This window comes from Peromyscus californicus, unplaced genomic scaffold (assembly GCF_007827085.1).
Source record: "Peromyscus californicus insignis strain IS unplaced genomic scaffold, ASM782708v3 Scaffold_16__1_contigs__length_79575227, whole genome shotgun sequence".
NCBI classification, from domain to species: domain Eukaryota; kingdom Metazoa; phylum Chordata; class Mammalia; order Rodentia; family Cricetidae; genus Peromyscus; species Peromyscus californicus.
Window position 1 is genome coordinate 74,712,350 of NW_026294458.1, and position 71,466 is coordinate 74,783,815.

At 46.2% G+C, this 71,466-nt stretch overlaps 2 protein-coding genes across 7 annotated transcripts; one reads left to right on the forward strand and one right to left on the reverse strand.

Annotated features, from left to right (window-relative positions):
- Positions 1-11,709: 11,709 nt before the first annotated feature.
- Positions 11,710-46,676, reverse strand: Setd4 (SET domain containing 4). 6 transcript variants are annotated; one of them, XR_008218927.1, is made up of 12 exons: positions 46,230-46,560; positions 44,406-44,504; positions 35,219-35,314; positions 33,309-33,346; positions 25,769-25,857; positions 23,782-24,211; positions 21,621-21,795; positions 20,180-20,261; positions 18,945-19,025; positions 13,834-13,957; positions 12,374-12,568; positions 11,710-12,269 (listed from the first exon to the last, which is right to left on the reverse strand). XR_008218927.1 is itself a non-coding variant. In XM_052741226.1 (11 exons), the coding sequence occupies exons 2-11, from the start codon at positions 44,470-44,472 to the stop codon at positions 12,434-12,436; spliced, it is 1,317 nt and encodes a 438-aa protein (XP_052597186.1). In that variant the 5' UTR covers positions 44,473-44,504; positions 46,597-46,676; the 3' UTR covers positions 12,343-12,433. The 6 variants fall into 6 exon arrangements, 5 of the variants coding, with proteins under 5 accessions (XP_052597186.1, XP_052597185.1, XP_052597184.1 ...); XM_052741226.1 differs by lacking the exons at positions 11,710-12,269; positions 46,230-46,560 and adding an exon at positions 46,597-46,676 and having other exon boundaries at positions 12,343-12,568; XM_052741225.1 differs by lacking the exon at positions 11,710-12,269 and having other exon boundaries at positions 12,343-12,568; positions 46,403-46,560.
- Positions 46,677-48,634: 1,958 nt separating this feature from the next.
- Positions 48,635-51,362, forward strand: LOC128112265 (carbonyl reductase [NADPH] 1). The gene is made up of 3 exons (XM_052741227.1): positions 48,635-49,065; positions 49,556-49,663; positions 50,694-51,362. The coding sequence occupies exons 1-3, from the start codon at positions 48,777-48,779 to the stop codon at positions 51,128-51,130; spliced, it is 834 nt and encodes a 277-aa protein (XP_052597187.1). The 5' UTR covers positions 48,635-48,776; the 3' UTR covers positions 51,131-51,362.
- The last annotated feature ends 20,104 nt before the right edge of the window (positions 51,363-71,466 follow it).

Genomic DNA, 71,466 nt, shown 5'->3' on the forward strand with positions numbered 1-71,466 from the left:
CTGCTGGGTAAAGCCACGAGGAACCCGAGAACGGGCTCCCACAGGTCCCCCTTTCTTAATATATAAAAAAATAACTATTAATGGCTTACAGCAATCTCCATAGCTGTTACACCTCCCAGTATGGGAGTAGAGGATGATAAAGATGGCATTTCTCTTTTGAATTAGGTCCAAGGTGACTACAGCAGTCTTAGCTGCCTCAAGCCCTTTCTAAGCAAAAAACTCTTAAGGCGACTACAAACTTAAAGAATCCCTTAGCTTCATCATTACCACTAAGAGGTTAACATAAATATTGCTATACATAGTCACAATTCTCTCAATCTTATAACTCAAAGCAAACTCAACAGAACCATTTGAATTAGCATATATGGTGCTATATATAGTTAACAATTTTCTCCGTCTTACAACTTTAACTCAATCATTTGAATTTTCTTGCTAACAGAACATAGGAAAAACTTCAATGTATTCACATCAAACTTAAATATTTCCTTAACTCCACAAAACCAGGGTGCATTAATATCAATAGGGTAAATATAATTTCTGCAAACATAATTCAACCTCATAACTCCTCCTTTTCTTTATAATTTTTTTTTTTTGGTTTTTTTTCGAGACAGGGTTTCTCTGTGTAGCTTTGCGCCTTTCCTGGAACTCACTTGGTAGTCCAGGCTGGCCTCGAACTCACAGAGATCCGCCTGGCTCTGCCTCCCGAGTGCTGGGATTAAAGGCGTGAGCCACCACCACCCGGCTATTCTTTATAATTTTTTAAGCAAAATCTCAAACCTAGTTAGAAGAACCCAAACTCATACAATTCCTACAAACCCATATTGAAAAGCAATCTTCTCAATCTAACCATTAACACTTTGAAAACTTAGCAAAACATCCAAAAGCAGTTTCTTAATAAAACTCTTTACACTTTAAAAGCAGTCTCTTAATATACCCCATTTGCATTTCTTACTAACAAAAACATGACATTAATCCACTCAAACAACTTTTGAAATTAGACTAAGGAATATTAACTCTCCCCCTTTTCTTTATAATTTTTTAAGCAAAATCTCAAGCCTAGTTATAAAACCCAAACTTTTCCATTTAAACAGTTCCATTTATAACACAAAACCAGTTCTGTAAGTAATTTCATTTTTACATAAACAGTTCCACAAAACAATTCATGAATCACCAATTAATAAAGCATATATGCATACACAAAACTGAATCTTGATTCTAGGTAGAAATAAATTTCTTCATTTAAACAGTTCCATTTTTAACCCACTTCCAAAAAACAGTTTCTGGGTCATTACTGTAAGTAAACTCAAAATTGTCCCATTGCAATGAAATCTATTGTTCAGTTCATTAAGTCCTAGAATTCAAATGATAAATTCTGGTACTAGCCTTCCAAATATGAAGAAATCCAGAACCAAAATCTTTCTGTAGTTTTATCTCATTTTAAGTTCAAAAAGTTCAAACAAGAAATAAATTCTGGTATCAGGCTTTCACTTCAAAATGTGAAGAGACGTTTTTCAACCAAAACTTTTTGCAGTTAACAATTTTTGTTCAAACAAGCGTCTCTGAACTTATTCTCAAGCCAGAGACCTTTTTAGGTACAGTAGTATTCTAAACCGCACCGTTTTTGATGTTAGCTCAGGTTTTTCTGTGTTGCGTCGATTTTCCACGGATCTCAGCTGCGGATGCCTTGTGCTGGTTCTGGTGTCCGCCATTCTTAGCTTCTTAGCGGCTTCTGGAACTTTTGAAAACCGCTCAGACTGCCTGCTTTGCAGTCTGCTAGGACATTAACTTCTGTATCTCAGGTTCTTTCACCATATACATTAAGAATAGACTCACACTTAACATTTACACTTTTTAAACTCACATATAACATTTTTTTGCCTTGCAAAGCATTTAGACTCACATTCAACATTTACACTTTTTTACAAACTCATAGAACATATTAATATCTACTTATTTATACTCCTTAAGGAAACTATAGAACTACTTTAGCAAATATATTTCTTATTACTTCTTAAATATTTCTTATGTTCATTCCATAAACTTACATTTACAACTAGCATCTTTACTTACAAGCTTATTACTACATGTCTTAAGACTACCTTAGATACTTCTTGCAAGCTTATATATGTTCTTAAAGGAACTCTATAGATCTATTTTACAAACTTATATAGGGCTACCATTAGCATATATCTAATTTAGCAAACACCTAAAGATTTCTTAACACAGATTTAACAAGACAGAATTTTTACAAACTCACATATCTTATTTTCATCTTGTTCTACTTACTCTTAATTATTATTATCTCTATTAGAAAGATTCTCTTAACTAGACAGGAAGTACATACATCATTTCTAAAGTTTAGAGTTTATAATCAGCTTTGTTATAAAGCACTGGGATTTAGTGAGTGTTGTTGTTATAGAATTGTGATAGTTGTTGCTAGGGGACTGTAACATCTTCAGGACGAAGCCACACTCTAGAGTTGCCAGTTCTCTCAGCTGTCCCGGAACCGGCAGAGATGCACTGTCAGCGGTAGACGGTTTTCAACTAGAGGCTGTCCCTTCACCCAAATTCATAATAGCTCCCCCTATGTACTTCAATTCAGACAAACATTTCTATTACAGCAGTATTTTTGGTTTGTTCTACTGAAAAACTTCACTTCACGCTGAGGGTGAAATTACCGTATTTAGCTGCTATAAAGCTCTTTGTCAAATACTGCACAGCTATTAGGTGATATAAAGTATTTTTCTAAAGGAGCTAGTAAAGCCACAAGTGGCACTGCTCCAAACTATATTTAGTATTTTCACATTATTAGCTTTAACTCCTGATGTTATTAGCAGCTGTGATATTTAGCATTGATTTCTTATAAGGAACTTTCAGGTGAAGCAACTCTTTTGTAAGACAGCTTTTCTGAAATTTGTTCCCATCTATAAAGCAGTCATTTCATCTTAATTAGATTTGCAAAGGAATTACTCATTGCAGGCAGTTTGTTCAAAAGGCAAAGAACTTTTAATTTCAACATAAGTTTCTTCATATCTAAGACAACATTCAGTGTATAAACTGCTCTCTCTTGCTTTCTTAAGGATTTTAAAGTGGCTTGTTTGCTCTTATAGGTAGCTTTTTGTCATCCAACTACCGTAAAAACTTTGCAAAGCTATTAGGGTAAATAAGGCATTTTACCAATGGAGCCCCAAACTGCGAAGCACCTAGTTCCGTATCCTTTCAATTTTTCCAATGGAACTGACACTTAAACTCTTAGATGATTTTCCTCCTTATTCTTTTAAAAGCTGTATTTTAAGTTTACCATGAACGTATTTTCGAGCTGACAAGTGTTTCAGGGCAGTGTCGCCATCTTTAGCAGAAAAACTACCTTTCCCAGAATGCATTTCCCTTATATCAGTCCATAATAATATCAGTCCCTTATATCAGTCATTTCCCATAGTTCTTTTTGGGTCTGAGAGTCAACTTCTAAGTTCTTCTGTGCCAGACTTGCTTACCAATTCTTGCCCAGGAGGTTTGAACAAAGTTTTTTGCTTTTGCTACGGGAGATTTGAACAGGCATTTTACATTTTCAACTATGGCACATTGGGAGATTCCTATTCTCTCCTCAGCTGGCTTCAACAGGTGTCTCTCCTTCATTTGACACTGGCCCCAAATCAGAACTGCACCTGCCTCGCTAGCGCGCATTGAGGTGGCAATTTCTGATAGCAACTTTCCTCGGGGCTTGTGTTTGTCTTAGCCAGTCAGTGAAAAACAAGATCATTTACAACAGCTTTTCCATAGCTCCTTCAGAAGAGATTTTTCTCCCACTGATCTATCTCATTTTGCTTGTTCCTTTCCCCCAGATGCAGAGCTTCAGGTATCTGTCTGCGGCTCTGCACCTCTGCTAGCTGCCTTTGGAGGTAGGGGCTTTTTTTTCTCCCCCCCCCTCCCCCCCCCCCCCCCCCGAATCTGACTCAGATTCTAGCAACTTTTTCAGGTCATGCATTTTCTGGGGAGGAATATGTCCCTTCTGTTTCTTCGGAGTCTTTTTCCCAGACAGTTCCCAGTTTGGTCTCAATTTATTCCCTCTACCCCAGAAACAGTTTCCGACACTACAGTGGTGGTTTTCCCTGCTCCTGAAGGTAGGGGCTTTTTGTCCGTCTGTTTTCGGGGTCTGTGTGGTTTGCGTACAGACTGAAAATCTAACAAGGGAGGTTTTTGCCATTTCTAAACCCCCATTAGGACAGGTGTTTGCCTTATCAGGCCTTCACCTGGCCCATTCCCCCAGTGGGTTGTATTTGCTTGTCTGGGTGCTCGAGGACAGAGCTTATGCCAGAGGCAATCACCCCTTAGGGTCACACTCCCTCATCTCAGGGAGTCAGTTGAAACAAAGCTTTTCTCAAAAAGATGCTTTCTCAGATAGAAAAGAAAGCTTTACTCCTGGATAGTTCTGTTCTGCCCTGGCTGGGCTCTTTCCCCAGACAGTGTTCTGACTCAGCAGTATAAATGCTTCAGACACAGTTCAGCTTTACTGTTTTCCCAGAAAGGTCCTTACTCTGATAGGAAAGCTTTTTCTCAGATTTCTTTTTGCAGCTGTGGACCTATCAACCCGGGACTTGTAGGAAAGCAGGTAATTGTGCCTTTCCCAGTGGCTTTAGCTTTGGTTGTTCATTAGCAATCTTCCCCTGGGTCCTGCACCTTCCTGCCTCAGCTGTGCTCCGGGAAGTTTACCACTGCAGGAACCCTAGTATCCCTGAAATGCACCCCAACTCAGAGACGCTGGCCAGTCGCCTCTGGGTTTTTGATCAGAAGCGAGGATACAACGCTAACAGTTTGCATCGCTTCAGGGGATCTTTGCATTAGGATGATTAGGAGCACCTTTTCATTCTGAAATGCTCATTCAGAAACAAAACCCTTGATGCCTCAGCTCCCCTGTAACTGAAAAGCTTGGCTTTTTTGCTTTTCTTAGGTAAAGTTTCCTGCCCTTTTGGGCTCTCTGTAGCTCTTCACCCACACTCTCCCAAGCGTTTCCCTCAGGGTACTCTGACCAGATTGAAGAGACAGAGCTTAGAAGAGGTTTTTAGGAACTTCTCCCTTCCTCCTGCATTGTAGGAAGGATTTTTAAAGCTTGAAAGAGAACTTAGAGGTTTTGCTGTCTTAAGAGGTTTGTTGTTTTCTCTTAGAGCTAATCACAAGTGGTCCCCATACTAATATCTTCAGGTGATTCTAATTTTTGTCCTTCTGAGAAAGTTAAAGGCTTTAGTTTTTAAGTTTGAGAGCTTCTAGCTTGAGAAAGATTAAGGCTTTTTTAGAGAGATTTTCCCCCAAAATTTTCCAAGAAAAGCTTTATAGTTTAAGAGAAAGATTTTTTTTTCTTCCCAAGAGAGAAAGACCAACTTTTCCCAAAACTTCCCAACTTTTTTTTTTTTTTTTTTTTTTTTTTTTAAAGATTTATTTATTTATTATGTATACAGCATGTATGACTGCAGGCCAGAAGAGGGCACCAGATCTCATTACAGATGGTTGTGAGCCACCATGTGGTTGCTGGGAATTGAACTCAGGACCTCTGGAAGAGCAGTCAGTGCTCTTAACCTCTGAGCCATCTTTCCAGCCCAACTTTAAACTTTGACTTTTTACACCCCCATTTTTGCCTCAGGGAGAAATTTCTCCTGCTGCTTGGACTTTGCATTTCAGCTGTCCCCAGGTCAAAAGCTTCCAGAGGAAACTTTTTTTTTCCCCATAAGCTCAAAGAAGAGCTTTTTTACTACCCGAAACGCCCAAAGAAAGATTTTTTCCCAGTTTGCATTCATAGCCCCCAAAGTTAAAAAGTTGTAAGCCGGGCGGTGGTGGCGCACGCCTTTAATCCCAGCACTCGGGAGGCAGAGCCAGGCGGATCTCTGTGAGTTCGAGGCCAGCCTGGTCTCCAAAGCGAGTTCCAGGAAAGGCGCAAAGCTACACAGAGAAACCCTGTCTCGAAAAACCAAAAAAAAAAAAAAAAAAAAAAGTTGTAGAGTTTTTCTGTCTAGTTACCTTATTTTTTCCTACACAATCTTACACTTCTAAGTTTTTCCTAAACTATATTACTATGCTATACCTTATATTTTTCAGATAGAAATTGAGAAAGGGATAGAAGATAGAAAATTTTGACAGAAGAGAATTTCGCTGCAGCATTGGACATCCTTCCAGTCCGCTTTCCTTTTCTCTCAAGGATAAAACCCCTGCCTCTCAATATATATAAAAAATATATATTTTCCATAACACCGGCATGCCTTATCCACTGACAGGGCTGAACTCAGCACTTTCGCCAAAAACTCTAATAAAACTACTATTTTCCTTTATCTTTAGTTCCTATTACTTTGTCTTTAGTCCCTGTTCATTTGTCTTTAGTCCCCTCTTTTTTTGTCCCCCCTTTTTTTTAGTCCCTTTTTTTCTTTAGTCCTTTTTTTTTTTTAGTCCCTTTTCATGGCGCCATTCTGTGGGGCGTTTACCCAACCACCCCCACAGTTCCCCAGAGTTTTCTTGAGTGCAAGCAGCAGGAAATATTAGATAGAAGGATTTATTGCGGAGAATATCACGGAGATAAACAGAAAATAAAGGATAGCCTCCAGAGGGCCTGGAACCTTTTCCAATGGGCCCCGACAGTCTCTGCCCCAGGGTTTTTATAGAGACGCCAAGGGGTGGAGCAAAAGACCTCCTCCCCCAGCACAGCCAAGTGCAGACCATCTCAGACACCTGCACTGAGGCCCGTGGTCCAATCATCCTCTCTATGCGAACCTGCTGGGTAAAGCCACGAGGAACCCGAGAATGGGCTCCCACAATTAGGGTACATAATATATCACCACACCAGAGGGTGGGGCAGAGGATCACCAATTCAAGACCCACCAGAACTACATAGCCAGGCCTTGTCTCAAAAGAAAAGGGCAGCTAAGGGGTTACTACAAGCTGCAAAAATATACAAAGTAGGATTTCAGCTGATTATGACAAAGCTAATACCTGGAAGAAGCCAAGGGCCTTCCAGAGGTCAAGCTGAGGCTCAAGAAGCCTTGATGATATTTGGCTTTTGATTATCAGCCGTTTCCTGCTATGAGTTTCTTGTGTGCTATTGTAGCTTTTCCATCATTTATTGGGCACCATTTCCCCTCTACTAAAGGAACATTTAGATAACCTTGTGCACTGACAGCTATGCACAGCCAGAACCCCAGTTCAGGCCTCCCTGTAATTATCGTCATTAGCAGTATCCGGCCAGGTCAATCCCAGACAGAGGAAAGTACCTTATCAGAGATACCTCTGTACTCTCTAAGAACAGACTTAAGAGTCCAGACTACCCATTTGAGAAGGCCTGGCGGATGTGCCAATTAAGCTTAACTTCCTCCTTTCCCAAATCTTACCTCTAGTTCCAGATCTCCCTTTAACTATCACCAGAGGCATCTGGCTGTGCACAGGCTGCCTAGCGACCGAGCACACTTTGTCCCACCCTGCAGAAAAACGGCAGATAGCTTGGACAGATAGGAGGCACAGGAAAAAAGAAGGCAGTTTTATTTTCTCCCATTGACCTAGCAACTTATAGATTCTTAACATTTTCTACTAATCACATTTAAGACGATAGTTGAGCACATAAGATCCCTCTTCTTAAATATTACCCGAATTTAGCCTTTAGTTAATTCATTTCCCCATTGATCACTTCCCTTTGGGGTTGCAAATGATAATTAACGGTTATTGCCTCTCTGTAATTATCATCCCTCTGTTTGACCCCGGAAGCCTGGCTTTGCATTGCCAAGGGATTACTGCTTCTAAGTGTATATATACCGGGACTTCCAGGGCAGGAGAGGACAGAGAAGAGAAAAGATAATGGAAGAACTAGATGGGTAAGAACTTGAGAGGAACAAACCGAGATGGGGAAGAACTAGATTGAAGGGCTAGAAGAGAGAACTAGAGGAACGAGATGGAAGATGAGGAAGAGCCAGATGGGGAAGAACAAGATGAGGAAGAACGAGATGGGAGAGAAGGAGACGGGAGAGGAGCTGATAGGGGAAAGAACTAGATGGATGAGAACCTAGAAGGGGCAGAACTAGATGAAGGAATTAAGATAGAACCTAGAGGGAACAGCAGATAAGTGTAGAGAGAAGTCAGGCAAGAAAGGAGCTAAATATGAGAGCAGAATAGAAGCTTGTAACTGACACAGAATAATAAAGTATATGGACTAAGGAGTTTCGTGTACATAGATTCATTTCTTTTCATCAAAGATTAATTATCAGCTGGTTGTAGTTTCTTTCCAGACCCTGGGAGGGGACTATTGAGGGGCTGGACCCCCTTAGTCCCCGGTAAGTGGTGACAGTGCTTGCCAAGGTGTGATGACCTCAGTGTGGATCTCCCAGATCACAAGAATGCCAGGTGGGTATACCAGCCTGCTTGTGATTCCAGTGTGCAAGCGGAGATGGGAACCTGGAGCAAGGTGGCCATCCAGACTAGCAGTATTGGTGAGCTCTGGAGTTATCTGAGAGGCTTTGCCTCGGCAAAGAAGCAGGAGATTAACCAAGATGCCCAGCATCAACCACGAGTCTCTACATGCACACTCCATGTACCCTCACATGGGCACACACTGTGTACCCTCACACGGGCACACACACTCACACGGGCACACACGTGGAAGCACAAACACACACACACACACATGCTCACGGGCCACCTCTTCCCTCCCATGGTTCATGTTCCCTTCGGCTCACACTTGGCTCTGTACAAGCAAGTTCACTCCCCAGTGACCCAACCTGTAGCATTCCTGACAAAGGTCCCAGCCAAGAAGTCAAACTGTGTGTTCTACTTTCCCTCTCGGGACAAAATGACCAAACATTAACCCACCCTGTGGACAGGACTGCTGCTGACCACAACCCCCAGCCGGCATCCCAACCTCAAGTCGGCATCTGCTTCCCTGAGGTCAGAGGTCATTTTCAGAACCACAGCTTCTCAACAGGCACCCATAGCTTCTACCCTGGGGCAAAAGCACTTAAAGCCCCAGCCTGAAAGGCTGACACCGCCAGCCTGCTTTCGCCTGAAGGGTGATGGAGGAAGGCATCACATCACTTAACTCCTTGGTCTCTATCCCCTGGGGCCAAGGCACCAGAGGGAGGCTTACCACCCACAAACTCAGGAGCAAGATGGGAGAGGGGGTGATGTAATAGAAACCTCGGGTGAGTGAGGCCGCCAGCTGAGAAAAGCAGAAAGTGGGGGGGGGGGGGGTGTGAGGAGTGGAGTATAGGGGCATGATGGGTACTCAAAATGCAGGAGACAAACAGCACTGGCCGGGCCTCCCTGAGGTGGGCGAGACAGGTCTGAGGCTGTGACCATTGGTTTTTAAGAATGCATCAAGATAGGGTGGCCTAGAAACAATGGTCTTACCTGGAGGTCACAGACGGCCCTGCCAGGAGCCAGACCTTCTGCCTGGGGTTTGTGGTTTCTGTCACCTGTACGGCACTTTTGCCAAGGGCTGTCTGCAAACCAGTCCTACCCAACCGTCCTTCAGATAAACTCAGACGAAGTGTGACTATAAAATACCACCGATGTATAAGGTGATATTTGTGCTGAAATGTGATTTTATTTGTATGTTAATAAATAAAGTTGCCTGGGAGTCAGAGCTAAAAGCAAACCATTTAGCAGAAGTCCAGCGGTGGTGACATACACCCTTAATCTGATCATCTGGCAGGCAGAGTCTGTGTGTTCAAGGACACAGCCAAGCGGTGACCCAAACCTTTAATCTCAGTACGAACCCTAGAGGCCTGGAGGTCTGTATAGACAGGCAATGATGAGGAAATCATGTGGTTGGGTTTTAAAGCCAATGAGAAGGTAGAACAGAAAGGCAATAAAAGACGGGTCACGGAGGAGAAGGTCTCTCTCTCAGGGGAAGGGTGGCAGTGACCAGTAAGATAAAGGCCATTCGCTAGTGCTCTGACCTCTTGGGCTTTTAACTCTGTATTTGACTGTGTGTTTCTTATTTAATAAGACCGTTTAGAATTACATCTACAGATGTAACCGTGTCCAGGGAACTGTGGGGGATGCTGTGTTACTGTGTCATTTTTTTTTTTCTAATCACTGGACAAGTAAAACAATAATAACCACATGTTGTCCATGGAAGTTCCGATGTTCGAGGGGATTTACGTTTCCAATGGTATAAAGGAATTCTACGGCCCATCACCTGTCCTTGTAAACAAAGTTTTGTTGAAATACAGCTATGTGACCTGCTTGCCCATGGCCTTGATTCTGTCTACAATACACCAGGACAAAGACCACATTAAGAGCCAGGAAACTTAAAAACTATTTAATATTTGGCTCTCTACAGAAATTTTGCCAAACTCTGGCCTAGTGCATCATGGGATACATCATAGCTGTTAAAAAAAAGAACCACAGGCTAGGGAGTCAATCAAATGTTTACTATGCAAGCATGAGAACCTGAGTTCGATCCATGGAGGGGCTGGGGGGGGGGGCTGTCAGCACACGCCTGTGATCCCAGCACACAGAGGTAGGTTGGGGATCCCTAGGACTGTCTGGCCAGCCAGCCTAGCTCACCTGGGGAACCTCTGACCCCAGTGAGACTCTATTTCAAAAAAATAAGGTAGATGACTCCCGAGAAATAAGACCCAAGGTTGCCCTCCAGCCTGCAACACACAAGTGCACCCCACACACAAGTATACTCATACAACACGCCATTAACATACCACAAGCGTAAGTATACTCATACAACACGTCATTAACATACCACAAGCGTAAGTATACTCATACAATACGTCATTAACATACCACAAGCACAAGTATACTCATACAACACGCCAAGCACATACCATGGGCACAGACATTTTTAAAAAGAGAGAAAGAATTGAGTTGCTGAGAGGCTCGGTGGGTGAGGGCACACACCACCAAACCTGACGTCCTGAGTTCAGTCTCCAGGATCCACATGGTGGAAGGAGAGACCCAGTTCCCACCAGTTGTCCTCTGACCTCCATAAGCACACCACAGGGGATAAGGAGCACACACACACGGGCACACACACACACACACACACACACACACACATATACTCACACACACAAACACATGTGGGCACACACACATACACACACAGATGAACACACAAAAAAAAACACACACACACAAACCCATGGGCACACACAAATGTGTTTTTAAAAAGCCAACACACACAAGTGTATGTGCACACTTGTATGAATGATGTGCAAGGGAAGTGTTCAAACAGTTGCGAACGCCCGTTTGCACTCACGACATCCTGCTGGGCTCCACAGAGAGAAAAGGACTCCGGGCAGCACACGGCTGCCTGAGAGACCCCGTTTGGCGGTCAGGTCAGACTGACAAAATGTCTGCCCCTTTTCTGCGCCCTGGGTCTTAGGAGAGAAAAGACAAAACTCAGAGAACAGACACAAGACAAAATGTCGTAGTGTCTTTAGCCGTCCTGGACTGAACTGTCACTGGGATGGGGCGTCCACCGTCACCTAGGGGACTGCCAAGTTCACTCCATGGCATGAACACAGAACTGAACAACCCGGGAAGACAGGAGAGCAAGCTGCAGAAAAAAGACTGTTTCGTACATGGGGGGGGGGGGGGGGGGGGGGGGAGCTGGCTCAGTGCAGGCTGGCTCGGGTATTTTACAGGTCCCTGTGCGCGCGCGCACACACACACACACACACACACACACACACACACACACACACACACACACGCGCGCACTGGTCCTAACACCTGCCCCTGTGCCTTCTGCCATTTCTCCTCCCAGAGCCTTCTGGGAACAAGAGGCACCATGCCACAGGGAAAGTGTCAGGACAGGGCCGAAAGACCTGTGTGACTCAGTCCTTCCCTGCCTGCAGCTTGCAAGAGGCCCTTGGCATGCTGTCCTCAGGAAGACAAGAAGGATCCTAGCTCACTTCCCTCAGTGAGTCTACGTGGGGAAGGCCCAACACTGTCAACCCTCACAACACCACCAGAGCCACCTGGCCCCAACTTGTCCCTTAAGCCAAGAGTACCTGAGAGTCTTAGTGGTTCCCCTCTTGACCATTAACAGCCAGTGAGTGAAATGACGTGGAAGACGCCATGGGCTGCCCAGCCTTACAGCTTCCCACTCTGCCCTTCATCACTCCACCCTGTTCCTTCCCACTGAATGACAAGTGTAACTCAGCCGTACATCTGTCCTCAGCTACCCAATGCCTAGAACCCTCCTCTGCTCCCTGCAGATAGCCTTCCCAGTGCGGGGAGCAGCCACTATTCCATCCCACGAAGATGCTCTTCAAAGTTCACTAATTAAAAGAAAAGCAGAGGGGGAAATATTAAACACATTACTGCTTAACAGAAACCATCCAAAGACTGCGATAATTTCATATACAAGTCTATTTATTCCAACCTCAGTAAAAATGCAGAAAGCACACCCTCCACAGGAGGGAATCACATGCGTCCTGTGCTGTCACAAAAAGGAGGCTTGTAAACTGCTCACAATCTCAGCGGAAGCCTGGAGAATCCTCAGTTCTTCCATCCGCAATGCTTCCACCAAAGTGAGTTGATTTATCAGCAACACTTCCCTCTCTTTCATGTCAGAAACCTGCAAGTTATTAACTTTTCATTATAATAGAAATGCATTATAGAATTCACCGATTTAACTGCTTTGAGACAGATGGTCAGTGGCCGCAAGTCCCCCAGATCACTTTCTCCTCTCAAACAAAACTCCTCTAAGGATGAGTGAGTAAGCCAGCTCCCCTCCCCCAGGCCCTGTGAATCTGCCTGGCCTGGGAACCCCTGTAAGTGGACAGTACGTGTCCTTTTGTAGTTTCATTTAGCATAAAATCTTCAAAATGCACTAAATTTTTTAATTTTAATAGTCAAGTCTCATAAATGAACTGATTTCTCATTAAAACAAAAAAATTATTAAATTAAGACACACATAGGAAAAAAGCATTTGAAACACTATCACTAGGAAATCAAGCACTGATAAAACACGAGGCAAAAGCTGAGACTCATCCTAAGTGCCCGGAGATGACTCTGAGTAAAGAAAAATGTTAATAACTTACACAACGGTATCGTCTTAAACAGAAAGGAGGGAGGTGACGGGCTCGGGTTTAGACTGTGTCCCATCCCCAGGGTCACAAAAAAGTGGGGAGAACAGGAGACCCTATTTGTCTGGAGGACATCGGGTTGAATGTCACAAAACAGAGTTTGGCTAGAGAAGAGAAACAGACCCCAGAGTTCCCTGTTCAACCTGTGACCTTGGTTAGGAACTAGACACCCAGCGCACATCAAGGAACAGACTAAGAGCCCCCGCGTGGATAACGCCGTTAAACGGTCTGACCAAGCAGCTCCACAAGGTGAGTGTGCAGCGAAGCATCGTCGTGCATCGCACACTGTCTGTAAACCTTCCAGACTGGCCCACGCCTGCACACGCAGACGCCAGAGGCTGACACTGAGTCCCAGCCTCTACTGCTGTCCGCCTGTAGTGAGTCTCGGTCTCTCACCTAATCTGGAGCTCACTGGACTAGGCTGGCCGCCAGTGAACCTTCAGGATTCTCCTGTCTCCACTAAATTGACCTATCCCACACCCAGCACTGAGTACAGGCACACATGCTGCCACACCCAACTTTCACGTGTGTTACAAGTGTGTTGGGGATCTGAACCCAGGTCCTCACACTAGCACAGCAAGCACGTCACCCGCTGGGCCGTCTCCCTGGCACCATAACTTTAAACTCTGTTAACACAGCTATAGAGATGACAAAACATTTGCTCATCGGAGATTCTCAAGACTTTCCTAACAGCATGCATGACAAGCAGCCTCGGGACTGGAACCTTGTGTCCAAGTAGCATCGGGGCACACACCTTACGCAGCACAGCATGAGTCTCTTCGATGAAGTCAGAGCATATTCTCTGTGCCATGTCCAAGCTTGTCTTCTCATTTGTATCTGAGATGACTTCTCCAAGGAGTACTTTTTTCCAGGATGTACTAGAACCAGAATGTCCAATAAGATCATTTCAGCAGGTCCCCCAGTTACTGGAGACAGCATTCACCCTGCAGCATGACACACAAGCCATGTCCCTGTTCTTCCTGAGCACAGTGAGGCTCATCCTCTAAACCTGTAATATCATTGCAGTTCCTGAATGGAAGCCACAGTGTGGTAGTTTGAATGTAATCGGCCCCCATAAGTTAGAGAATGGCACTATTAGGAGGTGTGGCCTTATTGAAGTAGGTGTGGCCTTGTTGGGGGAAGTGTGTCACTGGGGGGGGGGGCGGGCTCTAAGGTCTCTTTTGCTCAAGCTTCGCTCAGTGTAACACAGTCCACTTCCTGTTGCCTTCTAATCAAGATGTAGCCAGCACCATGTCTGCCTGCATGCCGCCGTGCTCCCCATCATGACGACAATGGACTGAAACTCTGAAACTATAAGCAAGCCACCCCAATTAAATGTTTTCCTTATTAGAGTTGCCATGGTCATGGTGTCTCTTCACAGCGAGGGAAACCCTAACTAAAACACACAAGAAACAGAGGAAGAAAGAGTAGCCAAAGGGGCCACTAGGTCCGTGCACGTCACCAGCTGTGACTGAATTACATTCCCACGGCAATCCTGTGTCTGGTGTAACAGTAACTGGAGCCACAGCCATCAGCTCCAGGACACAGAGGCCGAGAAGAGACGGCAGGAAGGCCAGGCTGGGCACCGGCCGGCCCAAGACTCAGCAGCGGAGGCGCTGTCTGCCCCCTGGCTGTAAGTGACAGTTTCTCCTGAACGGTGACAGCCAAGAACACATTTCACTACCAAATGCCCTCCATACGGGCGTCTGCAGCAGGTCAGTCCCTGACGCTGCCTCGGCTTGCAGGGGTGAGGCTGTGAGGGAAGATGAGGCCAATGTTCTATGATCACAAGACCCTAGGTCTGTGGAGACAGCAACCAAGGAGCCAGAGGTCTCAAAGCCAGAAGAGGTCAAAGCCAAGTCTCTCTGCTTGGAAGAAGCAGTGGTCAGGGAAAGGACAGAGGGGCAGACTGGAGGCGGGAAATCAGGGGCCTGTGGGAGTGACTTAGAAGGACGTAAGACAGTGGCTGAACCCGCAAATCAGAGTGTGCACTGCAGACAGACACTCCCAACCTCTGACAAGACAGCTCAGGTAACAGATGGACGTCAGCTTATGACGACTTACTACACAAGAGAACCAAGAATTACTGGGTACCTGAGTGTTCTCTCTGTAATGATTATCTAGCTTAATCTTCATAATTCCCTACAAATATAACATACCATCCCTTTTAGAGTCAAAGAAAGAAAACTGGGAAAGGTGGAGGCCCTACCTCACAAGGCACATCGGGGAGGAGAGATGGCCCGCAAACACCCAGCCAGAACCCCGACCGTGCCTCATGTAACTGACCCAAAGGGAGAAAATGAATCTGGGAATGACCTCTGCAAACAGTTGCTGCTTTGGCCCTAAAAGGATGCACACACACACCTTGTTCCCACAGGGTCCACACAAGATCAAATGAAATGATCAGTGAATGAACAAGGGGCACAGGACAAGGGCAAGTGAGAGGAGGGAAGACAAGACGAGAGAGCCAGACAGGAGCAGTGGCCAGCCAAGCCCTTCCTGTGCAGACAGGAGCAGTGGCCAGCCAAGCCCTTCCTGTGCAGACAGGAGCGGTGGCCAGCCAAGCCCTTCCTGTGCAGACAGGAGCGGTGGCCCGCCAAGCCCTTCCTGTGCAGACAGGAGCGGTGGCCAGCCAAGCCCTTCCTGTGCAGACAGGAGCGGTGGCCCGCCAAGCCCTTCCTGTGCAGACAGGAGCGGTGGCCAGCCAAGCCCTTCCTGTGCAGACAGGAGCGGTGGCCCGCCAAGCCCTTCCTGTGCAGACAGGAGCGGTGGCCCGCCAAGCCCTTCCTGTGCAGACAGGAGCGGTGGCCAGCCAAGCCCTTCCTGTGCAGACAGGAGCGGTGGCCCGCCAAGCCCTTCCTGTGCAGACAGGAGCAGTGGCCAGCCAAGCCCTTCCTGTGCAGACAGGAGCAGTGGCCAGCCAAGCCCTTCCTGTGCTCACGCTGTGCGCTGGGCTGACTACACATCCGCCTAGGGAACAACACAAGGAAGGAGAGACCCCAGGCGCAGAGCTCACTCTCTTAAGGTAAAACACGGCATCCACTAAAAGTGACTGCACTAGAGCGGACACCTGGACGAGGGGGTGGGGCGCACACAATCGAACTCCCCCCACCCATATGCAGGGACTATCCACTGGTCTATCTTCAGGCTGTATAAATCTTCCGCCTTTTACAGAACCACAGCAGTAGCATGCTGTGGACTAGGAGATGCCTTAGCAACTCAACGATGGGAATCAACACACACATAGGTTATACACACTACAGAAGGAGAAAAAAGAAAGAGTGCAGAGATCACTTTTTCCTGTAATGCTAATTCAGTGGACAGAAACTCATCGGGTGCTAGCGGGCTTCTGTCAGTCTGACAAGCTAGAGATCTGGGAACCTTACTGAGAAGACACCTCCATTGGCTTGGTGTGTAGGCAAGTCTATGGAGCACTGTCTTGATGAATGACTGATGGGAGAGCTCCAGCCCACCGTGGGTGGTGCTCTCCCTAGGCAGGCAGTCCTGGGAAGCATAAGAAAGGTAGCTGAATGTGAGCCTGAAGAGCAAGCCAGTGAGTCTCGTTCCTGTTTCAATCCTGCCTCCAGGTGCCTGCCTTGAGTTCCTGCACCAACTTCCCGGGAACCCAGGAGCTGTAAGACAGAATAAACTCTTTCCTTCCCAAACTGCATTTAATCGTGTGGTTTATCAAACTAGGACCGGCAAAGATGAGGAGCTGCATGGAGACTCCGGGAGCTGGAACTCACTGTAGCTGCTGAGTCACCAGGCAATAACCAGGCAATGCCCCGTCACTCCTGAGGCTGACTGAATGCAGTTATGAATTACTATTACATCTTTACATCTGTGTGTCCTCTTGACTGGAAACAGCGCTGTGGGGGTCGAATGGCCTCCGTGGCTCATATATTTGAATGCTTAGTCATCAGCATGGCCTTGTTGGGGTGGGTGTGGCCTTGGTGGAAGAACTGTGTGACTGGGGTGGGCTTTGAGGTTTCAAAAGCCCAAGCCAAGCCCAGCGGCTCTCTCCTTCCGCTGCCTACAGATCCAGATGTAGAACTCTCAACCACCTCTCCAGCACCACATCTGCCTGCATGTCACCATGCTCCCCGCCATGATGAAAATGGACTAAACCTCTGACTTTTTTAGGGTTTCTATTTCTGTGAAGAGACACCATGACCACAGCAATTCTTATAAATGAGAACATTTAATTGGGGCTGGCTTACAGTTCAGAGGTTTAGTCCACTGTCATCACGGTGGGAAATATGGTGGCATGCAGGCAGACATGGTGAAGGAGAAGGAGCTGAGAGTTCTACATCTTGACCTGCAGGCAGCAGAAGGAGACTGTGTGCCACACTAGGCCTAGCTTGAGCATCTGAGTCCTCAAAGCCAGCTCCACAGTGACACACTTCCAACAAGGCCACACCTCCTAACAGTGCCACTCCCTATAGACCAAGCGAGCAAACACATGAGTCCATGGGGCCATTCTTATTCAAACCACCATACCTTCTAAAAATGTAAGCAAGCCCCAGGTAAATGCTTTCTTTGAAAAGAGTTTGCCGTGGTCATGGTGTCCCTCCACAGCAACAGAACACTGACCAAGACGAGCGCCATCTACAGTCTATAGGCTATTCATCAATTTTGAAAACTTTTGACTTTTTATGATACACTTGCCTACATACAGTAGTAAATGATAAAATAGACAACTATGTATACATGTTTTTCTATTTTTCTTTATCCGGAATTAACTTTTTCTTAAATTTTTCAATACTTCTATGTGCAATTATTTGTTTGTTTGTTTATTTGTTTATGTATTTTTGGTTTTTCGAGACAGGGTTTCTCTGTAGTTTTGGTGCCTGTCCTGGATCTCGCTCTGGCCTTGAACTCACAGAGATCTGCCTGGCTCTGCCTCCCAAATGCTGGGATTAAAGGCATGGGCCACCACCACCTAGCATGCAATTTTTTTTTTTAAATTTAATTCCCACGTAAATGAATCTGCCCAGTGCAAACCTGTGCTGTCCATGATCAACTCCATTTCTGGTACTAAGACCAGGGAGAAACTTGACTTCTGAGTCCCCAAAAGAAAGAGTAAAACTGCTAAGGACGACAGAGCTGTGCTGGGGCTCTTCCTACCACTGCTGGACACCTGCCCAGCATACTGGGCAGCAGCAAGGTAGCTGCTGTCCTCATCAGTCCTGGGCCGGGGGGAGGCCCTGAGATGACCAGAGCACACCATGAGACTGACAGCTCTGAGACGTGACTGACAGTCCCTTGGGAATCTTACGGAGCTAACCAGAATGCATGTCTACACTGGGGCTCCTCTCGTGGAAAAGCCCTTCAGCAGGACTTCTAGATCAACCCCAGGGTAGAACCGGGTGGGGGAAACATGGGGCCAGATAGGGCAGAGTCAGGAGCTTGCTTGCCACAGGAAAACCCACCTCCTCAGAGATGCGCCTCTGACTTGTCAGGGCTGACAGACCCCAGTCACTTACTCAGACTGTAAGCACCAGGTCCCCAGGGGATACCTGAACAGAGAGTGCTAAGTTCTCAGAGCGTGCACTCTCAAAGGTTGGGCGGGCCAGTCAAAGCAGCAGCTCCAGGGCACAGTCTCCTCTTTGTCCCTCGACATGCAAGCCTCCCAAACAAACCCCTTCAATTTTCACCAAGAAGCAGGCACAGATTAAAGGCAATGCAGGAGCCTGGCGGTGCTGGCGCACACCTTTAATCCTGGCACTCGAGAGACAGAGCAGGCAGATCTTTGAGTTCAAGGCCAGCCTGGTCTACAGTGAGTTCCAGGCCAGCCAGAGCTACACGGAGAAACCCTGTCTCCAAAAAAAAAAGACAAAAAAGAGCGATGCAGGTGGAACTTACAATTTCTCAGCTTCCAGACACAACAACTTGAGAACTGTGAGTAACCTCCAAGACGGTCCATCCCATCCAAATGTCAAATTTCTATGAGAGAAAAGCGGGCAACACCAGATCTGTCACTCAGACGAACACCGAAGGAACCCAGCCGTGGCTGTGAATGGGCACACTCAGCAGGTCACCTCCACACAAGGTCAGATGGTGTGAGGAAGTGAGATGTGGATACTGTGAAGGAGGCTGGGTACAGAACAGCCTGTGCTTCATCCACACAAACGGAGTTTGTGTTCTGACCATTCCAGGTCATGCTGGGTAGTTTTGTCAACCTGACCCAAGCCAGAGTCAGTGGAGAGGAGGGGGCTTCGACTGAGAGAATTCCTCAATAAGATCAAGCTACAGGCAGGCCTACAGGACTCTTAATTAGTGATTGGTGGGGGAGGGCCCAGCCCACTGTGGGTGGTGCCATCCCTGGGCGGGTGGTCCTGGGTTTCTATCAGCAGGCTGAGCAAGTCATGAGGAACAAGCCAGTCAGCAGCACCCCTCCATGGCCTCTGCACCAGCTCCTGCCTCCAGGTTCCTAACCTGTTTGAGTTTTTGTCCTGACTGCCTTCAGTGATGTGGAAGTGTAGATCAAATAAACCCTTCCCTCCCCAACTTGCTTTTGGTCATGGTGTTTTATCACAGTAATAGTAACCCTACGACAAGGGTGAAAAGCCATTTTCCAATCAGTTTTAGTAAGACATTGAACTTGGTTTAGGGGACCACAGCAAGAGGCCTGGTAACTACACCACATAGTTTACAGTGAGATGAACAGGGGAGGCCTTAGGTCATCCTGGAGAGCAAACACACACAGCTACCTCAGCCGGCAGCCTCACACTGTTGCTACACGTGAAAACCCTGCTTTATACAGAAGAGAAATGTCTTGTCTCTCACTGCCCCCGATCTGTACTGATGCCAGCGGTGGGTTCTGCTAGGGGTCAGCCTGGCTTGTGATAACCCAGGGCTATCCCACCTGAACCTGACCCACCTAACGACATGCACAGGACTGTGTCAAGCTTGGCTCTCACATTCCCGAGCAGCTGTCTTACGGTCCTTGAGTGTCTACAACACCGAGCACAACTGTACTACACAGTAAGACCTAATGGACGCCACCTGTCCACTAACACAGAGGCACAAAACCAGAACCCTCACGATTTTCAGGGGAACGTCCTCAAGGGGTCATTCCCAGGTAGAAGGACACTCACTCTGTAAAGCCATGATCCTTCAGAATGGACATCTTCTTGTGCACCTGCTTATCTGCTGGTGGGAGGTACTTAACCAGCGTCGCTACAGGAAACAGAAAATCAATGTCGGAGTAGGATATACTTCAGACAAAGTACATGCCCCTCTCCTCCAGCCCACGTTCCCGCCCATTACCACCCTGTACAACCAAGAGTGTTTCCTAGTTCACACTAAGTGTTCTCCTCAGGGCAACTCGCAGAAATCTCGGTCCCCGAAAGGCTGTTACGGTTTCCAAGGCTGAGGACAGAATAGGGAGAAGCGAGGCTCACATCCTCACTAAGTCCATCCACAGTGTAACAGGCGAAGACCCTACAGCCACGGCCAGGAACAGGCTGCCCAAGAAGGCAGGGAGGAAGGACGGTAATACTGTTCACAAGCCAGATGCAAAGCAGTCCACGCATCCGTGACTGTAGCCACAGAGTGAATTGTGAAAACTGATAAATGTTTTTGAAGGAGAAAGAAAGCAAAGGATTTCTGTTTTGTTTCTGAGGTGATGATAGGCTTCAGTTCTGCATTTTATAAAAACAAAAACAAAAAAGGGATTTGGGGTATAATTCTGACTAAAGCAAGCCCTCCCTTTCCTTCGGTGAAGGCCTTGCATATACCAGGCCGTTGTCCTGCCACTGAGCGGATCCTCAGGCCCTACTCCATTTTTAAATGTACAAATAACTGAATGTAGTCGTTCAATGGGCTTACCTGGCAACTGTCCACGGTTAGACCCACCGTATGGTAACTGCAAGGACTCTGAATGAGACAATCTCAAAGCTGCTCTAACTCACTTCACACGCCCCTGCTCTCATTTTTCTTTAAATTATTACATGTATTTATTTTATGTGCTGTGTGTGTGTACCACACACACGTGTGAAGGTCAGAGGACAATTTGCAGAAGTCAGTTCTCTCCTTCCACCCTGTGGGTCCTGAGGATTGAACTCAAGTCATCGGGCTTTGTGGCAAGGCCCTTTACCCACTGACCCATCTCTGGCCCAGTTCTGGCTCTTCTCTCTTTAATCTAAGAAACGTAACTGTTGTTCTGCCCACCGGGTTCATCCGAGCCTACACATAAATACCTCGGGGAAACCTCCGGCCACTTGCCCCCCCCCCCCCCCCCCCCCCCCCCCCCCCCGTGGCTTAGAGCTGCTTCTGCTAAGTGCTCACTAAGTTTCTGCTCAGTACAAAGACCCGCCCCTCCAGCCATGACTGTCACTCACTCCCCACCAGCTTCCCCCCTACTCGACCTTCTAGCTCACCCCGCCCTCAGTATCAGTCAGTTTTGCAGGTTTGACTGCAACCCAGAGATTCGGATCAGGAAAGGCCAGGCTAGCTTGCCCGAGACCAGTGAGCGTTGCATGCACGGCCTCTCTCTCTACAACAGGGGACAGCACTGCCTCAGGGAGCAACACCAACCTCCTGGGACAGGAACACAGGCGTGAGGATTGCAGAAGGAGACGAAGCCGTACTCCAGGAGCAGCCGCTGGTTATCGTGGGGGCCGTAGCAGATGAACACTTCCTGGTGCTTCCTGCAGCCGGAGGCCATTCTAACCTCATAGCGGCTGGTTTTCTCGTTGAACGCTGCTTTGACCTACAGGGGAAAGGGAGAAGATTTCTCTTTTCAGCATAAATCTAAAAGGCTCACCAAGTTATCCCATCAATTGTGGACGACAAAGTCAGTCACAGGTGGCGAATGGTCCTCCTTCATCTCACCTTTACCTATTGAGAGAGGAGGTCCAACCACGGACTCTGAAAATGACCCAAAATATGACATCTGACTCTGGTCAGGAGTGGATCTGTCACAAACAGCCCAGGGAAGAAAATACGGTGGCACTGAGACCCCTTAGTACTAAGAAGCTGCAAGGACTTCCCCAACTCCCAAGTTTCATTTGTTTACAGTCCCTGAGCCTATAGGGAGGGGTCTTCTGCAGCTCAGGCTCTCAGGCTCCCATCAACCAGCTGTGGCTGTGTTCTTCTAGGGTAGTCTATAAAATCACTGAAGTACAGACATCCACAAACACTCCAATGAAACCAAAGCGAGGCTGCTGGGGACTGAGTCCCTGTGCCCAACATCCTATGACCTTTCACCTAACACTGCACTCACACACTGGAGACTGCTATGACCTTTCACCTAGCACTGCACTCACACTGGAGAGACTGTGCTATGACCTTTCACCTAGCACTGCACTCACACTCTGGAGACTGTGGGAAATGCCCAGGCGGGGGTCATCCCAGGACAAGCAGGACCTCCCTGGGTCCTCCCACTGCCCTGTGAGGTGACAAGGTGACACTGATGTCTTCTGGTGGCATGTCTCTTAGTGGACAGCAAAGGTGCAGATCCCAACCCAGTGCACCCTAGATAGGTTTCGGGTGAGCTGACAGAGTGCTTCCTCTCTGCCCTCCGAGCCTGGCCTTTCTCACCTCGTCCTTCTCCCAGCATGCCATGCAAACACGTATCTCCAGTGTGAGCCAGTGGGGGAAGGGCTGAGGGGGGCATCGTGACTTGTGGGAATTATTGACTCCGGCCCGCTAGCCAACAGTAGGTAGCGGCCTGGCCCAATGGGCATGGTCTTCTCTAAAGAGACATGACCAGTTAGAAGGGGGTGCTCTCTCTTGGACTGTGGAGGGCTTGCTGAAGGCATGGCCTGGTGACCTTCCCACTGTCCCTTGGGACCGGGATGAGGAGCGGCAGCAGCGGCAGCGGCGACACACCTTTGTTCTGTTCACGAGTGTACCGTATTGATCTCACCTGTGAATAAACCTGACTCAATCCCTGACCTCCGGCCCTCTTCCCTGACCCCCAGACTCCTGGTCACACAGGGTCTCGTCTGTTCCATAACCAAGCCCTGGGCACTGAGGCTTCAAAGAGGAACAGCAGAAAGCCTCAAGACCTGGGTTCACCGAGGAGGCACAGACAACACCCCGTCAGGACAAAGACACACGTGCAGACGGCTACACCCAGTGTGACATGTTAACATTCTGATCCCGCCCTTTGGTGCCACCCTATGCCCTGGCGTAGAAGCCTATTCTTAAAGGGAAACTCCGCCCATTTTCTCGCTTGCTCTCTTCTCTTCCACTTTCCTTGGCACCTCTCGAACCCCTCACCCCTCTCTCCCCACCAGTGAATAAAACTCTTCACTGAGCACTGTATGCATGACATCTCTGTCTCTCACTCCCCGTGGGGCACCTTGGCTCTACCCGCCAGGACCTCCCGCCAGCACGTGTAATATAACATGAAAGGGATGGGGCAGGAAGGAAAGCTGGCCGGCACCCCAGCCCTGAAGAACAGGAAGGAAAGCTGGCCGGCACCCCAGCCCTGAAGGGCAGGAAGGAAAGACTCCGTCTGGGTTGGTGAAAGGCCCAGGGTCTCTGCGCAGGGCCCTGCAGGCCAGAGAGCAGTTACAAAGGCAAAGGGGACACTTGCTAGAATGACATCCGGGCAGCTGACGGCAGATTGGTCTAACACGTTTACCTGGAGCAGGTTACACCTCCACTGTCTCATTCTTCATTCAAAATCCTTGTTTCTACACGTTGCAATTCTATACCAACAGGACACACGTCCACGCCAGCTTCTCACCTGGACGTGTGGGCTGTGATTCAGCAGATCCAGGTACGGAGCAAGAGCACACGTGTCTGGCTCTGCGGAAAGGCATTCCTGCCTCCTGGACCTCAGGTACACAGCTCTGGTGTTCACGGTGCACCAGGCCCACAGGAAGGCGCTGTAGCTGAAAATGTTCTCCACAGACTCTACAAACAGAGGCTGCAGGGTGGAGAAGAAGGCTCTGGAGGAGGCAAACACGTCCTGCACGTGGGCTCTCTGTTCTTCCGCCTTCGCCTTTAAAAGTTCGGGCAGAAGATCTACCACTTCCGGCTCCAAGCAGACCGGGCAGGTGTACGACTTGGGTAAAATGTCCAGGTAGGACTTCCAGAGGGACTGACCGCCTGCATGCTTCTCTGAGATTAGGAAAGTGCACAGGGCCAGCAGAGGAGATGGAGGAGGCTTCCACCTTGTAAATGAAAAGACAAATTGAAGGAATTAAAGTGTAGACTCGGCCAAACAGTGTGGTTTGCTTCCGAGGGACTGTGCTCAAGCTGTCCACACTCCACCCAAGACAGAGGCATCTTTCCCACGGCTGAGCCCCTCCAGAGCACGCCCAACATGGTCTATGTTCTCTCTCCCACCAAAGCCATTTCCATGGCTAGTAAGTAGAATTTGCTTTGCAACAAAAAAAATCTTGTTTCCAGCCTGGTTCTCCTGTTGAAGCTTTTCTTTCTCCCTCTGCCCCACTTTGTTTTCTGAGACAGGGTTTCTCTGTGTAGCAGCTCTGGCTGTCCTGGAACTCTGTAGCCCAGGCTGGCCTCAAACTCAGAGATCTGCCTGTCTCTGCCTCCCGGGTGCTAGGATTAAAGGCGTGCGCCGCCACCGCCACCGCCACCGCCGCCGCCGCCACCCGCCACCACCACCACCCAGCTAAAAGCTTTTTCTATAAGCTCCTGGATTTCATCTTGTAAAGATGAACTACGGGGAGTCCAGAGGGATAGAAAGATTCAGAGATGCAGCATCCAACCCAGTGAACTATGGCTCACAGAACTATTTCAATTTAAATTAGTTATAGTTAAGCAGTGCTTAAGAGTCATTCTTTAGTAAAAACAAGTCACATTCCAGTTACTCAACAGGCATTTGTGATTCACATCTTGGATAATGCAAAACAAAGCATCTCCACCGTTGCTGGAAGTTCTACTGGATAATGCCTACTGAGACAGGAACTGTGTCTGCTCATTATACACTGATGGAATCTTCGAGCTTTTGTTCTTAAACTTCTAGGTTCTAACACAAATTACAATTACTCACATATCAGCCCCTACGGTATAAACAGACTCAGCGATGTTATCATCATCTTTTAAAATTCAAATTCCCATGGTACCACTCATTCTACTTGCAATTTCTGAATGATTCAGAAAATAAGCATTCAGAGCATCCTTGCCTCTACACAGGCCCATAAAGAATATGTGTGTGTGGGGGTTGAGGGAGTGCTTGGGTTAGAAAAAACACAATCTTTGATTTAACCCTCAAAATGTAGAAATCACTTCTGCTGAGACTCTCACTCACTGCCCTCAGGATGCTCCAAAACCAAGGCTCTCCAGCATGTGCGCAGAACAAGGCTCTCAGCCTACACTGCCTTCATCCCTAACTAAATCCAACTCCTCCCTCATGCCAAATCCATTCACAGCTGAAGAAGTCAAGCAGGTACAATAGAGTGAAGCAAGACAGGGAAGTAGCATCTGTAAGACTTTCATCATGTACACCATCCCATCTCATGCTCACTTCCTAAGGAACAGGGTTCACACCCACATCCCAGGCAGCCTACTGAAGACCTTAGAAATACAGTTCACAGTGCATTCAGAACAAGCCTAGAAGAGGATAAACCTTTCAAATAGCACCCAGTATTTCTCGGCCAGACAAGAGCTGGGTCCTCACGCCCTCTCAGCCATGACACATCGGTCAATGGCCGACACTTTCAAGGCACAGCACTGGCACCAGGTGTGCGGGTGTGGTCACTTACTTCTTAATGTAGGGCCCTAAGGAGCTTCGAATCACAGTGTCCGTGGTGAGCAGACAGCTCGCAGGCAATGAGATAATCATCTGTCCCTCCTTGCCGAAGAGAAAGCAGAGTTTAGGACACCTCAGCTTTGCAGACACTGAATCCCCTCATTACACATCAAGAGCCCCCCAGAGCAGACAGTACAGGTCTGGCCTACAAAGAGAGAAGCACAGAGGTATGAGGGCCATTCATACGACAGACTTTAATAATTAACTATCTGTGGGAGTAAATCTTTGCTTCACCAGGACAATCAATGATAATTAGCTTGGCTGTGATTAACAAGAGAGCAGCAGCTGAAACAAAATCTTCCTCAGGATCAGCACGTAGAAGCTGTGCCCAGCGGGAAGGACTGCACATAGGGCTGGCAGCAGGGCTTGGTAAACAGTGTGTAAGCCTTTCACAAGCACTAGCCTGAAGGCGTGAAGGGATCATGAAGAGCAGAGGCTCGGCACTGTGAGATCCAGGAGAGGCCACTGTTGAAGGTGCAGCCTCTGTGGCAACAGAAACCCCAAGGGCTGAAGAGGCCATGAAGGCAAGCTGAGGTGTGGCAATGTCAGAAGCCAGGAGAGGCCACTGGTGGATACGGCCTCAACTTGAGTGGAGACTCCAGAATACTGGAGATGCCAGGACCATGAGGTGAGCACCCAGGACAGCAGCAGGTAGAGTGGGGCTGGCCTCACCTACAAGACAAGCTGTTATGGACGGCAGAGCCCAGAAGATCGTACGTGAGCCCCAGAAGCCAGACAACGAGCTACAAGATCCGGGGAAGCACTGCTGGGCTTTGATTGAGCATGGCTGTTTTTATGCTTTGGTTCTTCCCTTTGGGACTAAAAAATTATTTAACTTACTTTTTCTAAGTCCCAAGAATTTTGTTTATGGTAACAAATATTTTCATGACATTCAACCGGACTCAGAATTTCTTTGAAACAAATTCAAATCTATAAAACTAAATCAACCAGAATAAAGTATTTTTAAAAAGAAAGGAATCCAAACCACCACAAGGCACACTTTTGTTTGTTATAGAGTAACAAACAAAATATAAAAATGGAAGCCAACTGAAAACCACAACTAGGTAACATGTAAGAACTTCCAGCTCTGTCCATATGACTTCTCTGTTCATTACTACACACCTAAAACAAGTCTGATAAGATTAGAATAGTCTTAGGAGACTTACTTAGCATCAATTTCAAATTATATTCTACTTCAGTGATGTTTCCTATGAACATTAAAAATTTTTACCTCTGCAAAACACTTGTGTCAAGTTATTTCCTCGGATGAATTTTTTAAAGAAAATTACTGAAGCCGGGCAGTGGTGGCGCATGCCTTTAATCCCAGCACTCGGGAAGCAGAGGCAGGAGGATCTCTGTGAGTTCGAGGCCAGCCTGGTCTACAGAGGAAGATCCAGGAAAGGCACCAAAACTACACAGAGAAACCCTGTCTCGAAAAACCAAAAAAAAAAAAATTACTGAAAATGTTTAACTATTCTATAAATAATATTAACAAAAATATCCCACTATACTTGGTCTTGCTTCTGCCTTTCTTAAATACTGCATCCAATTCTCCTGCAAATGGATATATGTAGCTTTCCTTGATGTGGTGATATATTGTGAACCCTAATAAACTTATCTGGGGATCAGAGGACAGAGCCAGCCACTAGATTAGATATAGAGGCCAGACAGTGGTGGCACACACCTTTAATCCTATCACTCGGGAGGCAGAGATCCATCTGAATCTCTGCGAATTCAAGGCCACACTGGAAACAGAGCCAGGCAGTTGTGGCATACACATTTAATCCCAGTACTGGAGAGCACACACGCCTTTAATCCCAGGAAGTGATGGCAGGGCGGAGAAAGGTGTATAAGGTATGAGGAAACAGGAACTCACTCTCTTTAGGCTGAGGATTTCACAGAGGTAAGAACTAGTGGCTGACTGCTCTGCTTCTCTGATCTTTCAGCTTTCACCCTGATATCTGGCTCTAGGTTTTCTATTAAAAGACCATCTAAGATCCAAACAACACCCTGAAGTCACACTCACACTTTACCACGGTATGATTTACGGTGGAAATATTACCCAAAGGGAAAGAAGGAATTTAGCATGGTGGGCAAAGTCCAACTCACTAATTCAAATCACGCGCCATCACTGGCCTATATTTTGATAGTCCACCTCTTTTCAAGCATCATTTAAAATTATATTCTACTTCAGTGATGTTTCTTATGTACATTAGAAATTTTCACCTCTGCAAACACTTGTATCAAATTATTTCTTTGGATGGATTTTTTTTTTCCTGAAGACAGCTGCTCCAATGAAGAGTCACACCTGGCCTAGCATGTCCAGGCCCCAAAAGAAACCCAATTACTTTCTGTGAAAAGACAGAAATACCAAATAATCTGGAAGATTTATTTATCTATTGATTTACTTACTTATTTTTTTGACTGGGTCTTTCTATGTAGCTAGCCCTGGCTGGCCTGAAACTCACTATGTAGACCAGGCTGGCCCTGAATTCAGAGATTTGCCTGCCTCTGCCTCCATGAAGGTGTGAGCCACCATGCTGGCCCTGAAGCTTCCTGAATTTGCCATTACAAACACTATCATTCCCACCACAGAATAGTGGAGCAGAAGTAAGCATGTTCTCAGCTCCCCAGAGCTCGTGGGATGGGTGTTCCCCTTTGGCAGGCTGTGTCCTCCGCTGGTGTATACTCTGAAGAACGTTCTTCGAGCGATTCTTCACATCCTCACACAAAGCAACAGCTGCTGTGAGTGAGGATAACACTTCTTCATTTCACAGCATCTGTACTTGGAATTCTTCAGGTGTGTTAGCATCTGCACAGCATTAGGGCTGAGGCATAAGGTCCGTGACCACTGGGGAGTTCTGAGGAACTTGCCATTCACACTTACAAGCTGCCAGGCCCCTTGTCTTTGCCCAAGAGAGAGGGATCTGCGCCTGACCAAATGCAAGGATGACTGGAGAAGCCTTTGCTTCTGCTCGGCTGCTGTGTCCAAGGGCTGTAGCAGGAAGCAGCTGGGTGGGCTGGTGACGGTGTGTCCACATGCTATGTCCAAGAGCTGCAAGGTGTCCTGAAACAGGGAGCAGCTGGATGGGCTGGTGACAATGTACCCGTAGCTTCTTTTCCAATATTGCTTCACATCATTTAAACATCCCGGTACCTCTGCAGTGTCTGTGTCAAAACAGCACAGCAGCGAGACCAGACACCTTTATCTGCAGGTCTAATAGCCACTCAAAAAGCTACCTGAGTTAAATCTCATTTCAGTTGTCTACGGCATGAGGAAAGCAGCTCCATTTAATGAAATGTGCTGCATTACAGATCCAGTCATAAAGGCCTGCAGCTGATAAAGAGCTGGAGCAGCCGGGCGGTGGTGGCGCACGCCTTTAATCCCAGCACTCGGGAGGCAGAGCCAGGCGGATCTCTGTGAGTTCGAGGCCAGCCTGGGCTACCAAGTGAGTCCCAGGAAAGGCGCAAAGCTACACAGAGAAACCCTGTCTCGAAAAACCAAAAAAAAAAAAAAAAGAGCTGGAGCACTCCCTCCCACTTCAGTTAAAATCTCCTCACAGTGGCCAAAGAACCTCACTGGTTTGTCATTCCTTCTTGGGGGGCCACACTCCCTGTGACACGGGATGACAGCAGCTCCAAGAGGAGGCGCTGTCACGGTCGGTCCGGCAGAAGGCAGAACTACAATGCAGAGGTGTTTGGAGGTGGAGCCACAGCAGGCCATGACTCCCGCAGCTGAAGAGGTCTGGGAGGAGGGCAGCCTGGCTCAGTGCCAGCTGTGACAAGGTCCTGCTGTCCTTCTCTGCCAGCTGTCCATCCATCCAGTCCTCTTACCACAGCGTTGTGCCCAGCCCACTCGTGCCTCGGCAGCTGCCTCAGCTTGTGGACCTGCTTCACATCAACTCCAGGTCCAGCCAAGATGCTACAGGGCAAGGGCCACCAGAGTCTAGAGATGACATCTTTGTAGAGAGTCTTCACGCCCAGAGTAGAGGCCGAACACCTGGGCCAGAGTCCCTGGATTCAGAGAGAAATCAGCCCGTGAAGGAGAGCTGCCAAGGCCCAGAGGCAGCTGGGGGAAGAGGAAGGCAGCAGCCCAGCAGACCTTGAACTTTTAAAGTGTTGGATTTTCTCCAAGGCTGTGAGAGCCCGAATGTTACCTCCAGTTTATACTGTGGTGTTAGCATGAGACCCTGCAGAGAAACGAGGGGAACTAGGGTTTAACGGTGACATAGTTTTGTGTCAGGTTGACAAAAGCTTCAACTAGACGGGTTAATTTTTGTCAACTTGAAATAAACTAGAGTTAGACGGGACAGGAGACCTGAACCGAGAGGCTGCCTGCTGTGGGCTGGCCTGTGGGCATATCTGTGGGGCATTTTCTTAATGACTGATGTGCGAGGGCACACCCTACTGTGGGTGATGCCACCCCTGGGCAGGTGGTCCTGTACTGTGCAAGGAAGCAGGCTGAGCAAGTCATGCAAGCAAGGCAGGAAACAGCGTTCCTCCGCCGTCTCTGTCAGTCCCTGCCTCCAGGTTCCAGCCAAAAGCTCCCACCTGGACTTTCCTCTGGGATGTACTATTAACTCATTCCTCTTCAGGCTGCTTTGGGTCAGTGTTTTATCACAACAGAGAAACACCTGAGCAGACACATTATAATATATATATAATATATAATAGATCAAATATACATTTAAGATCTGTACATCTCACTGCATACAACATACATCTCTATTTTCAGAAAGTTTCACACACACACATTTCTGAGTGCACATGGCCAGGTGTCACGGCACACACCCGTAACCCCAGCACTGCAAAGGTGGGGGCAGAAAGATGGAGTATTTGAGGCTAGCCTGAGCTACATGCTGAATTCCAGGCCAGGCTGGGCTATCTAAAACTGGAAGGAAGTCGAGGAAGGAGAAAAGCCAGTGTCGCTGCCCACTTCATGGTCTAAGCACACCCCCCCCCCCATAACACTGATGTGTGAGCACAGTCCCCCCCATAATGCTGCTGTGTGAGCACGGTTCCCCCATAACACTGCTGTGTGAGCATGGTCCCCCCATAATGCTGCTGTGTGCATGGTTCCCCGCCCCCATAACGCTGCTGTGTGAGCATGATCCCCCCATAACATTGCTGTGTGAGCATGATCGCCCTATAACATTGCTGTGTGAGTACAGTCCCCACCCATAACACTGCTGTGTGAGCACGGTCCCCCCATAACACTGCTGTGTGAGCACGGTCCCCCCATAGTGCTGCTGTGTACATGCCAGCTGTGGCTCTCCTTTCAAGGGCTGCTCTGTACAGAATTGCTGTGACAGCCTCAAAAACAGAAACACTCAGGGGGAAGCCCTGAGTCGCATTTGCCCCACGAGCCTGGCGACCTGAGCTCAGCCCCAGAGCCAGTGCAAAGGAGGAAGGGGGGAATGAACTCAGAGCTGTCCTCCGCTTCACACATGCACATCACAAAAACACACACTAATCATTTTTTTTCATTTATAATAAAAAGTAGAAATACTGCACACTAGTGTGACTCAACTCACTAGCACTAAACTACACACTTAAAAAGAGTAAAAACAATAAATAAAAACAAAACAGCATTATTATAAAATTACAGCAAAGAAATTCACATTCTTTTGACAGAATATACATACAGGACTAAGTTTAAACAAATTAAGGAATTTAAAAATAAACTTAGGGGCTGGGCTGTTGCTTTGTGGTGGAATGTGTACTTAGCCTAGGTAAGACCCCAGGTACAAACACCAACACAAAAATATTTTGATAAATAAACTTATGTGATTTTTAAAATAAAAAAATTGATGTGTAACTATTGAGAAAGTTACACAGTAGATAACATTTCTAAATAGCATAGAAAAAAAAAAAAGGAGGACCATGGAGACGACCCACGTCGTGACTGTCATTTTCCAGGTAAGGAAACAGATGCAGGTCTGGAGCATGCTGTGGAAGGGGCTCCAGGGCCACTCCCAGCGCACTCCTGCTCTCCTTCCCAGCACCACCGCCATCACAGACACCATCACAGCCCTGACGTGCTGTGGCACACTCTCGGTCTACCCAGGCTGTCTCCTTCCTCCTCAGAGTTCCACTCAGGCCCCACAGGGCCAGGGAAAAGACTGTGGAGATATTTTATTTGTGCTTTAATAAGTAAAACTTGCCTGGAGATCAGAGGAAACAGCAAGCCATTTTAAGTAAACAAAGAAATCAGCAACGGTAGCACACGCTCTTAATCCTATCACTTGGAAGACAGGATCTCTGTGTTCAAGGCCACACCGGAAACAGAGCCAGGTGTGGTGGCACACACCTTAAATTCCAAAACTAGTTAACCATGGAGGTCTGGAGTTCGGTACAGACAGGAAGTGACAGAGCTGGGCAGAAAGACTAAGTGATGTAGCTGAACAGAGAGAGCAAATCAGATGGCAGAACAGCAAGGCATATGTGTGTGGGTAGACAGGAAGTCACGGCTTTTGGAAGCTGCAGAGTTGGTGAGGTGAGGTTGGCTGGTGGCTTCCCCTATTTCCCTGATCTAAGGCTTTCACCCCTATATTTGGCTCTGTGTTTTTTATTTAATAAGACCGTTTAGAAATTCATCTACAAAAAGACAGCCACCTTCCTGCCTTTGCAGTCCCTGGGGCTGGGCCATCTATAACTCAAACTCAGAGGCTTAGGGAGTGACAAGGAGATGGAAGGACTCGGGTCCTCTATGGAATGTAGATGTATCCAACCTTCTTATTAAATAAGAAACACAGAACCAATGCAAAGAAGAAAGCCAAGAGGTCAGAGCTAAGAGCTAAAACCTTACCCTTCCTCCTGCGGTGGTCCTACCTCTCCGAACCAGAGCTACCCCTGTGTTAAAGTCTTTATATAGAGTTCCTGTCCTGCCTTCTCATTGGTTGTAAACCCAACCACATGACCGCCTCCTCACAGCCTGTCTGTATAGGCCTCCAGGTTTTCCATGATTGGTATTAAGATTAAAGGCATGTGTATCCAATAATGGCTGTATCCCTGAACACACAGAGACTTACCCAGCTCTGCCTACCAAGTGCTGGAATTACAAGCATACGCTACCACTGCCCTGCTTTCCTATGGCTTGCTAATAGCTCTGACCCCCGGGCAACTTTATTTATTAACATACAAATAACATTTTAATACAAATAAAATATCACCATAATGGACAGATCATCTGTCCCCTCTGCTTGTTGAAATGACAACAAATATATTTCAATGCTGGGTCAGCAGGAGGACTTCGATGTCTGTATTCACAGAGCAAACTCAAGCTTCCTTGGCATAATCCTAACCAAATCTATCCATTTGGTAAATAAGAGAAATGGCTACACAGGGAAGCACATTTGATTCACTTGATGTGAGCAAAACACACACACACACACACACACACACACACACAGGCACACACGCATGCACGCACACATGCACATATGCCCACAGCAGGATCTATCTTGAGCCAAGGATAAAAGAGAAGTTCTCACCTGCAGTGACGTTTTGCTCATCAGCCCTCTTCCTGTTCCTGGAAGAAACGAAACATGGAGGTAAGTCCTACTGCATCTTGGAGACCTGGGGGCCTTCAGGACTAAAAACAGGTCGCAACCATGCAGTGCTGCACGTGGGTCTCTTGGCCCTTCCCTCCCAGGGAGGATGGGGTCAGGAAGCTGTTCTGGAATACGACCTGACCTCTCTGTGGGTTTACATTCCTTGAACAGCAAAGCTGGGTTCTGAGTCAAGATCTAAGGACCTTAACACGGGACAATACAGACACCTTTCTTGGGATGAGCTGAAGAACTCCACATGCCACAACCCAAGAAAGGAACTTACTGACCAGTCCTTGACACACAAAAACACAAAGTTAAATATCCTGTCCTTGGCTAACAAAGCAGCTCACACTCATAAACCAGCAGAGACCTGGACCACACAGGGTCCTCTGAACATTGTCAGGAACAAAATGGAAGCACTTATGTCAAACCCTGACAAATGAAGCCAGAGAGTCAAAAAGGGAGCCGCTTCACACTTAATTGTCTCACAACAGGAACTAGCACAAAATATTCTGCTAAAACTGTAACTTTACATAAACAGTCACGTGAGGATGCCTGCCCAGCAGTCATCTGTCTGACACTAGACTCACCCTGACCTTGTGATTCTCTGGCTGTGGATAATTGTTTCAAAGCAATTTTGTAACCCTTCCATTTTACCATTAAACCCTTTGCCTCCCTGAATGCATCCATAGTTCACTATGGCAAAACATTCAGCTCTGTAACCTGCAAGTAACAACCACTGTGATGGTCTGCTGTAAAGAGGTTTCTGCCATGAGGGGTGGTAGCTCTACACTTCTGGCTGAGGATTTGGAGATGGGGGTACCACACATGAGAAGGACGTGCACTGTCTATCTTTCTGGGCCTGGGTTACCTCACTCAATATGATCTTTTCTAGGTCCATGCATTTACCTGAAAATTTCATTATTTCATTTTTCTGCACAGCTGAATAGAATTTCATTGTGTACATATACCACATTTTCATTACCCATTCATCAGTTAAAGGACATTTAGGTTCTTTCCATTTCCTGGTGATTGTGAACAGAGCAGCAGTGGACATGGCTGAGTATCTGTTGAGTCTTTGGAAATATGCCAAGGAGTGGATCTAGCTCAGTCATATATGGTAGATTCACGTTGTAGTTTTTCTGAGGATTCTCCATGCTCATATCCAGAGCAGATCAATTTGCCTTCCTACCAGCAGTGAGTGAGAGAATCTGTTTCTCCACAAGCTCACGGCCTTTGTTGCCAGGTGTTTTGATATGAGCCATTCTGACTGGGGTGAGATGGAATCTTAAAATTTTTCAAATGCTAAGGAAGATGCCCACGTTCTGAGGTTTGTTTACAGGTCCCTCAGGTCCTGTCAGGTCCTGTCAGCCGCGTGGGCTCTTTACACACGAGTCAAATGCTGCTCTCCCACGAGTGCATGAGACTTTGTGTCTTTCAAGTGTTGTCCTTATTCATGGCTACATCTGCTTTTCTTTTCTTTTTTTTTTAAATCTATATTAAATCTATATCAGGAGCCTCCACCTCCTGAGTGCTGCTGGGATTAAAGGCATGCGCCGCCACAGCTGGCCTCATGGCTTCATCTTACTTTTATTATTCTCCTTCAAATGTAATTTTTTTCCTCATCTGTCATTCCTTTCCATAGGAAAGGAAGGTAAAACACAAACAAACGGCGAATTCCAATATACAGCACCAGATGTGTTTCCAGAAATGACAGCCACTGCAGGAAGCACCCCCCCACCCCCAACCCCAACTGCACCAGATGTGTTTCCAGAAATGACGGCCACTGCAGGAAGCACCCCCCCCCGACCCCCAACCCCAACTGCACCCGCCCTTCACTTGACTCTCACCTGGAAAGCAGGCGGGCACTAAGCCTGTGTCTTCGAACTTTCTATCTTTCAGCCATTTTCTCAGCTCTATAAATTCAGGTTTGTAGCTCTCGTTCACTGTCAGGAGAGACAAGAACACACCACAATTATCATCGCCGTGTCAGTGGGCCAGCATGTCAAAGGTATAAATCCGACGAAGCAGACCAGACAGACTAGAAATGAGGATGATATACGCTCAACAGAAAAGCCATTTGCTGTATGATTATTTCGATGCATGCACAAAACCATCTGGTAACATCTAACAGCAGTCTGTAAAAAAATCATCAGCTAATAAGACAGAAAGAAATTTCCACACCCAGATAAACAACAACAACAACAAAAAAAAACACAATCGGAGGGGGGGGCGGTGGACTGGGCAGGGGCTATAGCCCAGGGGTAGAATGTCCGCCTCATATCCGTAGTCCTACATTCCATTCCGAGCACTGCCATAAGATGCAACTTTAACAGCAAAATGTAACGAGTCTTTCTCTGTCCCCCCCCAGCCAGTTCCCAAATAATAACACGGAGACTTATTAATTATGAAAGGTTGGCCTATACCTTAGGCTTGTTCCTAACTAGCTCTTGTAACTTAAATTAACCCATTTCTATTCATCTGTTTTACCATGTGGCTTTTTACCTTTCTTTCATTCTGTATGTCCAACTCCCTCCACATCTTGTTGGCCTCTCCCTGTGCCTCCCTACCTCCTACTTCCTCTCTCTGCCCTGAAGTCCCGCCTATACCTCCTGCCTAGCTATTGGCTGTTCAGCTCTTTATTAAACCAATCACATATATCTTCATACAGTATACAAATATCCCACAACAGTGAAGAGCTAAGTGACCTCCTCTAAGATCCAGAACAGGGAAAAAATAAACTTCTCTCACTTTTCCTCAAAAATACAAAAGCTATTTAACCAGTGTAACAAGGGAAAATAAATAAAAGAATCAAATTGAGGGAAAAAAAACAAAATTTCAGAACACATATGCATAATCATGGAATATCTAAGAGGAATATCAAAACAACAAATGAGTTTAGCAAAGTTGGAAGATACAAATCAACACATAAAAAATTAATTATATTAAATATATTAGTAATAACCAAAAAAGTCAAATTCCAAAAATGCTATTAAAATACAAATTTGGGGTTTTGGGGGGGTTTTTTTGGTTTTTTTGAGACAGGGTTTCTGCTACGAGAGACAGGAATGTAGGAGGAATTCAGCTGATTATGACAAAGCTAATACCTAGAAGAAGCTAAGGCCTTCCAGAGGATTAAGCCAAATCTCAAGGAGTATTTGGTGTTATTCAGCTTTTAGTATATCAGCTGTTTCCTGCTATGAATTTCTTGTGCACTCTCATACTTTCCCAATAACTTCTAACAGTGTATTTGATCTGATATACTTTCTCTAGCATCCAAAGCAAAAGGCAGACAGGACAAAGCATTTCAGACCAATGGCTGAGTCTCCTGAATTAAGGTAAACACCCTTACAGAGACACTGCCTAACTTAGATGCATAGCTTTGTTTCCCTCCTTTCTCTCACAGCCCAAGCGGCATTCCAGAGCAACTGACTCAGAACAAAAAGAGCTTTTTGCATACCAGGTGCAGTGTAGTTTTGAGACAGGTTTCCTAACTCTGAGCAGCGTCACCCACCCTGCCAGTATATGGTGTCGTAGGAAATTAGAGGCAGTTTTTAAGTGACTTACAGACTCTTTTACCTAACCACCTGTAAGATTGTAGTTTCAGCACGTTTATGATAGACTCCTAAAATTTTACCTAACCCCTTCTAGGAATGCAGTCTGAGCACATAAATTCCCTTCTTAACCAATTTTAGCTCTTAGTTGACCTCCCCCCTTAACCACTCCCCTTTTGGGTTGTAGAAGAAAGCCTAATGGTCACTGCCTGAGGAAAACTCTTCTCTGCCTTTATGACCCTGTAAGAATTCAAGCCTGATGACCTTGCCTTAGCCAGAGCACTGCTATTGCATGGTGTATAACTGTAAACCTCAGAGACTCGGGGGACTAGATTGGAGGACTGGATGGAGAACTACAAGGAGGAGATGGGAGATGAGGAAGAGCCTGATGGGGAAGAACTAGGCGGGTAAGAATGAGAAAGACCAAGATGGGGCAGAACTAAGACGAAGGAATCAAGATAGCATTTAGAGGCAAGAGCAGAAAGATGTGGAGAGAATCAGGCAAGAAAGAAGGTAAGTATAAGAGCAGAAAAGCAGCTGTGTGGAGAGAGAACTGACTCAGAAGAATAAAGTGTAGAGATTAAAGAGTTTCGTGTGCGTAGATTTGTTAGTGAACCCCTCGGATTAATCCACCACTGGCAGCATCTCTTCTGGAACTCTGGTGAAGGCTACCAAGGGGTAGGTGTTCAGATTCCTGGCCACTCCCCCAGCTGCATGACCATACATGAGCAGTTAAGTAGCCAAGTAAGGGGCCTTATGTCCTACATGAATCTGTGTGCTGCGTGATCACACAATCTGCGCATGTGTGGTGTAGCTCCATAAACCCATATGCGCATGTGCAGGGTAATCCATAAGAAGCAGACACAGACCCTTCCCCTTCCTTTTCTTCCTTCTCCTCCCCAATCTCTCTCTCAATCTGTATGTGTCCCTTCCACAGGCCTGGCCACGCTCTCTTCTGTCTCTCCCCCTGCATTCTAATAAAACTCTGCTCTGATAATGGGTTTTGTTGTGCCTTGTGGCTTTTTTTGCATGGTAACAGCACCGCTTAATGAATAACAAAGCTGCAGCATTGCCGCATTAAAACCAATAGTAGGACTCCAATAGCTTTCCTTAGGCTTCTCTGTGTAGTTTTGGTGCCTATCCTGGAACTCACTCTGTAGACTAGGCTCAAACTCAGAGATCCACCAGCCTCTGCCTCCGGAGTGCTGGGATTAAAGGAGTGCACCACCACCGCCTGGCAAAATAAGAAATTCTTAGTAGATCCAAATATATATGTATGTATATATGTATACATGACTCACACATCAAAAGCTATAAAATACTGCTGAAAACATGTAAAAGGTACATAATAAACATGACTTTCAGATTTTATGTTTCTTTTAGTTATACGCTGAAGCTCTCGTGATATTTGCAAATGTACTCTGAAGTGAATAACCAGGGTTAGAAGTCATGGGGGGACCTTCATGATGATGGCCTAATGAGAGAGGGAACTGAGGATGTATCTCAGTGGTACGGCATGCGCTTATTATGTATGAGGCCATAGATCTCATGCCAACACCCCTCTCCAACAAAAGTGGGAAGAACACAGATGTCCTGACCACGTGAGGACAAGGTGAGAACCAAGCTGGCCACAAGGCAGGCAGACAGGGCTTTCTAGGAACCAAGCTATCCAGAACCTTGATGTTAGATTTCCCAGCCTCTACTACAACTTACTCTGCTTAAGTTACTCAGTCTCAAGAGAAAAATATACATATTGTGGTGGTTTGAGTGTAATTGGCCCCCATAAGCTCATAGGGGGTAGCACTATTAGGAGGTGTGGCCTTGTTAGAATGGGTGTGGCCTCACTGAAGGAAGTATATGGTGATATTTTATTTGTACTGAAATGTGATTTTATCTGTATGTTAATAAATAAAGTTGCCTGGGGGTCAGAGCTAATAGCAAGCCATAGCAGAAATTGGTGGTGCACACCTTTAATCCCAGCACTTGGGAGGCAGAGCTAGGTAGATCTCTGTGTGGTCAAGGATACAGCCAGCATGAAGACACATGCCTTTAATCTCAATACCAACCATAGAAGACCTGGAGGTATGTATAGATGGGCAGTGACGAGGAGGTCATGCAGTTGGGTTTACAACCAAATGAGAAGGCAGAACAGAAAGTCTATATAAAGACAGATACACAGGAAGTAGCACTCTTGCTGAGGAAGACAGCAGCGGCAGTGAAGGGTAAGGTTTTTAGCTCTTAGCTTTTGCTCTGACCTCTTGGGCTTTTAACTTTGCAATTGGCTCTGTGTTTCTTATTTAACAAGACAGTTACATCTACAGAAGTGTGTCACTGTGGGGGCAGGCTTTGAGATCCCCATGCTGAAAATACAGCCCAGTATCTGAGTTCACTTCCTGTTGCTTTCTGATCAAGATGTAGTCAGCACCAACACGTCTGCCTGTATGCTGCCACACTCTCTGCCATGATGATAACAGACTGAACCTCTGAACTGTAAGTCGCCACCTCAATTAAATGTTTTCCTTTATAAGAGTTGCCATGGTCATGGTGTCTCTTCACAGCAATAGAAACCCTAACTAAGCCAGAAGTTGGTACTAGTTGCTGTGATAGCCCTGACCATGCTTTTGTTTGCAGGAATTTGGACTTTGGTACTTTGTGTTAGGAAAGCAATGGAATACTTTAAGCACTGCTTAATAGGCCATGCTAGTACAAGCATGGAAAACTTTGGTACCAAGAGTTATTTGAACTGTCGGGGATTTCAGAGGAGAAGAATTTTAGTATGTTGCCTAGAGATAATTGTTGTGATATCTTGGTGAAAAATGTGACTGCTTTTTGACTTTGTCTGAAGAGTCTGCTGTAGCTAGAGTTTTCCTGCCTGGCCCACGGTCAGGGCAAATCTCTCTCACCTGCCAGTCCCACGGCCACTCAGACCCAACCAAGTAAACACAGAGACTTATATTGGTTACAAACTGTATGGCCGTGGCAGGCTTCTTGCTAACTGTTCTTACTGCTTAAATCCATTTCTATAAATCTATACCTTGCCACATGGCTCGTGGCTTACCAGCATCTTCACATGCTGTTTCTCATCGTGGCGGCTGGCAGTGTCTCTCTGACTCAGCCTTCCACTTCCCAGCTTTATTCTCCTCCTTGTCCCGCCTACACTTCCTGCCTGGCCACTGGCCAATCAGTGATTTATTTATTGACCAATCAGCAACACACTTGACATACAGACCATCCCACAGCAGTCTGCCTGAGGCTAAAGTAAAGAGTTTTGGATTAATTCTGTTGGCAGAGGAGATCTCAAAACAACGTAGTACAGCCTCTGTTGTGTGGTTATTAGTGGTAACTCTAATGAAGATTTATAATGAAAAGGAGCAAGAAAATGTAAGCTTTTAGGAGAAAACGAATGAAGTGCTGTGTTCAATGAGATAAACAAATTAAGAAATGGAATAAAGAAAGTGGTGACCTCAGAGCAAGATCCCACCCAGCTAAATTTCCAACTTGTGAAAAGGAACTAAAGAAAAGTTTAGAACCAGGTGTAGTGGTGCATGCCTTTAATCCCAGAACTCTGAAGGGAGAGGCTAGAGAGTTTCTGAGTTTGAGGCCAACCTGGTCTAGATCCAGTTTCAGGACAGCCAAGCTTAGGTAGTGAAAGAAAGCTGGTAAAGATGTAATTGAACAAGGGGACCATGTTCCAGCCCCAGCAAGCAACAGAACCTCCAGCTTCTGCCACATGGCACTGGCGTTAAGGATAGAAGAAAGGGCTATGGAATCTGCCTCCAAGACTAAGAAAAGCCACTGAGTGTCAGGGGTGTCCTTGAATGGAGGCCTAGAGAGGCCATTGCATGAAGCTGTAGAGTTGAAGCCTGGATTGCCTTGGAGACCAGATGATGCCAGAGCCATGGGATACCTGCAAGGAGAGCTGCTAACAGAGAGTGGAACCAGCCCAAGAGAAAGAAGTGTGTTGCAGTCAGCAAAGCTGAAAGGAGCTGGAGATTTGAAGAGTGTTTTGACATCAGACATGGAGATGCAGAGTTTGCAGTTTGCCCAGTTGGTTTTTGGTCTTGCTTTGGTCCAGTATTTCCTCACTCTACTCCCTTCCCTATGTTTTGGAACAGTAATATATATCCTGTGCCATTGTATGTTGGAAGTATGTGATCTACTGTTTGATTTTGATTTATGGGGGGGATTACAGTTAAGATATTGTATGAATCTCAGAAGAGACTTTGAACTTTGGACTTTAAAACATTGTTGATTCTGTGATAGACTATGGGGACTTTTGAAGTTGGACTAAATTGCATTTTGCATTATGATATTATTATAAGCTAACGGGGGCCAGGGAGTGGAGTGTGGTAGTTTGAATGTAATTGGCGCCACATAAGCTCATAGGGAGTGGCTCTATCAGGAAATGTGGCTTTGTTGGAGTGGGTATGGCCTCGTTGGAGGAAGTGTGTCACTGTAGGGGCAGGCTTTAAGGTTTCCTATGATCAAGATACCACCCAGTGTCTGAGTTCACTTCCTGTTGCTTTCTGATCAAGATGTAGCCAACACCATGTCTGCCTGTGTGCTGCCATGCTCCCTGCCATGATAATGATGAACTGAACCTCTCAACTATAAGCTGCCACCTCAATTAAATGTTTTCCTTAATTTTTTGCTTTTTGTTTGTTTGTTTGTTTGTTTGTTTGTTTTGCAAGACAGGGTTTCTCTGTGTAGTTTTGGTGCCTGTCCTAGATCTCGCTCTATAGACCAGGCTGGCCTCGAACTCACAGAAATCCGCCTGGCTCTGCCTCCTGAGGCTGGGATTAAGGTGTGCGCCACTGCCACCTGGTGAAATGTTTTCCATTATAGGAGTTGCAGTGGTCATGGTGTCTATTCACAGCAATAGAAAACCTAAGTAAGACATACATATAGTGAAAAGACAATTAGGAATTAAAATACCAATTTAAAGCTGGGCGGTGGTGGCGCACGCCTTTAATCCCAGCACTCGGGAGGCAGAGCCAGGCGGATCTCTGTGAGTTCGAGGCCAGCCTAGGCTACAGAGTGAGTTCCAGGAAAAGGCGCAAAGCTACACAGAGAAACCCTGTCTCGAAAAACCAAAAAAATAAAATAAAATAAAATACCACTTTAATATAATAGAAACCACTAAAGGAGAAACAGAAGAACAAAAATCAGACACTAGACATAAAGAAAACAAAATGGAAAATGGCAGGTGTAAGAAATCCATCAAGAGGCAGCACCCACCAGGCTGGTTAAGGACAAGACTAAAGTATATCACACCATCAATCGGAGATGCTTTATATCCAGAGAGAGAGACCAGAGCAAAAGGACAGACAAACAGAAGCAGAAACCCAGGGAAGAGCCAGAGAGAAAAACGTAGAAACAATGAGTAAAATACATTCATCCTCTCATACTGGTGTAAGGACGCCATTAAAACATGTTCTTTACGGACTATTCTCTTTGAACAATGTTCTGAAGAACACTGTGTGAACAGACCTTGCAGGAGGCCCTGGGAGTATCCAGCAGGTGACAACTAGTATTTAATAGGTCACCCCACCAGACCCACCTGATGGGGAGCACCACCTGGCAGAGCTGTGGAGCCGCTGACTGGAAATGACTGTTTGCTCCTGTCTGTAATTTCTCTCATGCGCCACTTCATTTCTTCCCTAATAACAGCTATGGGTATTTCCCCACTGCTTGTGTGTTTATCTTGAGAAAATATTCCATCTTTGGACACATATACTGCTGTGGATGGTCAAGAAGATGATTTCTGCTTAATCTGTATAATTCTAATAATATTAAAATATGTTTCATAACTGATACAGGAAAGTAATAGAATTTTCAGTCATAAAGACAGTTAATTTTAGACTTCAGAACATATTCAAAGCAAACTGTTGCCCCTGGAGACAAATACACAAAGATGAATTCCCAGGTATTGTTTGTTACTGAATCAAGGTCAGACATGAGGCAACTTTGGTAGGCATAACCCTTTACAGTAATTGACTTTTTGCATGTCCCAGCCTCAGTTTGTGTTACAGGCTCAAGATTCAGCCAACTGTTTACTTTCTGTCTGGGAACCCTCACCAACTTAGAGCTACATTCATGGCCAAGTGTTACTCACTGGCCAGTCAATATGACCTTCCTAGCCTGAAAGAAACCGTGTGATTTCTTATGTGTATCAGTTTGGCTCTGTCTCTGATTGTTTATTCAAGAAATGCTTTGTGACCCTGAAAATGTAACTCATATGTGGGCAGAGTTTGGCTGTGAGGGGAGCTGTGTGAAAGAGCTGTGTGAAGGAGCTACTGCTATGTAGCGGAGCTGTGTAAAGACGTAGCAGTGAGTGTGTGTTAGTGGGGGGGGGGTGCAGAGGGAGCTGAGGAGAGAGGATGAGCAGCTAGACAGGAGAGAGAGCAAGAGACATTTTCAGAAAGAGATTCTAAGACGTATGTCTGTGTAAAGAGCTGGGTAGAGGTAAAAGAGCGTGTGTGTGTGTGTGTGTGTGTGTGTGTGTGTGTGTGTGTGTGTGTGTATGTGTGTGTGTGCGCGCGCGCGCTGAGAGAGCAGGACATATGTGCAGAGAAGTACACATGAGTAGATGAATAGCTTTGTAGAAGAGAGAGCTTGAGTAGCTATATAGAAAAGAGATGTAGGGGAGAGATGTGTGTGTAGAGGAGGGTGAGTGAGTGAGAAAGTGAGTGAGTAAAGACTGAGTGAATGATCTAGTAGTGTGTGAAGGAATTTGCAGGTGGAGAGAAGAAATATGTATGAGAGAAGTGTGGAGCTATGTAAAAAGAGATGTAGCTGTGTATAGAAATCTACGACTGTGCAGGGAGAGATGTGGCTGTGTGGTGAGAGAGCTATGTAAATAAGACACAGCTATGGCTGTGTAGAAACTTGTAACTGTGAGGAGACAAGGGAAATGAAGCTGTATAGAAAAGAGGTGTAACTGTGCAAAAGAGGTATGTGGTGTGGAGAATGTGTGGAGAAGGTAACAGTGTGGACTGTAACTATGTGAAGCCAGAGAGATTTTCAGAAGAGATTTTTTTTCTAGAGGAAGTAAAGGAGAAAGTTACCCTCAGAAAGCATGTATGTTTCCTTACTTTTCCCCTCAGACAGAAAAAGTCTAGCCTTCAGATAGATAAAAACTTTTTCACTGCATTCCTGGAATTTTTTTTTCATACCCTGGGTAGCTAAAGGCTGGCCCTCCAGCTACCAATAGACCCTCCTCCACTCAGGGTTTCTTCCCATTAGGAACACTGTGTGAACAGACCCTCCTCCACCCAGGGTTTCTTCCCATGAGCAACACTGTGAACAGACCCTACACACACACACACACACACACACACACACACACACACACACATGGCTTCTTCCCATGAGGAACACTGTGAACAGACCCTACACACACACACACACACACACACACACACACACACACACACACACACACACACACACACACACGGCTTCTTCCCAGCCCTGTATGTACCTCCTCTTGCGTCGGAACTTTGCCTTTGCCTCCTGACTCTCCCTGTCCTTCCTCTTCGCTTCTGCATATTAAAACCGGAGCCTCTGTGTCGTGTTCAACCTAAAATAAGGAGAGTCTCGGCCTTACTCTCTAGTTGAATGCAAATTAAAAACCTTGGTATCTCTGAATACACAAATACATATTTTGGTGAATGTTTTCATTTCTTTTAAAAAATCCTTTTCTTAAAAGCTTTGTACGCCAAAACTTTTTACCAAGTGCTAAATCAGGATCCCTGCAGTAACAAATACCCATAATGGGGCCTCTAAAACAGTGGTTTTCAACCTGTGGGTCGCGACCCCATAGAGGTCCCATATCATATATTCTGCACACCAGATATTTACAGTACAATTCATAACAGCAGCAAAATTATGGTTATCACGTAGCATTGAATAATTTTATGGCTAGGAGGTCACCACAACATGAGGAATAAGAGTAGCAGCATTAGGAAGGTTGAGAACCACTGCTCTAAAAAAATCAAACAAAACCATTTGGAAGCCCTACTGACTATTCTCACAGCTGACTTCCCAGACACAGCCTTTGGTGACTTTCACAGTTCAGTGCTAGTCAACACTTACAACACCACTTAACGGTTCCTAAGAACGGAAGGACGGGAGACATGGCTCAGTGCGTCAGTGCATACACAGCACACATGTAATGCACAGACATATGTGAGGGCAAAACATCCATACACATAAAATAAATAAATACAAAAAAGAATACACAGTCGTTATGAGGCACCCATCAGCTCAGACGTCTTAGAAAAAATAAATAAACCCCCATCAGTGTAAACTGGATTTTTAGACACTAGGTTCTAGAAATAACTATAATTAAAGGGGCGTTTGCAGTAGATTAGAGAGAAAATGAAAACCAAGACAGTCTCTGGGTCCCTGTGACACTTTGGGAACTATAGGTTTAGTGACAGCTCTTGGGGGCCTCATCTCACAAAGGACACTTTGCTGGTTGAGAGACAGCAGAGAGTGGAATGTAGGCTACCTTCCCAATACCCTTTGCATATTTTGCTTTGTATATTAATTACCATCTTAAGATAACTTATTATTAAATAAACCCTTTATCTTCCTTCTGGAAAAAAAAAAAAGAAAACCAAGACAGAACACAAGCCAGAGATGACCAGAGGACAAAAAAATGACTACTGCTTTCTACATTAGTCCCTCAAAAAGTCAAAAGGGGACAATCCAGGGACCACAGACAACAGAGAGGGGACCAACTGTAGGGATTAACAAATAGATGCAACCACTTTTGGAAGATACACGCTAAGATGTAAAACTATACAAGAGATAGTGAGTAAAAGTAAAGTTGAAGAAAGTTCTAAATTAAAAGCTCCCTGGGATGTGGGGGGCAGCTGGAGAGATGGCTCAGTGGTTTCAGAACCCATGCTGCTCCCGCAGAAGAGCAGGGTGTAGTCCCTAGGGCTCACATGTGTAACTCCGATGTCCTCTTCTGGGCTCCCTACGCACTGCACGCATGTGGTGCACAGACATATGTAGGTAAAACACCTACATACATAAGGTAAAATAGGTCCCTTTGGGGCCTGCCTCCGACCCAAAGAACATCTGTAAACATTCTAGAGAGCCTTTTCTGTTTCACATCCTACCCTGTACCATACCGGTGAACACTAACGTGACGTAACTTAAGTGATTTACACACACTTGACATGTACTATACCAACGTAAATGATTGGAAAATCTACTTCTTAAAAAGGAAAAAAAAAGGCCAGGGCAGACATGGACCTCCAGCTAAGCCGCGCAGGCAGCGTTAATTATCTACCTCGGCGGGAGCACTGGACACGCAGGCCGGGTCCCCGCGGGTGCCCAGATGCGGGTGCCCAGATGTGTGCAGCTCCACCGAAGCCCTGTCCCCCTGCTTCCCACCAGCGCCCCAGAGCACGGTCCCGGCGGACCCCATCAATCACCGCCCGTCACCCACACTACCGTACAGACCGGGGTGGGCAGAAGACCTCCGCATCCTGCGCCTGCGCAGTGTTCGGCCGGGTCCTGACTTCCGGTCAGGGAGAGGTTGCAGGCAGGCACAGGAATTGGGGTCGGGATCCGCACGGAACTCGACACGTCCAAATTCCCTCCCCGCTGCCGTTACCCAGGCAACGCCAAGCCAACCCGGAAGTCCTCCCTCTCACCTCGGGAACCACGCGAGGCGGGTGCGGAGATGTAGACTGCACGCCAAAGTGTGGCGGAAGCGGCTGCGTGCCGAGCCCGCGCCTCTGCTGTGCGCACGCGCAGTTCCCCAGCACACGCCCACAAGCACGCGCACGTGCACACCTGGAGCCGTGGCTGCCAACCCGCACTCGAAAGAGCCTACGGAGAGTCTTTCCTCACCCCGTCCTTTCTTCCTCAGACCTCCTGCCCCCTCCACCAGGCTGGCTTACCTGGTTCCCACCTTGCCCTCCCTGCCCTCCATCTGCCAGGACCCGGGCATACCATTTTCCCAGACAGCCTGTCCCTTCCTGTTCCCTCATCCACTCCTGTGTATGCATTTGTCTTGTCCCAAGACTTAGAGGCGTTGTTAGGGTCAAAAGTATAAGGAAAAGTGAGAATTAAGCTTGCAGGGAGAAATAAAAGATGAGAATTTAGACGTCCTCAAGCAGCGAGGAGCAAGCTTTATTCAATGCCAGAGAAGGAGTGTTTCTAGTTCTGGCCATGCGCGCCATGATCAGGGCACAGGACTCACCCAAAGACCAGAGATCACGAGAAGGCACATCACATGCTTTCGGCTGGGGTTTTGTAGCTAAGGATGTGGAAGGAGCTTGCTAAGGACAGAATGAGGATCTTAACCATTTTGACACTACAGGGTCTGTTTCTCTTTTTGTAACAGCTGGGTGACTGGAGTAGGTATCAGCTGCTTGTGTGTGTGTGTGTGTGTGTGTGTGTGTGTGTGTGTGTGTGTGTGTGTGTGTGTGTGTGTGCAATCTCCGAATAACTGTTTGAGTTCAATTTCAGGGACTTGGCTTTTGGGGGTGAGGGGGGCAGGGTTCAGAGCCTTTTTATAAAGGATAGGGAGAGGCTTCTGTCTGGCTCCATCAGTCACCCCATCCTTGCCAGTCTTTTTTCTGATTACTAACGCTCGGGAAGCGACTGACTAGAAGCCTGCCTTGAAATGGCGATTTACGACAGAATCTTTTGTCACGGATATGTCTCATATCTGTTTCCTGTATTTCACCGTTTTCCCAATACAACCGACCTCACGCATACTGTGATCAGTGCAACTCAATTGTCTCACTTTAATTTAAAGGGTCACTTGTGGCTACTAGCAACCTACTGAACAGGAAATGAAACTTGACCTTGAGATCCCTATTTCCTTATTTCCAGGGTGTTAGCAAACAGTGAGGATTTGTTCCCCTCTACAAACCAACTGTAAACATTATGAGCATAGAGCATCCTGTCATCTTAACAAGGGGAATATAACGGGTGCATTGTGGTGCTATTTTGTGCACAGAAGAGCAGCCTTCCCTGATGGCCCTCGCCTCTGTATACCTCAGTCCTCACATCCAGGTAAGGCAAAGCACTTAGAGGTATGTAAAGAGATACCCATGCAGTTAGTAAGGAATGTTTCCTGCCCATGAATTAACCAACAGCTTTGCTTCAGTATTCTAAGTGGGAAATTCAACACAGATTTCGATTCCTCATCATTCTCTACCAGTTCATCCTACAACTCTAGTTCCTGCGACTTAAGGGGCAGTGCGTTATTTTTCTAAACACCATTGAGACTGTGTACAGAGGTCCAGTTTGCAAGTTGTGGAATACAGTGCATATTCATACAAGCACGGAGGAAGATTCAGTCGCATGGGCAAGCCAAATGTCTGACTGCCAGGTGGACAGCTGCAGCCGCAACTCTCGGGCCTTCTCCTGCAGTCTTTCCTGGCTGCTGGCTTCCAAAAGGCCTTAAGAAAAAAGCCTGAGATGCCCAAGAGTTGACCCAGTCGATTTTCTGGCTGGTTTTCAACTCCCCAACAACACCCTGCATGCTCTGAGCTAGCAAAGGACCTGGCACGATCCTTTCATTGTAAACTTTTATACAACTTAACCCGATGCTGCGAAATTGAGCCCCCACCCTGTAAATACACAACCAAGAAGACAAAACGTATAAATCATCCAAGAACAATCACCAGTCTCCCGCCATGCCACGCCACGCCCTCCTGGGGGCGGGGCCTGAAGTGGGCCTGCGCAGTGGGCCCATCAAAGGCCTCTCCGGCCCGAGGACCCTAGAAATACCCGGTTCCGAGAGGCTGTTCCGCTGCCCCCCGGTGCTGTTTGTCCTAGGTTCGCTGCACTCCGACCGCCTCCCTACGCCCACGCAGCCATGTCGTCCTGCAGCCGCGTGGCGCTGGTGACCGGGGGTAACAAGGGCATCGGCTTCGCCATCACGCGTGACCTCTGTCGGAAGTTCTCGGGGGACGTGGTGCTCACCGCGCGGGACGAGGCGCGGGGCAAGGCGGCGGTGCAGCAGCTGCAGGCGGAGGGCCTGAGCCCGTGCTTCCACCAGCTGGACATCGATGACATGCAGAGCATCCGCGCCCTGCGCGACTTTCTGCGCAAGGAGTACGGGGGACTGGACGTGCTGGTCAACAACGCGGGCATCGCCTTCAAGGGTAAGCCGTGGGGTGCGGAGAGAGGGGAGGCGGCTTCCCCAGAGCCTGGTGCTCTCTGGGGAGCTCTGCTAGGGCAGGGGCGCTCTGGCGCGGGAGAAACAGGGCAGGGTGGGGGCTGCAGACAGAGCGAGCTCCGTGGCCCTTGAGTTTATCTAACTAGGACTAGTCGGCCGTCGTTCCCAGTTGTTGAGTAATTGGGCTTGGGGATACTTGAGTGGAACTTCTCATCTGATTGTGAAATAAACAGGAAAATTGAGGGGAGAGAAAGAGCGGGGGGGGGGGGTGTTACATTAAGATCCTGATACACAGCCCTCCCCCAGGCTCCCCCCGGGGGTGCTGCTGTCTTTCACAAACAATAGAGCATTCTCAGATTGACAGTGGGCTCCGACTAAACACTTGGAAGTGGATTTCTAACGCTCTGGGTCAGGTTCTATACAGCTTCATCCAGTCAATTCCATTCTCTTTCTCCTCCCCCCCCCCCCCCCGGAAGTTGCTGACCCAACCCCTTTCCACGTTCAAGCCGAAGTGACCATGAAAACGAACTTTTTTGGTACCCGAGATGTCTGCACTGAGCTCCTGCCTCTCATAAAACCCCAAGGTGAGTCTGATGGGAGGTCCCCAGGCCTGCCTCTCCCGCTCTGTGCCCGGACTGGCGCCTGCCTCTCTGCCACAGGAGGTGTGGCACCCGCCCCTCTCTGCCACAGGAGGTGTGGCACCCGCCTGTCCGCCACCGGAGGTGTGGCACCCGCCTCTCCGCCACAGGAGGTGTGGCTCTGCTTTTGGTCTCAATTCTTCTCTGGCCGCAGATTCTCTCTTTGCATGTCTGACTCCTCTTTAAATGTTCACATCCTCACACTTTAGGGGCTTTTAGATTTCCATTCCTCTCTCAAACATTTGGCAGGCCAACTGGCCCCCTGCAGGTCACAGTGCCCTGTCCCCACAAAGCCTCAGATTATGCCCACTGAGTGCCTCCCTCAGCTCACCTCCACAGCAGGTCTCAGCTGTCAAACTGCACTGCTGCCAACCCACCCAGGAGGTCTCCTTTCTTGAGCATGCTCCTTTCCTGGGTTTCTATACCCTGTCTGCCCAGCTCCTCCCCTCCCAAAGGTCCTTCAGGAGAGGGCCCAAGCCTTTGGCATGGTTCACAGGACTCTATAATCTGACCCATCTTTCCTCCAGGCTGTTAGCTCTCCATTGACATGTTCCATGTTCTGCAAAACAAACTATCACAATCCTTTTATCATAAACTACTAATACCCGTGTCATTTGGATAGCCTGGGAGCCACTGCTCATTCAGTACATACCAGCAATGACAAGTGAACCACTTTAGGAATGTGAGGTTCTAGTTTAGAGTTCAGTAAGTATAGCTCACTCTAAACTAATGTCCTCTCTCTCTCCCTTCCGGTCCTCTGGATCTCTAGAACCTCAAAGGGCAGCTGTTTCCATGGTCACCTGGCTTCTCTACCCAACCAAACCTTGAAGGAAAGAATGCAGTTTCTTACGCTCCCTCAGTCCTGTTCTGTGAATCCTTTTCTCAGATGGAAACTTTCTGATGTAAAAATCTCGCCAGATGTAAAATGCCGTTCTTGCATACGCCTCTCTACATAGCAATTTGTGGTGTGTTTTAGGCAGAGTGGTGAACGTGTCGAGCATGGTGAGCCTCAGGGCCCTGAAAAACTGCAGCCCAGAGCTGCAGCAGAAGTTTCGCAGTGAGACCATCACAGAGGAGGAGCTGGTGGGGCTCATGAACAAGTTTGTGGAAGACACGAAGAAAGGAGTGCATAATAAAGAAGGCTGGCCGAACAGTGCATATGGAGTGACCAAGATCGGGGTGACCGTCCTGTCCAGAATCCACGCCCGGAAACTCAGCGAGCAGAGGAGAGGGGACAAGATCCTCCTCAATGCCTGTTGCCCCGGGTGGGTGAGAACCGACATGGCGGGACCAAAAGCCACCAAGAGCCCCGAAGAAGGAGCGGAGACCCCCGTGTACTTGGCCCTTTTGCCGCCAGATGCAGAGGGACCCCACGGGCAGTTTGTTCAGGAGAAAAAAGTTGAGCCTTGGTGAACTCACCTCTTACCTCTTCCCACAGCATCCCCTCCCTGCTTTGTATCCTGTCATGGTGAGGGCCAGGGTACATTCTTAACAGTGCTAACACAGTAACTTGACACTCGTTAACTAGTTGACTCATTGTGTGGCCTTGTATTCCATGACGTTCTTTATGATCCCCTCTGTAACGCAGGGTGGGAAAAAGTAGATTCTGGAGAAGAAAAAAAAATAAAAATAACTGGTTCTTTCAGCATAATGTTTTCTGTTAATTCTTGTGGGGTTTTCCTTTATGAGTGTCTTGCCTAGGTATATGGAAGCGTACTACACACGTAAAGTGCCTGTGGGGACCAGAAGAGGGACTGGCTCCCCTGGAGCTGGAGTTAAAGACGGTTGTGAGGTCTCCACAGGAGCAGCAAGTGCTCCTCACTGCGGAGCCGTCACTCCTGCCCTCTGCAGCTTCTTCCCATGCAAAACTGGCTTCGGCTCTATAAGAGTTTAATTAAAGCCAAAGTCAGACCAAGGGAAGGCACGGTGCAGCCCCAGACAATGAGCATCTAAAGAGCCGGGGCAGATTACAGGTGGCTCCGTGGACCCTGCAGTCGTCTCTGGTCCTTACAGGTGTGTCCTTGGGTGACAAGCAGGACACACTGAGAAGCCTGAGTCAAGGACAGTGTCTACGGTTCAAACCAAAACCCTCAGCTCTCAAAAGGAATAGATCATTTATTCTGGAGCCATTGAGTGACCCTGTCCTAGGAACACAGAGTTAGGTTACCCCAAACGTAAAAGCAGTTTCATAAAGGTTTTATATCTTTCTTTGTTCTATAAAGAAAGTCATAAATCAAGGCAACTTTAAAATACATTGGTAGGTAGACCAGAGAAATGGGTAAATGAGATGGGGGAGCTATTTTATAAGCCCAGGATGATGTCTGATGACATTCTCAGCTCTTGGATTAATGGAAGCTAGTGTTCTGCTGAATTAAAAGCTTCTGAGAGTCATCATCATCATGAGGTGTTAGATCATAGTGGGGCAAGTACATTCCAGAAGCTAAAACCAGCCCAAGATAAAGTAATTAGCCTCTGAACCTGCAAAATTGCAATGTCTCCACTGAAACTCCCATCAGTCCGTCAGTCTCCGCAGACAGAGATTCCCAGACACAGCTTCTCTTCAGGAACTTTCATTCACCGTTCCCCTGCTGGCCAAGCATCACATTTTGTGCAGGCGGAGGCCACATGTTGAATGTTCTAAGGTCCCTCGTGGCTAGGACTCAGGCCCAGGATCTGATGTAGATGAGGCTTGAGTAATGGGCAAGATGGCACTCCGTCGGAGAGAGGAATATCAAAGGATCAAGGAAGAGTCTCCTGGTTATATGGAAACTATTAGCTACTATGATCCGCATCTGAATTACTATCTTTTACACCCTCTAGATCTGTCGTTACATTTACATGTGACATAGATTACCATAATTAAATAATCAAGAACACAGTTTGGCCTAATGGAGTGAAAATTACAGATGAAACCAATGTCTCGAATAACTAATATTTACAAGATCAACTACATATGTCCCCCCATATTTACAGTCATTTGTATTTGATGAATTTTACTTAGTTTTAAATGCTTAGAAATGGAACTTTCAATGTAGTTACTCTGATATTGGCTCTCTTTTTTTTCCTTTTTTTTTTGTTGTTTTTGTTTTTGTTTTTTGAGACAAGGTTTCTCTGTGTAGCCTTGGCTGTCCTGGAACTCACTCTGTAGACCAGGCTGGCCTCTAACTCACAGGGCTCTCTTTTTTTTTTTTTTTTTTTCTTACTAAAATATTGTTTGATTGCTTTTTAATCCCAGTAATCGTACTATAGAACAGTTTAGGTACAAGAAGCATCAGTATTTAAAGTATAAAACATCAAGAATGTTGTTAGTAGACATTGATGTCTTTTGTATAATTTGGATATGAAGAATTAACCAAAAATCTTTGAGTATCTCTAGTAAGAGTAAATGGGTTGTATTAGGGTTCTCTGGAGTAACAGAGTTTATAAAACTAATCTCTGTCTCTGTCTCTCTGTCTTTCTGTCTCTCTGTCTCTGTGTGTGTGTGAGAGAGAGGGGGGGAGAGTTCCAATAGCTGTCTATGTACACACAGTCTAAGAATCCAGGAGTTGTTTAGTTCACGAGTTTGGATGTCTGAGTGTCTGAGCTGGTCTTCAGTAGACACCAGAAGCCAGAAGAAATAGGCTCTAATGCCAGTGAAGAAATGAACTTGTTAGCAAGGGTGGGAGGAAGCAGCCAAAAGACAGACCTTCCCTCTCCCACATCCTTTATATACGCTTCCAGCAGCAGAAGGTGTGGCCCAGATTAGAGGTGTGTCTTCCCACCTCAAAAGATCTGGATTAAAGGTGTGTCTTCCCACCACAAAGGTCTGGATTAAAGGTGTGTCTTCCCACCACAAAGGTCTAGATTAAAAGTGTGTCTTCCCACCACAAAGATCTGGCTTAGAAGTGAATCTTCCCACTTTAAAGGTTTAAAGTAAGCAAAAAAAAAAAATCTCTCACAGGTGTGCCTAGCCATTTTTGGGTTTTAGTTAACTCCAGACATAGTCAAGTTGACAATGAAGAATAGCCATTACATGGAGTTAAAGTTTAATCTAAAAACTAGACCTTTTATTTTATCAAATTTACTGAATAGTGAATATATGTATTTGTAAATCAATGAAAAGAATTTTTCAAACATTTGTTTGAAAGCAAACAGTCATAACAAAAAGGCATGATCAATGAAAGGACATTATATTTTCATTTGTAACTATTAAAACCAAGACTAGTGTTTCTTTTACCGTTTAGAAATACACTAGATGGAATTTAAAATATAATTTCAAAAATATTTAAGAAACTGTAATGAGCATAGTAAAAAAAATGCCTTTTAGAGATGTAAAAATAGCTTAGTCAGAAACCCACTACACCAAGGCTGTACCTGATAACCAGAGCCCAGTGACATCACTCACTCAAGATAACCAGATGCAGGCCTGGAAACCCATGACACCCATTGGACAGTCTATAAGCAGAGACCACAAGCAATGCTCTGCTGTGCACATCTGGAGAGACACCATCTGCCCTGCAGCTGGAGAGTCTCCCTCAGAATCTGGACCCCACTGGAAACAACGGTGAGAGACTGGACCTGACCTTCAGCTAAAATATGTCACACAGGTGCACAGCCCGGGAGATAGGTTTTGGAATTTAGAGTTTGAACCTTGTGTGATGGTGTACAGCATGATAAAATACAACTTTTGTTATATTAACTATGTGTATCTACCATCTTTTCATGACAACCACAGCAGCCTTGAACTTACCTGCCTCACAAGTGCTAGGATTAAAGGTGTCTGTGTCAGTCAGGTGCTGTAAAATTCCTCAGTTAAAGGCTTGACAGGGTCATGGGGAAAAAAGCATAAAAACAGAATTAAACATTTGGAAGTCCGGGGACAAAGGCAGATACAAGGAGATGGAGGAGCTATGCTGTCGGCCCAGGATACTGTCTGATGACATCCTTAGCTCCCAGATTGGTTGAAGCCAGTGTTCTGCTGAGCTAATAGTTTCTGAGGGGTTTTTAATTATTATCATGAGGTGTTAGTTCAGATACGGAGTTGGGCAAGGAATGGCCATTCCAAAAGCTAAAACCAGCCCAAGATAAAGTAAAATTCCAGTGTTTCCATAGAACTGAAAGTCCCATTGGCTGGTCAGTCTCTGCGGACACAGACTCCTCCCTGAAGTTCTGTTCATGGCAGATACAGCTTCTCTTCAGGAACTTTGGTTCACAATAAACAGCCACAGAATGAGTATTCACAAATGGACCCTTAAAGAAAACACACACACAGTGTGTGTGGGGGGGGGGGGGGGAGGTAACTTCTTTTATGTGCATTTTCTTTCTTTCTTTTTTTTTTTTTTTTTGTTTGTTTTTCAAGACAGAGTTTCTCTGTGTAGCTTTGTGCCTCTCCTGGAACTCGCTTTGTAGACCAGGCTGGCCTCGAACCTCTGCCTCCCGAGTGCTGGGATTAAAGGCATGTGCCACAACCGCCCGGCGTATGTGCATTTTCATGGGCACATGTATGACAGCCTCAGGGGTCATTCCTCAGGTGCTGTCACTGTCTTGGTTGATTGTAGATTTTTCATTTTGTTTTGAAGATGAAGCGCTTGCTAGGCTAGCTGGCCAACGAGCTCCAGGATCTGCCATCTCTGTCTCCTCAGTGTGTGTGTGCAGTGGATCCTGGGGCTCTGACTCCGGGCCTCAAGCTTCTAAGCAAACACTTCACTGACTGAGCTCACTCACTCCTCGGTCTGAATGATGTGTTCTAGACTGTTTTTTTTTTTTTTCTTTCACCTTTTTATCTGTTGAAAGATTTCCAGCTGCAGGGAGAGGCTAGGAAGTACCTCAGCCATAAAGTGCATGCCAACATGCCTGAGGCCCTGGGTTTGATTCCCTAGAACAAACAGGAACATGAAGAAAGTCATGGCTTTACCTGCTTAGTACATGAGCTGAAACAAGACGACTATGTCTTGCTGTGCCTTGATCCCATTAACTCTCAGGTGAGGATGATAATAATCGAATACAAGTTGTCATTTAGGTGCGGAAACCATGCCAGGTGTATGGACATGCATAGTATATACATCCACCCAAACTGCACATCCCAGAAATTAAGGGAAGCACATGTTCATTGTCCATTGCCCCAGGGAGCTCCAGGGAGCATCAGGAACCACCCATGACCCTCTTTCCCTCAGGAATACTACATACTGCTCCAGGCCTCTATCATAATCTCACCATGGACCCGTGATTCCCAGGCTGGCAGAAGGAGTAGGCACCCCTGGAGACAAAGCGAGGTTTCTTGGGGTTCACTTTACAAATATCACCTTCCAACAGGGCTGTTCACTTCCTCCTACTCATTTTGTTTTTGTAAACAGAAACCAGAAGATCAAGATCAAAAATCATGGCTATAGTGTTCCAAGTGCTAGAGTGGAAATGTATACTCAAATCCAGAGGTATTTTTCCTCAATACCGTAACAACAGCTAGCATTGGAAGGGCTTTAAAGAGTGTACCCCAAGTGGAAATCCTTGATTGACCATGGCGTCTGGGAGCACAATTATTCACTATTTCTAAAAATTTGTTTCCTAGGCTGAAGGACAAGGTACACAACACTATAATGGAAGTCTCAGGAAAGGCTGAATTGTGACTCTCATAGATATGAGATTAAGCTTCTACCAAATACATATATGAGTGTTCGTGTGCTAAGAGGGATCCAGGCGGAGGGCTCTGGCAGGCCTGAGCATGGCAGGCACGGCTCTGGCCGGCCTGGCCCTTCTCCCCCATTCCCGCTGCCTTGCTAAACCGTTAGATCACAGTCCGGAAGCTAGCCCCCAAGGTCTGTTCCCTTATTTGGCCACTTCCTCCTCCTGAGGCTGACCACCAAGGTCCAGCTATCGAAGTATTGAAGTCCAGCAATCAAAGGTCCCTTCTGGCTCACCTAATTAACATGCCCAATCCAAACAAATCAACTCATTTTAACACAGGTTTCTCCTTTTTCCTTTATAAACTGTCACGTGCCTGTGGGCCACGTCTGTCTGCTCTCTCTGGAGGTGTCCTTTGCCCCTCAAGGGCAAACACCCGCCTCTCCTGGTTCTTCTCCTTCTTGCTCTTGTGCCAATTATGCCCTTCCTCCAGGTGGGCGTGGCAGTGGGTCCAAAAGTAAAGATTAAAGTGTTCAGGTTTACGTGGGGTAAAGGCACCCCGAATTAAGTATGAATGGAGACAGAAGCCAGTGTGCCCATGGTGTAGATGAGTCACTCAAACCCTTCATAAGTAGGGACAGCATTTACACGTCTGTCAGTCCTTACATTTCAGAGCAGTTGCAAACAGAATGAACGAGGCCAAAGCCCAATGGTAGAAATCTTCCTGGAAAACCGTCATCTCTCTTGAATGAGCTTAATAAGTAACCACCACGCCAAGCACAGACAGAGGGGACGGAATCACATGGGCTGACAATCTCAGTCTCCAGAGCTAACTACCTCATGAAGTCACTTCCTTCAGTTCCCTAAACTAATCACTATAACTGATGACCTCAACTTTCTTCTGAACTCTGTGAGCATACACATGGTACACATGCATACATGCAGGCATGCACACAGTACATATATACACATACAGGCATGCACACAGTACATATACACACATGCAGGCATGCACATGGTACACATGCATGCATGCAGGCATGCACACAGTACATATACACACATTCAGACATACACATGGTACACATATACATGTAGACATGCACATGGTACACATGCGTACATGCACTCATGCACATGGTACATATACATACATGCAGGCATGCACACAGTACATATATACACACATACAGGCATACACATGGTACACATATACATGTAGACATGCACATGGTACACATGCATACATGCACTCATGCACATGGTACATATACATACATGCAGGCATGCACACAGTACATATATACACACATACAGGCATACACATGGTACACATATACATGTAGACATGCACATGGTACACATGCATACATGCACTCATGCACATGGTACATATACATACATGCAGGCATGCACACAGTACATATATACACACATACAGGCATACACATGGTACACATATACATGTAGACATGCACATGGTATACACACACACACACAGGCCAAACACTCAGGCTGGAGATGCCTCAGTGGCAAAGAGCACTGGCTGCTCTTCTAGCAGACCCAGGTTTAATTTCCAGCACCCACATGGCAGCTCACAACCATCTGTAACTCCAGCTCCAAGGCATCCAACACCTTCTCCTGACATTGCAGACATTCACAAATGTAGTGAACAGACATACATGCAGGAAACATACTCATACAAAGAGAAAAAGTGTTCATACAAACAACCAAAAAAAAAATGAACAAATCAAAAAGTTGTTAAAATTATATATAAATAATAGATGGTGTCAAGAAGAGTTACCTAGTACGCCTGCAACCAGACACAGACAGCCATCTCTTCCCTCCTGCTACAAAAAAGCAGAGGCCCCGCTGCCCAGACCAGACCAGGCCCGACTCGTACACCCACCCAGTGTTCTTGCAACATGAGTTCTACTTTCATCACTAATTTTGTGTGGAAAAACATGCTCCCCGACTGCTCTAGAAGAAGTTGAGTCTTAGGGTGTTCTCTGACTCCCAATTAAAGTTAGAAATCTACAGCGGCATCAGCTGAAAAATAACCCAAGTCTTTAGGAATAAGTTATTGTACTCCTTGGCGCCCTTGTCCAAAAGAAAAAAGGGCATCAAAGGGGAAATGAAGGGGCTGGGAGATGGCTCAGCAGTTGAGCGTGGGTGCCGCTCCTGCAGAGGACCTGAGTTCAGTTCCCAGTACCTGTGCCAAGTGGCTCACAGTCGCCTGTCACTCCAGCCTCAGGGCATCCGGACTCTGTGTGTGTGTGTGTGTGTGTGTGTGTGTGTGTGTGTGTGTGTGTGTGTGTGTATGTGTGTGTATGTGTGTGTGTGTGTGCGTGTGTGTGTGTAAAACAATAACAATTACAGAAGGGGAGATGATGGACTTGAGAGAATGAGGGGGCGCAGGAGGAGTTGGAGTGGGAGGGAGAGGTAGAAATGATGCAAACCTGGTATTTATATATGAAATCCTCAACAACAAGAATAACATTTAAAAATGACGCTTCAAATAATCTCTAATTTAAAAAAAAAAAACAGGAATACTTGCTGTGACATAAAGGGAGCCGCATGCAACTTGTGACTCCCATGACTTTACAGGACAACAGAGGCACAAGCGGATGAGCCAACTCCACTTGGAAAAGCCTGAGTCACGGTGAGATGGAAGTTCTTAGAAAAACCCAGGCACTGCCAAACACACTTGGCTTCCACCGCCGAGAGGGGTCAAGGAGCCCGATCGCACATGAACTCCTGGACACATCCTTGGGAGTTCCCTCCCAGGGTAGATTTGATTGGTGGACACACAATGCATGCGAGAACCCCATATATAACTTATGAACTGACCTCAGGCAAACATTAATGTTGGCACCACAGTCCGGCAAATGCCCTAACAACACTTTCTAAGCACACTGTCCCCACAGGGACATGCTGGGAATCACCCCAAGAACTGTGTCCTGCCCACAGATTGTAAGTGTAATTTTTTTTTTTTTTTGGTTTTTCGAGACAGGGTTTCTCTGTGTAGCTTTGCGCCTTTCCTAGAACTCGCTTTGGAGACCAGGCTGGCCTCGAACTCACAGAGATCCGCCTGGCTCTGCCTCCCGAGTGCTGGGATTAAAGGCGTGCGCCACCACCGCCCGGCGTAAGTGTAATTTTTTATACACTATTTGAGTGTACAGATCGCAGTGCTGAGGTTATTCCCACACTCTCCGTGTCATTGATTGACACCACCCAGCTGAACCCTGAGCTACCCGAGGGCTTAAAGATCCGTGGAGTCTTCAACAGCCTGCCCACACCACACAGCCAAGCATGGCCAGCAGAGTGCTCCGGGACAGGAAGAAAGAAAACCCCCACGGGGAAGTCAGCCGACATTTCCCCAACAGGATCCCACAACAGTGCACCTGACCCCTGCCCCCACAGTGCAGAAATGTTCAGCACCTTTAGTTTTCACTCTTAAGAGACCCTTTTTTTCTATTTACTTTTACTTTATTTTGTTCTTAGTTTTTTTAACTTTAGTATATTTTTTACATTTTTAGTTATTTTTCCTCTTTTAATTTTGTTCGTGAATTTTTTTCACTGTTGGGATTTCTTTTTCCTTTTTGTTCTTTAAAAATTTTTTTAAATAATATTACTTTATTTTGTCTGCCTGTATGTGCATGTGCATATGGGCCACATGTGGAGGTCAGAGGTCAACTTACAAAAGTTAGTTTTCTTCTCGGATCCCAGAGATCGAACTCAGTTCATCAGGCTTGGCAGCAAGTCCTTCTACCTACTGAGCCGTCTTGTCAGCCCTCTTTTCTATCTTATTTCCTGTGTTTCCTTCTTCTCCCACGCCTCTACATTTACAACTATTGTGACTCCCCCTTATTGGTTAACAAAAGAAAACAAAACACAACACTCTTGTGCTTCTATTTTTTTTTTTTTTTTTTTTTTTTTTTTTTTTGGTTTTTCGAGACAGGGTTTCTCTGTGTAGCTCTGGCTGTCCTGGAACTCACTCTGTAGACCAGGCTGGCCTCGAACTCACAGAGCTCCGCCTGGCTCTGCCTCCCGAGTGCTGGGATTAAAGGCGTGCGCCACCACCGCCCGGCTGGAGCTGTTTTCGTATTGGAAAACCTTCTCCTGTTGTCTTCTCTCTTTAGACCGTCTAAGCGCTAGCTCTTTTCTCCACAGCACCCTGGTCTCTCCTCCTTTTCCTTTCTTTCATCTGGCCCGCCTCCCTCTCCCTTTCCCTTGCCTCTTTAGTCTATCTCATTTATTATCTTTCATTTACAATAAATAATTTTAAGGTTCTATTTTTGGTCGTGGGTACGTGTATGCACCACATGTGTGAGTGCCAGATGAGAGCACTGGATTCTCTGCATCTGGAGTTTCAGCTGGTCGTGAGCCTTCTCACAGGATCGCTGGAAACAGAACCCAGGTCCTCTGGAAGGGAAGAAAGCTCTCAACTGCTGAGCCACCTCTCCAGCCCCATTGGTTTTTACCTTACAGCATATTCCGCATGCATCATTTCTTCCAGTCCCGGTTTGGTGGCCAATGGTCATGTGTTAGTTGGCTACAGTGGGTTTCAAGTGCTGTTCTGCATCTAGTGAGGTTCGCTGATGCCACTATAGCAACTGATTCCTCCTTTGTGAACAGCATGGGACTGAGCTTTTGAGTGAGTCATTCCAGGGACATTTCTGCTGCTGTCATAAAATGCCCTGACAAAAAGCAACTTTGGGAAGGAAAGGGCTTACCTGACCTACAATTCCAGGTACAGTTCATCGTCCAGGGGAAGTCAAGGCAGGAGCTGAGATAGCTGGTCCCATCACATCCACAGTCAAGGGCAGAAAGAAATGAATGCACCATGCTGCCTGCCTGCCCTCACCTGGCTTTCTCCTGTCCTGTCTAATTCAGGACCCCCCTGCCCAGGTAACAGTACTGCCTACCATGGGTCAGGTCTTCCTGCATCAAGTAGCAGTGAAGACACTCTGCCACAGACATGCCCACACGACAACCTGATGAGGACAATCTCTCACTGAGACTCTCTTCCCAGATGATTCTAGACTGTGTTCAGTTGTCAGATAAAGCTAACTGTTACTGTGGGATAATGCTCTTGTACACTGGTTTAATAAAATGCTGATTGGCCAGTAGCCAGGCAGGAAGTATAGGCAGGGTGAGCAGACTAGGAGAATTCTGGGAAGAGGAAGGGCAGAGTCAGGAGTCACCAGCCAGACACAGAGGAAGCAAGATGACAAGGCAGAACTGAGAAAAGGTACCAAGCCACGTGGCTAAACTTAGATAAGAATTATGGATTAATTTAAGTGTAAGAGCTAATCAGTAATAAGCCTGAGCTAATGGCTGAGCAGTTAATGGCCAAGCAGTTATAATTAATATAAGCCTCTGTGTGTTTACTTGGGGCCAAGCAGCTGCGAGATGCTGGTGGGAGAGATTCGTCCTGACCACAGGGCCTGGGAGGACTGGAGAAACATCTGACTACACACTGTCACAAGAGCACATAACAATAAGATTCCCAAATAAAACCAGAAGAGATAACCAAACAGAAAGATGCACAAACTGCAACATGGAAACACAAGAAGCATGAACTAATAAGGTACAGGGCACCTCCCGAAGACCATAACCCCTCAGTTAATGAGCTAAAAGATACTAAAACAGGTGACATTTCAGGTGACAATTTGAAAATGTTGTTGGTAAAAATGATCCTTGACCTGAAAAAGGATCCCAATAGGCAAATGAATTCAACCAGGAATGGAGAGAAAAAGTCAGCAAAACAAAGAAAAAACTCAGCGAAATGGGTAAGAAAAGCAATAAAGCCAACAGAGAAGTTCAACGTGGAAAAAATTTCAGCAATAAAATTGAAATTCTGAAAGAAAGAAAACAAATAGGAATATTGGAAATGAAATCTCAATAAGTCAAATGATTGAATTTGAAAAAATGCAAAGCATCTCCAGTGGACATCACCAAGCAGAAGAGAGAATGTGGAGGTGGAAAACAAAGTTAGAAAAGTATTGTAGTCAACCATCAGCAAGGAGTGATAATAAAAAGCAAGCATGACCTCACATCCAAGAAACCTGGAATGCAAGCAAAAAAAAAACAAACCTAAAAACCCATGGGACAGGAGGAGCTGTGATAACCACTAAGAGTGTTGAGAATCTGTTCAATGAAATAAGATTCCCCAGATTTGTAGAGATTTCCAAACAGAAGAGACATTAAGAACCTCAAGCAGATGTGATCAGAACAGAGTCTCTCTGTGCCATATTCTACAAACACAAACTGTAGCAGTTCCTGATTGTCAGTCGGTGCTGTGGAAGGACCATATTCTACAAACACAAACTACAGCAGTTCCTGGCCATCAGTCGGTGCTGTGGAAGGACCATATTCTACAAACACAAACTACAGCAATTCCTGACTGTCAGTCGGTGCTGTGGAAGGAGAAGGAAGGAGTAAAGTGGCCTCCATCATGAGAGCATGGGAAAGAACAAACTTCAGGAGAGAAATGAAAGAAAAAAGGAAAAGGTAAAGAAATCCATTATGTCCAGCGCAGGATCCTCCTAAAACTAAGGCAGAGAAAATAAACAGCAAACAATCATCCAACCAACAAACAAAAGCATAGGAATTAGTAAACATCGCTCAGTAATAGCCTTTAACGTAAACTGCTTCAACTCCTCCATAAAGAGATGCAGACAGGTTGATCGGTTGAACAACAAGGCTGAGCTACTCATTGATTCAGAGAAACACATGTCACTGGTAAAGATACAGACCAAGAGTCAAAGGATGGGAAATGCTAGTAAGTGAATGGAGGCTGAGCTATCTCTGTAACAAACTAGACTGTAATTAGGCAGAAGAGATAAAGAAGGCCATCATATATTAAGCAAGGAAACTATTCATCAAGATGATATAATTATTGTAAATGCATGTGCATAAAATACTGGGTCTCCAAACTTAATGAGAAAAAGCTTGTGGGCATACAGCATCTGATGGGTTCTGACACAATCACAGTGGGTAAGTTTGATGTCCACCCTCATCTCTACTAGGGCATCTAAAAAAAGTCAACCAAGAAACCACGGAGTTAAAGTACACCACAGATCAAATGAACCCAACAGATGTGTGGGAACAGGCCATCCTGAGACAGGACTCCTACCCCTAGCTGAGGAGCTGCTGACAGATGATGGCTACCAAGAGAGGAAGAGTCAGTGTTCTTTAGGGGTGTGCTGACCCTGCTAGTGGACAACATCATATATGTGCCCATATGGGCAACACCACCTCAGTGTGCTATTAAATAGAGAAGAGGAGGAACAGGAGGAGAAGGAAGAGAGAGAGAGAGAGAGAGAGAGAGAGAGAGAGAGAGAGAGAGAGAGAGAGAACAAGGTCGTGAAGTTGTTAGGGGGATTAGGAAGGCTGGGATCTAGCATAAGTTAGGGAGACGTATGGAGGGTGCATGTGTATGAAATTCTCAAAGAAAAAAGTTGTAAAATATTTTTTTAAAGAATATGGCAACCAACAGAAACATACCTTTTTCATTACCCATGGAAATTCTCAAAAATGAACCTTATATGAGGCCATAAAGTAAGCCCTACCAAAGAAAAATAATATCAACAGTTGCTTGTGTCCAGTTGGGTCACAGTGGCGTCTCAGGGGCCATGAGCACTGGCAGCTCTTGCAGAGGGCCCAGGTTCAGTTCCCAGCACCTACACACACACACACACACACACACACACACACACACACATCAACCACCACTGTCCTACACTGACACACACACTCATCAAACACCCCTGTTTTACACTGACACACACACACTCACTCAAACACCACTATTCTACACAGACACACACACACACACACACACACACACACACACACACACACACACACACACTCATACAAGGTAGGAAACAGAAGGCCATAAGGGCTGCTTTATGCTTAGTCACCATGATGCAGATGTGAGTAACTAGTAACCATGAGTCAGCTAAAACATGGCTGACCCTGGACATGGTGAGAGATTGAGTCAGCAATGATGCTGACACTAGATGTCTGGGACACCCGAAAGTAAGCAATGATGTAATCTATTATGTAACTATTCTCAACAAAAACGCCGCTTTTGGTGATTCTGTATAAATATGATCATGAGTGTTTTCACCTTTTGCCTTTGCCAACCAGCCTGTGCCTGTGTGTACAATTATACAGTCTCTCTCTCTCTCTCTCTCTCTCTCTCTCTCTCTCTCTCTCTCTCTCTCTCTCTCTGTCTCACACACACACACAGAGACAGAGACAGAGAACAGTGAGCTGAACACTGTGGAAACACTCAGCATTATTCCTTTACCTAAAAAGGTTGAGTTTGTTTGGGAAACAAGATGTCCATGTGGAACCTTGGAACAGTATTAAGAACTATTCATTAAGTCATTAAGAGCAACAGACAACAAACCTGAGAGCATAAAAAAAAAAAAGCGTGGTGGGCAGACATGACACACCCCCAACATGCAGAAGTTTGAGGGAGCAGCTCCCTTATAGAGTCAGAGCCCAGGGAGGAGCTCAGGTCTCGTACAAAGACAAGGAGGACCCAGAGGCACTGCAGATGTCCTCCTTCCGGAAAGCTGGACTGAGAGAAATTAATGAGACAGCAAACAGCAGCAGCGGCAGGAGGCAACCAGCCCAGAGCCAGCCAGAGGCATCATGGAGGGTAAGTGGTAGACATTAACAGTGGAGGTTAACCAGCCAACAGCCAGCTGGAACCATCCTGCCTAATAATGTGTGTAATCCCAGCCCGTGGGAGGCAGAGGCAGGAGGATCTCAGGAAGCCTGAGACCAGACGGGTAGTGAGCTCCAGGCCGGCCAGGAGCTACACAGCAAGGTACTGTCTTAAGGAACAGAAAAGGAAGGAATTTCAGTAGGCAGGCAGTAGCCATGTTGACAAAGGGCAGGGGCGGGGCACAGTTACCTGAATATGAGGCTGGTGTGTCAGTGCTAAAAATTAGGGACTTCCTCATTTCTACACAAATAGCATTCCCTGTGTGCATCTTTGAGAGTTGTGCTTTTGCCCTGACACACTGACAGTAACTAACATTTTGTCCGCTGCATTTTTTCTGGGGAATGGAGCCCGTAGACAGCTCCATCCCAATGCCGACATCAACACTAAAAGGGAAAGCCAAGCTGAGAGTCAGACCCCTGGGCTGCTTCAACTTTGCGACTCTGTCAGGACCCTCATTGTGTTCAGACTCCCTTGCGTGTCATGAGCTATCTCTGAGGGCCCCTTGGGTTGGATTTAATTCATGCACGTCCTTCTAACATGGGTCATCCTAGCTGAAGGAAAAAAGAACTAGTGTCTTACAGTGGGGTCAGCCAATGACAGACAGAGGGACAGGCAGAAAAATTCAGTCTCGGAATTGCAGAGACTGAAAAGGGGAACAACGAGCCAGGCATAGTGGCTCGAGTCCTTAGTCCCAGCACTTAAGAGGCAGAGGCAGGAGGATCTCTGTGAGTTTCAAGTCAGCCTAGTCACATAGGAAGATCAGGACAGCCAGGTCTACAAATAGAGACCCTGTCTTAAAAGAACATAAAATAAACAGAAGAAAGAAAGAAAACCCAAAACATTACATAGTGTTCTAGTTTGCTTTGTGCACTGTTATACAACACCGACCAAAAGCATCTTTGGGAGGGAAGAGTTTGTTTAAGCTTACAGGTTGTAGTCTGTCATCGAGGAAAGCCAATGCAGGCACTCAAGGTGGGAGTCTGAAGAGAAACTGGGCCAGAGACCAAAAAGATCCCTGCTTCCAGGCTCACTTCCAGGCCCGTGTTCAGGTGTCTTTATGCCTAGGGAGGGCGCCACCTACAGTGGGATGGGCCTTTCTACACCAATTAGCAATTAAGGAAATACATACACACATACATACATACATACACATACATACATACATACATACACATACACACACACACACACACACACACACACACACACACACACACACATTGTGCTGGATAGTTTTAATATCAACTTGACACAAGCTAGAATCATCTGAAAGGAGGGAATGTCAATTGAAAAAAATACCTTTATAAGATCCAGCTGTAGGGCATTTTCTTAATTATTGATTGATGGAGGAGGACCCAGCCCATCTCTGAGCTGGTGGTCCTGGGTTCTATAAGAAAGCAGGCTGAGCAAGCCATAGGGAGCAAGCCAGTCAGCAGCACTCCACCATGGCCTCTGCATCAGCTCCTGCCTCCAGGGTTTCTGCCCTGTTTGAGTTCCTGCCATGACTTCCTTAAGTGATGGACTGCTACCTGGAAGTATAAGCTAAAATAACCCCTTCCTCCCCAAGCTGCTTTTGGTCATGGTGTTTCATCACAGCAATAGCAACCCCAACTAAGGCACAAACACACTCCCACAGACCAATCTGATGGAGGCAATTCTGCAATTGAGAGTCACTCTGCCCAAGTGTCTCTAGGTTCATGTTAAATTGACAGCTGAATCTGACCATGACATATACTGGGTGGCTTCAGCTGCTCACCACTGTTGAAATAAAAGGATTGTAAACGTAGGGAGCAGGTGCCTGGTTGCCAGGGGGCTGAAGTGTGTTCTTTGTCTTGATTGTGGTAGATAAAAGGTGTGTGTGTATGTGTGTGATAAAATTATGTGGAACTAAATACACATAAATGAAGGCATAAAACCAGCATATTCTGAACATGCTTGGTGGATTGTTTTGCCATCGGTTTAATGAAGGGATTGTTGTACTATAGTTTTGCAAAATCTGGGAAGCTGGTCAAAGGTTAAGATACTTTCTAGATTCTTCCTGGTAACTCTATGTCAGCCTATAATTATCTCAAGATTTTCAGCTGGGCATGGTAGCACACACCTGTAATTCCAGCACCTGAGAGGCAGAAGCTGAGCATCAGAGGTTCCAGGTTATCCTCAGATACACGGCCAGGTCAAGGCTAGCCTCAGCTACACGAGACCCATCTGAAAACAGCAACAAATACTTCCATTGGGGAGAAATGGGGTTTTTCTTGTTATTAATTGTTTGTTAAGAAACTAATTGAAAAATTACCTAAAAATGGTGGAATAATTGCGATCTGTGTTAAGCAAAGCTAAATAACAGAATGTTTCGCAATGACAGGAGTATTCCGTGTATGCAATGATGCACACAGGGGCGGCTGACACATGACTATTAGACACCTCACATATGACTACTGCAAATAAGGCCCAAGTTCCTAATTTCACTAATTTTGACTAAGTTTAGATTAAATGGCCACTTGTTGCTGGCAGCTAACCAGGGAACAGCAAAAAATGGGACCTGAAGTGATATGGTACTTATTCCCTTAGTGTCCAAACTAAAGAAAACTCACCTCCCAACACAGCCCACTTTGAGCTTGATGACCATGGGTTCGTTATTTCATTATTCAATGAATATTACAAGGTACATTCTTATATGGCCTACTAACACTAAAGCGAAGAGCCAGGCAGTGGTGGCGCACGCCTTTAATTCCAGCACTTGGGAGGCAGAGCCACGCGAATCTCTGTGAGTTCAAGGCCAGCCTCGTATATATAGAGAGATCCAGGACAGGCACCAAAAAAACAACACAGAGAAACCCTGTCTCGAAAAAACAAAATAAAACAAACAAACAAAAAAACTAAAGCAAAGTAAATAACTTAAACAGCTCTATAACAAGATTGAAGCAATAATTTTGAAAAACCTCCCAAATGAAAAAAAAATGTCCAGGCCTAGATGGATTTGCTGGTGAATTCTACCAGGCCTTTGAATGGATGCCTCCGTTTCTCAAACTACTTCATGCACTAGAAATAAAAAGAACGCTACCAAACTCTTTTTTACAGAGTCGGCATTACCCTTAAATCAAAGCTAACTAAAGGCAATAACAATAGCCAAAGAAAATTATGAAAAATTATGTTCCTGGTGAACATAGTGCAAATTTTCTCACTAAAATATAAACAAACCAAACTTGAACATTTCAGAAAAGATCATTCATCACAGCCAAGCTGGTGTTGACCCCATTGAGGCAGGATAAGGACCATTACCCAAATTACGGCCAACTAGGCAAGTTTTATTTATTCTATTTATCTATTTACCTTATCCTTCCTTACCTTCTGTGTCCCTTTCAAATCCTTGCTAGGAAACAGTCATTCATGTCTGTTGTATGGACTGATAATGCCTAAATTTTCTAATCCAGTAAATAAAATAGGTTTTATTTCTACCCATAGGACTGACACTCCACTGCAGGATTTGAGAGAGTAGTATAGGTTGACTTTTCAGGCCTCCTTTTATAGGGAAAAGATGTGAACTGGGCATTTTCAAAGGAATGTGGCCACCTAAGGACTTGGCAAGGAAGTTTACTGAACCAGACAGCGGTAAGATTATTTAACCGAACATTTCCTGGCAGAGCACCTTATCTTATCAGGGTAGAGATCAGGGTATGTTCAAAATATAAATCGGACTCCGTGGGGTGAGGAAATTCCAGAAATAGGTTAAAGTGTGGCCAAGGAGCTTTGCAGTGAACAGAAACGAACTTATTTTGACCTTGTAACAGAATGGCTTCCAACCATCAGATAGGGTCAGGTTGGTCCATCATTCCTCCCTTACCTTCTGTGTCCCTTTCAAATCCTTGCTAGGGAACAGTCATTCATGTCTGTTGTATGGACTGATAATGCCTGCGGCAGACGGTAAATATCTTAGCTCTTTCTATCTGGTGGAAAACAAAACTTGAAATGCATCAGAGGATGCGTGGCCATATTGTGAGTAGCATCCGGAGGAGTCTTGGGGGTCTGCAGCAGCTGAAGCCAGAGTGGCCAGCCAGGGGAGCCATGAAATGGGGATTGGTACCAATTATCTCCTCGCTCATAGTCTGTTTGGTTTTAAGATTGTTTCTATCTATACCAAGGGTTTCTCTAATTACACCTGATTGGTTAGCATAGAAATGGCAAATTTCTCCCAGGGCTACACATGGCCCTCCTTGATCCATGAAGAGCAAATTGAGACCTCTCTTGTTTCATAATACTATTTCTGCCACAGAGTCTACTTGTCATTCTAATCTGGAGGCTGAGTTTTCAAAAAATCCAGTCCTGTTTAACGTGGACATTTAGGGTTTTGAACTCTTGATCCTGCAGGATTAGTGCCAATGTTCCTAGTGCCTCCGGGCCAGCTACTCCTGCACCCACTAAAACTGGAATTAAAATGGGAGCTGCCCACTATGGCCAGACTTGAGTAGCCTGTGTCCCCATCCTAAATATAAATTTGAGGGGTAACATAAGTAAGAATACAAAAAATGGATGTGTTCCATGTAAATGAGGGAGACTGATAAGCAATGCGTAAAACCTTCCGTACAGGCTCACCAAGCATCTGAAGGGGCGGGAGAGTTGTTTGTTCTCAAGGCCAGTGACAGTTAGGTTTTGTACAATGGTCATACAACTTTCCAAATAAAGAAATGCCAAGTGATCTGATGCGTTGGACATAACACACAGTACCTGTCCCTGTATGTCACCTAGGGTTAGCTGGGGCTGGGACCAGGACCAAGTATCAGCAATGACTTGTGGTCATGCTGCAGAGACATGTTGTAAGCCATCCCCACATCGTAAGGGAGTTTGGGCCCAGACAAAGCCAACGATCGTGTTAGTCGCAGAATAAGGAAGGAAAAGGCTGCTGAGAGCACAGTCAAGAGGGGAACCTCTGTTGGGAGAGTGGGTGTAGGTATTGGAGGCCTTTGAGTTTTGAATGGCGGCAAGGTATATGGAAGTGTATGTGGAGGGTGTGGGTGAGATGAGGGTAGTTTGGTAGAAGTTGAAATAGGCCAGACAAAAGTCCTCAGGATATGTGCGTGTTGCGGTAGGTTGTAGGCGTGCTATGACAGGAACATGGCTGTGATGGGGAAATCTGGGGCACCAGGAGAAGATTTTTATTGGGGCCTATAGTTTTTAGTATTTATGGTTGAACACATTTTCTTTGAATTATAATAAGGGTACTGGTATCATGTCCAGAGGGTATTAACTAAGTCCCCAGGTTTCTATGGAGAATGATATAGGGTCCACATTTTGAGCATAAAGGTTATAGGGCTGACGGCATGACCGACCCTTGCTCACAGTTGGGACTGATCTCAGCAGGGTTTCAGGTTATAGTAATAAGATCGACTTTGGATTTCTCTCAGGGGCCTATAGTTACACAGCTCAAGAAGCACAGTAATATTCATGTTCACTATTTTCAGCACAAGAGAAAGCCCCATGAGCTGGACAGGCATTAATCTGGGTGCCTTGTAAGCTTCTTTCTTAACTAAGATGGCTACAACCCCATATCTGCATGTTCTTTTCTTGGGCATGAACCATGAACTTGATTGATCCCAAACCTGTAACCAGGCCAAGCACCCACAGTACAACCCAAGTTGAATAAATTGCAAAGGTCAGTGCTCAGCTTGTGTTGATCCTGGGTCCGGACTGAAGCCAAAATGTTTCCTGTTGTTGTAAATCTAAGTTCTCAGTTGCAGGTGGGAAGTTTGTGGGGATATTATGGTAGCTAGAGCTAGTTAAGGGCATGAATATAATCCAACAGGTTAGAACAGTCCTTACGGCAGATATAGCAATAAAAGAAAACAAGAACAGATTATTAACTGTAGCTAGAGTTTTCCTGCCTGGCCCACAGTCAGGACAAACTCTCTCACCTGCCAGTCCCACAGTCACTCAGACCCGACCAAGTAAACAAAGACACTTATATTGGTTACAAACTGTATGGCCGTGGCAGGCTTCTTGCTAACTGTTCTTACAGCTTAAATTAATCCATTTCTATTAATCTATACCTTGCCACGTGGCTTGTGGCTTACCGGTACTTTACATCTTCCTTGTCCTGATGGCGGCTGGCAGTGTCTCCCTCTCCCAGCTTCCTGTTCTCTCAATTCTCCTCTCTGTTAGTCCCGCCTATACTTCCTGCCTGGCCACTGACCAATCAGTGATTTATTCATTGACCAATCAGCAACACATTTGACATACAGACCATCCCACAGCAATTAACAAATCATTAAACCTTAGAAATCATAATCTCAAGAGGGCCACACCAGGTCACTGTCCATTTCTGGTGCCCCGTTTCTCCTTCGATGGGGTCTTCAGGTACCTTCTTGGGGTGTGAGTGATAAATCCAGGAGTGCTGGGTATCCAGAGAATC

What these genes read in the sequence shown, in the direction of transcription:
- LOC128112265 (XM_052741227.1), top strand. Translation starts at nt 48,777, where the DNA reads ATGTCGTCCTGCAGCCGCGTGGCGCTGGTGACCGGGGGTAACAAGGGC. An exon ending in CGCGGGCATCGCCTTCAAGG is followed by an intron (nt 49,066 to 49,555) that starts GTAAGCCGTGGG and finishes CCCCCCCGGAAG; the next exon opens with TTGCTGACCCAACCCCTTTC. An exon ending in GCCTCTCATAAAACCCCAAG is followed by an intron (nt 49,664 to 50,693) that starts GTGAGTCTGATG and finishes GGTGTGTTTTAG; the next exon opens with GCAGAGTGGTGAACGTGTCG.
- Setd4 (XM_052741226.1), bottom strand. Translation starts at nt 44,472, where the DNA reads ATGCAGAAGCGAAGAGGAAGGACAGGGAGAGTCAGGAGGCAAAGGCAA. An exon ending in ATCACAGCCCACACGTCCAG is followed by an intron (nt 21,796 to 23,781) that starts GTGAGAAGCTGG and finishes TTTCCCCTGTAG; the next exon opens with GTCAAAGCAGCGTTCAACGA. An exon ending in CTGTGTTCCTGTCCCAGGAG is followed by an intron (nt 20,262 to 21,620) that starts GTTGGTGTTGCT and finishes TGTTTCCTGTAG; the next exon opens with CGACGCTGGTTAAGTACCTC.